This window comes from Podarcis pityusensis (genome assembly GCF_964106645.2).
Source record: "Podarcis pityusensis genome assembly, chromosome: 3".
NCBI classification, from domain to species: domain Eukaryota; kingdom Metazoa; phylum Chordata; class Lepidosauria; order Squamata; family Lacertidae; genus Podarcis; species Podarcis pityusensis.
In genome coordinates this window covers 40451546-40523634 of record NC_138026.1, presented here as the reverse complement: position 1 = coordinate 40523634, position 72089 = coordinate 40451546, and positions in this window count along the sequence as shown.

Sequence of the window (72089 nt, the reverse complement as noted above, 5' to 3'; positions counted from 1 at the left end):
GAAGAGCAGAAATATGTATGCTTCTAGCATTTATTTTTACTTCCAGGGGAAGTAAGGGGAAATTGTGCAAACAATTCTGACCCAGGTGAATACTTAGCATATCCTTTGACAACAACCCTTCCCACTTGTGTGGAGTAACATTGACTACATACACGTTCTACTTAGAAATACTTTTGTCTCATCTTGGAGGGTGAAGGGAGTCAAGTCAGCACTGGACACATTCTGCTTCTAGCTTGGATTACCCATTGATTATATTCACGATGGCAAGATAGTGCCATTTCAAATTAACTCTCCAAGAACTGGCAAAGGGAAAGAGCAGCGGATGTCAGGAACTAGGGATAGATGTGATGAATGGAATATTGAAAAGAATACAGAAAGCCTTACCCAGCTGAAAATGAGAAAGCAAACACAGTTCCATCTGAAGACACATGGAAACCATCTGCTGCAATTTTCCCAGGTGGAGCCTCTAAGTCAGGATCTGCAAAACGAAACATGTCAGCAGAATGCAGCTGTTTTCAGGTAACCATAAATGCGGACTAACGATGTTTCCTTTATTCATCCAGTTGTCCTATATTCGGAATCTGTTCAAAAGCAATAAAATATATTTTCCCCACCCCCTGTGTGCCTGTATTTACAACTGGTTTGGGAAACCCAATTTGGGAAACCTCTGGGTCAAATGTTGCATGGTTTAGAAAGGGGTGAGCTAAAATGCCATTTAGACAGACAGTTAAATAAGCCCCTCCAATGTCAACCGTGTTTAAAGGACCTGCAACCTTTTAACAAAATCTCCTCAATGCAATTGGCACAATGGAAGGAGTTCTTTCCAAAGGAGGGGAGCAGAGAGAGAGAGAGACAAAAGAGGTGATAAACGTTACAGCATGCGACTGGATTGCGAGTCATTGCATTTCACTGTAAATCCTTTAAGGAACTTATCTGGTTTACTCCATTGATTCAAATGAAAAGCTAGCAGCAAGGAGGGGTCCTGGATGGAGGCCTTGCACGTGTGGAGAGCCACAGAGCTCGTCATGCCAGGAACAAGAGACCAGGGTGATTGGAAATCCAGAAATTTAAAACTGAGCAAGGGTGAGTGATTTAATGAAGATAAGTTTGGAAAAGAAGGTACTGGCAACATGCCTTGTCACACACAAATCTAACACTAACAAAGAGAGATCTATTGTGTGTGTGTGATTTTGCACCTTAAGGCCATGAACACTTTCTACTGTGGCAGATGTAAAAATGAATAGTACTCATAGACATGGTACAGGGTTAGGGAAATCCTGTGTTTCTTTATACCTGCAAGAAAACTTTGCTCAGGTACCTTAATATTTCTTTTCTTTTTCTTTTTGGTCAGACATCAATCCATCTAGGATGGATGGAGGTCAGTTTTTCTAATTGTACAAATGCTGTCTTTATAGAGAAGCTTTATCATTTTCTTAACAAATATAGGTTAGTGGATGGTCTATTTTACCGACATGAGTCCAGTTTTTGCAGAACAACCAGGAATGTGTGGTGTTTCTTTATTATTGTTCCTATTTTTTTTTTTATTATCCTTTATTAATTATACAGTGCTGAATCACAAACTAGGCTTCAAAGTTGCTTGCAAAGTATAAAAACTAGTTATGCACGCCTTAAAATATCAACATCAAAAATAAACTATAAAAAGTACACTGAAAATACAAACAGCGGAAGTGCATCTAATTCAGGAGTGGATACATTTGTGTGTGGTTTTACATGCGCATATCACTCTGCCCCAACACATTAATACATTCCAGAAATAATGTAGAGCAATTGAATAAATTTTCCAGAGAACATCTGGAACATTTAACTCTGACGGTGCAATCCTATGCATGTTTATTCAGAAATAAGTCTCAGTGAGGCATTCCGTGAGGCTTACTCCTATGTAAGACAAGTCTCTAGGGTTGCTGCCTCAGAAAACATACTTATTCCTCTTCCTCCTTTTCAAGAAAACTTATAAACAATGAATGAATCTGTTTTTCTTCCCTACCAGGTTTGTTTTAAAAATCTGAAGGGTATTATCTCATAATACCCAACAGGAAATGGATTCTTGAATTTAGTTGTTTAGTTTTTGGTTATATTTTAAATTGTTAATAGGATTTGCAATGTGATTTGGGTGGGTGGATGTTTATGTTGTTACAGTGGCACCTCGGGTTAAGAACTTAATTCATTCTGGAGGTCCGTTCTTAACCTGAAACTGTTCTTAACCTGAGGTACCACTTTAGCTAATGGGGCTTCCCGCTACCGCCGTGCCTCCAGCGCACAATTTCTGCTCTCATCCTGAGGTAAAGTTCTTAACCCCAGGTACTATTTCTGGGTTAGCGGAGTCTGTAACCTGAAGCGTCTGTAACCTGAAGCATCTGTAATCCAAGGTACCACTGTATTTCTATGCAGTGTAAATGGCCTTGAGTCCAGTAATGCAGAAAGGAGGTATACAAATAGGAAAATAACATATGTGATCTATGGTCATGATGACACCATAAATGCAATGCACATGGTTTCCACCAAAGAATCCTAGGAACTGTGTCAAGGGTGCTGGGAACTGTAGCTCTGTGAAGGATGAACTACAGCCAGATAGGTGGGGTCTAAATAAATAAATAAATAAATAAATTATTATTTCCAAGACTCTGGTGGAAACCATGAGATTTAAATGAGCTTTAAGTGTATGATGTGGATATGATGTTGATGTGTTTCACATGCCTACTTTTCTCGAGCTCTAAATTTTCGACAAGGGGAGAAGTAGGTTGAATCTGACAGAAAAGGGAATGGAGAGTCAACTTCTTCTGACAAACTAAAGGAAAGGACCATTGGATCAGCTTCTGTAGAATCTGGGGAAATGGATGTTCTTCATATCTGATGCTGTAGGCGTCTGTGAGTTAGATAAGTCCCCACCCTACAATTATCTCCTGCAATCAGATCAATGTGTCTTACATTCAGAGAAGATTCAGTGGTTTGAATTGAAACTGAAAGTTGGATTTATTTATTTTTGGAGGGGGTAAAAACTACGGATCCCAGTTTTGGAAAGGGCTATTTATTGAAAGTAGATGCCAGAGGCCTTGCTAGGTCCTTAACAATCTAGGGGTACAATACAAATTTGCATAATACAACTAAGATGCATATTTAGGCCAACTTTCAAAGTTGCCTCTAAGCAAAGAAATTTTAAAAAGTTAAAACGACAGCAAGAACAGGGGCAGGGGCAGATAACCAGGGGTCTGATAGAAAAGACTCAGCCACTACCATACCATGTCTCTGATGGATGACAGTTTTGGCTCAGGTGTAGGGTTCTTTTCTTTAAAAAAAAAATAGATTTGCCAATTCTACAATTGGCAGATGAAATAACAGCAGATGAACCAAGTAGTCCAGAAAGCTCTACAACTGTCCCAGGATGGCATCCATACACTACTCAAGGCAGCTCAAAGGTATATATTGATGCAGATCTAGATAGATATCTGCACAGCCGATCAGTTCTGAGCCTAGTGATGTGGTGTGTGCAGCCCAGAGGGTCCAAACGTCAGCCAACATAATAGCATAATTACCTTCCTATGGGGGGCTACTAGCTTGGGGGCAAGGGGGAGGGAACACTTGGATTTTGTATTATATATTTCTCAGGTATGGTTGATTTTTCCCTCTTGCGAAATGCAAACTTATGCAAACACGGACCAGCAATTTTAAGGGGCGCCTTTCTAATGTGTATTTTCCACTTCTGTGTTTAATTCGGGTACCTAAAGCTTCACATTGTGAGGGAACCGAAACAAAATGCCAAACTGCTCTTATAGATGTTATTTTTTAACCGTGATGTCAGTGTTTTTTCCACATTAATCCCATGGTAAAGATATCGGGCGTCTGTTCAGATTGTGACAATATCTAATGTCTTTTCCACATTCCCTTTCTAGTTAGAAGAAGACTTCCTTTCTTGTTTTCATGGGAATTTTGTGAATTTTGATATCTGTGTATATATTTTCCAGCAGTGGTCCTTTGTTTTCAGCTGGAAATAGCCAACTGAAATATATAGATATATCTAAGATATGAAAAAGCCGCTAAAGCAAAATCTTTTGCAGTTTCAAATTTATCTCGGATGCTCCGGTTGGATTGTCCCATATGAATAAAGCAGAACCTTTCACTAATACCCTGGAGTGATTTATGATAGGCGGTTCTGGAATTTATTTATAGTTAAATACAACACTCTTCTGATTGATAAAACATTGATGTTATGTACTTGTATAAGGTCATTTGAGGTACGCTTTTGTCTTTCAGAATGGCTTGCCTGAACTGAAGCTGGGCAACTGGGTCTTTGGCGCAGAAATGTCTATCAGCATCCTGTGGATATAATTTGCTTTGCACGTGTTTTGCTGGGAGCAAATCGTTAACCTCGTCTCCAGGTCTCCGCTGAAGGAACAATCCATTAGATCTCTTTAAATCAATTGCCAGCTGTTACCAATAGTCCGCAAAGGTGTCTAGAGATGCTGGTGATGTTATTTAGCAGCTCGGGCTGTGCCAACATATTTGTACAATCCACCCTTCCACTCCTCATTCTCCTGCCTATAGCATTTTAAAAATAAATGAATTATCAGGGCTATTTTAATAAGCCTCATATTTTCCTCAGTTTTGCCGTCACATTTTTGCCAAATTGCAGACAAAGAGAAGAAATGAGAAGAAGTGTTCTGTATAACTTGAAAGTCAGGTAGCCCAACGATCTTAAGAACAGTGATAGGCAAAACTAGGCACCACAATTTAAGAAGGATATTGGCAAACTGGAACACGTGTAGATCAAGGGGCTGGAAACCAAGCCTTATGAGGAAAGGTTGAAGGAGCTGGGTATGTTCAGCATGAAAAAAAGGAGACTAGAAGGAGATAGGATAGTCTTTGAAAGGAATTGTAATCAACAGATTACGCTAGTAGGACTACAAGAAGTTTTGTAAGGAGGAATATATGAAATATTGCAAGGATGGATAAGAAGAGAGTTATTAGCTAAGATCATTAAAAGTAATAGTGAAATTAAGAAATGTAAATTAAGATTGGAAAATTTTCAGATGTGATTGATGGAAGTAAAAAAGATTGTATAAGATATGAAATTGCGTTAATTGATTGTTGAAAATGATATGTTAAAGATTATATATATATATGGAGATAGGATAGTCATCTTCAAATATCTCACGGGCTGTCACATGGAAGATGGAGCCAGCTTGTTTTCTCCTGCTCTGGAGGGTAGGATCCGAACCAATGGCTTCAAGTTACAAGAAAGGAGATTCCGACTAAACACCAGAAAAATCTTTCTTACGGTAAGAGCTGTTCAGCAGTGGAACAGTCTCCCTTGGGAGGTTGTGGATTCTCCTTCATTGGAGATTTTTAAGCAGAGGTTGGCTGGCCATCTGTCATGGATGCTTTTGCTGAGATTCCTGCATTGCAGGTTGCTGGACTAGATGACCCTTGGGATTGCTTCCAACTCTACACTTTTATGACTCTATGACTGCTGGGTGATCTTTATTCTTTATAGAGCCTATAGAGTATGAGTGAACATTTATCCTGATATACCCATTTTTGTATGCATTTTTGCCTCATATACACTTCTTCTTATTATTATTATTAGTAGCAGTATACTGCCTTGCACCTGAAGATCACAGGGTGGGTTACAACATAAAAATACAAAACAAGAACAATAGCTGTCAATGTTTCCCTTTTTTAAAGGGAAATTCCCTTATTCCGAAAAGGATTCCTCGCAAGAAAAGGAAAAAGTTGACAGCTATGATGAGAACCCAAAATACACAATAAAAAACAAACAAACCAATAACCTTCCACTTCCACAAACACAGTTAAAAGGACATAGAATGTTAATCAGCCAAAGGCTTGGTTATAGAAAAACATTTTAGTCTGGCTCCTAAAGATATGTAATGAAGGTGTCAGGTGAGCCTCCCTGGGGAGAGCATTCTACGAAGGGGGAGCCACCGCAGAAAAGGCCCGTTCTCTGGTTGCCACCCTCCAGATCTCTCGTGGAAGAGGCACACGAAAAAGGGCACCAGATGATGATCACACATGTTATTTTCACTAATATTTTCATTTTATGCATGCTTAACCAAGCACATGCATTTTTGTATATATTACTTGGTGGGAGAACGGCATTGCAAATTTTGGAAAAGTGTGCATTTGGAAGGATGACGGTATTTCAGTTAGCGTATTGTTTCAGGAAATACAAATTCAGTAGACATGTCTTTAAATGTGACCTGAACCAAATTTCTTCCCCGTACCTACCAGTTTATATGAATAACAGATGGAGAAACAACGACTTTAAAAACTTCTTTTTTTAAAAAAATCCAAGAACTCCTGTGCTTTTGAAACCTATAGCATTTGATTGTTTTCTTCACCGTAAGTATAAATAATGATTGTTTTAAAAACTACATTTAGAGAAGTTGTAATTATTTAAACAATGAATCAATATTGAAAACATTCAGCACAATGTTTATACAACCCCAGTATTAACATGAGTTCTAGGAGGTTAAATGTGTTTCGGACAGAAAAGTATATGTTGATGAGAGGTCCTTGTGCAGTGCCACATTTATATATGGCTCTCTCACACATCTGAGCAGATGTGCAATGAGAGAAACCTTTCATAGCCAATGCAAAGAAATTGGGTACAATGCAATAAGGAATTCTGACTAAATGGCACTTTTATGCAACAAATATACTTCAAGTACAGTAGGAGTTGGACTTTTTGTGGTAAGAAAAGTGACAGGAAATTAAAGTGGAAAATGCAAGATAACAGAGATGTCTTTTAACTTCTCCACACGTTTTGTGAAAACAAATCAGGGCATTCGCTCTGGGTGGGATTCAGCTCATGAGTTTTGTCTGCAGAAGCCCTTCACAAGGACTTCTGCTTGTGTAAAAGGGATTTCCCCCTTTTCCTCCCTTTGTGTGTCCCTGGATATTGGCGAGGGCAGTTGTCTGGAGAACCCTTGGGGGGAGGAGAGGTGGAATTGTTCTGCCTGGCAAGCTGAAACGATATTGCTGATCATAAGAGCATGATGTTGAATTCATCTCTTAAGTACCCTTTTGTCAATACGGGAATATGTTGTTGGTTGGATACACAGGTGCACACACACAATCCTTGTAGCTGTTTTTGACTTTAGTATTCAGAATGGTTTTGCTTATGTTGTTCTTGGACCCTTGGCGTCAATACATTGGAGCAATGGCTTTTGAAACTCTGCTTGTATTCTTTCTGTTTCATGCATTATTACCGAAGATTAAAAGTGCAGAGCTGGTTTGTTGTTAGTGATAGAGCATGAGATGAAAACACAGAATGTACATAACCACTTTTTTAAAAGGCCCACTGGTGCCTTCCTTGCTTCACTTCTAGTGATATATATCTATATATCCCTGCAGAGATTAGATGTATGATCTGAGAAACAGACTATATACACACACTGCTTCTGGTTTGGCAGTGAACAATTATTCTTATGGGCAATGATCCTGCACTAGGTTCTACTAGCAGACTGATAAAAATAAGAGAGAGTTCCCTGAAAATCCATGGGGGCTATCAAATCTATTAATAATAATAATAATAATAATAAATTTTATTTATATCCCGCCCTCCCCAGCCGAAGCCAGGCTCAGGGCGGCTAACAACAATAAAATAGTGCAACATTCTAAAAACAATTCATTATAGAAATTAATTAAAATCAAATTGATGGCAACCATTAAGCTAAAGTTCTGTGAAGAACTTTATTACTAAATGGAATGGCTGATGGCTTAGGTTTGCCATACATCCCGAATTTCCCTGACATATCCGGAATACTGCAGTCGGCAGCAGTGTCCGGGCGGGAATCGGCCAAATGTCTGGGAAAATCCAGACATATGGCAGCCCATGTTGGCAGTGCCGTTTTTGTTGATTTTCCATAAAAACTATTCAAAAACGGCAATTTTTAAAAACAGATTTTGACAAATAAGCTCAACAACTTTGGCCAAAAAAGAAAAAAAAGAAAGATGCGCTGTCCGGATTTTCACTGTTTGAAATATGGCAACCCTAGATGACTAATTCACAGCCTCAGAGTTGCATATTCAGAATAAGAAAAATCCTGATAATTAATGGGAAGTATTGCTTGTCCTTCTTCTCTCTCCTGTTTCGTATCTCAAAAGTAAAGTTGCTAAGGTGAAAGACAGAAACTCCTGCTCTTGATGAATTCAAGTTCTGTGAATTCCATTGTGAATCAGCACAGCATGGACTAATGTGCAGATCGGAACATAATTACACTTCTTACATCACTATTCTTTGAATTTTGCAATATAGTTTTCTCTCTTTAAAATGTGTATTTTAGGATAAAACACATTTAAAAATGCACACAGTCACTCTCGAAATAGGATTTTTGTTGGTAGAATAAGTATTCAAATTCATATTTAATTCAAAAAAATTTGTGCAGATTTGGACTATCTTTGCAGATTAATGTGAGAAAGAAGGGAAAGGACTTGTGAACACATGCACAATGGACACATACTGGAAATAACCTGATTTGACCGTCTCATACCCACCAACACCTGGGTGATTCAAATCAGGATACTCAGATTTTTTGGTTCTGAGTTCTTGCAGGAGCCAGCTGACTTTCGCTAGAGCACCAGACCCCAAAATGGGAAATTGCAGGATTCAATCAAAAGCAGGTCCTTCTTACACTCCCCCCCCCAAATGTGGTAGAATAGGCGAAATAGCAGGAATTTGAAAGCTTGCACACTATTTTGAGATATTTTGCTTGACCTTTAATAAAAAAACATTTTATTGTTGTAATGTGGATTTTGGATTTTTCCCTTATGGGTCAACATGGCTACCTTTACGTTTTGCCAGGCTTATAATAATGGTTCACAGCTTGAAGCGTGTTGAATGCATTGTGTCAGGAGCAGAAACCTAGCAGTTTGCCTTTTTCTAAGGGTTTTGCTATAATGCTTTGCACTGAAAGCCAAAGGGCTCAGGAAGATTCCGATTAAGTCTATGCCTTTCTAATCTGTCAGGCTAAGAACATTTAATGCATGCAAATTTGTATGTTAAATAAGAAAAAGCTGCCCATTAGTCATAATGAAAATTGTCAGATATAATATGCCCTCTGCAAAATATTGCAAAAGGAATACAACTCAGTCGGCGCCTAATGCTTGATTAAACTGTACAAAAGTCTGTTTAGCTTCAGGCAAAACTAAACCCCAGTGCTTGGTTCTTGCGGCAAAGCAATGGAGTTCTTAAATATAACCCGTCATTATTAACACACAGTCGCATCGGGGAAGTTGGAGAGCTGTTAGGCCAAAGCATCACAAATAGCCATGTTCTCAGAGGGGAATGCCCAACCAAATCCACCCGTTATATAACACAGTAAGTAGGCCAAAATCACAGGATCTGATTACCAGCCAGCAGGAGAGAATTTAAGCGTTTTTGTACTGATTATGCCCCACCAATACATTCGGTTAGGTCCTATTAAGGATTCCACTTAGAGCTGTAACTGTGGCTGTGCACACACCATACATTTAAAGCACCCCACCCCCAATAAATCTGGGAACTGTAGTTTACCCCTCACAGAGCTACAATTCCCAACACTGTTAACAAATGACTGTTACCAGGTTTCTCCCCCCCTTTTTTTGGTGAGGGGAATGTGCTTTAAATATATAGTGCATACACAGTCTTAGTGAGTAGAGTTCCCCATATCCGTTACAGTCAAACCTCGGTTGTTGAACGTAATCCGTTCCAGAAGGCCATTCGACTACCGAAACGTTTGACAACTGAGGTGCGGCTTCTAATTGGTTGCAAGAGCTTCTTGCACTCCAGGGCAAGTCGCGTCGGATGTTCGAGTTCCCAAAAAGGTTAGAAAATCGGAGCATTTACTTCCGGGTTTTCGGTGTTTGGAAGCCAAAACGTTCGAAAACAGAGCCATTGGAGAAGGCCTCTCCTCATCCCAGAGGGGAGGTGTTGTGAGCGGGAGCCAATCCTGCACCAGCAGGGTGGTGTACTCGGCCACCTGCGTCACTCTCCCAGCTGCCATGCCCCACCCACCAGGCCAGCCAATAGGGTTGGCTTGGGGGCAGGGTCTAACTGCATTCAAGCAGCTGCAGCAGCTCCACGCCTCATTCTGATTCCTTGGAGTCGTGGACTGTAGTCGGCTGGAGGTTTGACTGTATGTTAATGTTCCTTGGGGTTAGACCTGAGCTGTGTGCCACATGTCCTGATTTCCAGTTTAATAAAGAGAACAAGTTCCAGACATGTGCAGGATGCTGTCACTTTCTTTGGTTCCATGGCTTCTTGGCTCCTTTCTCCCCTCTACATTACTGACGTGTTTGTGTGTACATTGATGAAACTTTGCAACAAATAAATTGTGTGATTGAGGTTCCTTTTTGTGTGTTGTTCCATTGATGCATTTTGAATTATGGTGCTGGAGCTACCAGCATGAGTTTGACCAAACTGCAGGAGGCAGTGGAAGACAGGAGTGCCTGGCGTGCTCTGGTCCATGGGGTCACGAAGAGTCGGACACGACTAAACGACTAAACAACAACAACAACCATTGATGCATACATGATCTCCTGCTCATTGGTAAAACAGAGAGAATCTTTATAGTACTGAACAATCGTGCCAGGATCAGATCATTGCTTTGTATAACGTTCTGCTGAAGCCCATATGGGCACAAACAAACTGGAGGAAATGAAAGCTGCAGAAAATTCTGCATGCACGGTGTTCTATAGAAAATGTGCATCTTTTCAAAACTTAGAACAATGGAGGCTTCTGAATGCACCGATTCCACTTCAGAAAGAAGACCAGATAATTCCGAGGTCCAGAAGCTGAGGATAAATTTGGGTGCAGATTTTGGAAACATCCCTAGCTGCGACAGGCTCTAATGTGTTAACAAGAACAGCTAAGTTGGCATGGATCAAGTCAAGAACCTGTTATATTTTACATCCCAATGAATAGCAGAGATGATGGAAATCCACTGGTGTAACTAAGACCAGAAATCTGGCATTGGAAACATCAGGGAAAACAAAATCAATCTCCAGAAATGGTGAAATAATCTGGAACAACTGCATCATGGTTTGGTGTGATAGACGGCCACGTGATTGGGAGGTGCAGCAGCAGAAGGCTCTTCAGGGATCGTGCATAAAAAAATAATCAGATATTAATCAGAAGGAATGATGACTACTACCTCACTGCCAGACATTGCCTCATACTCACTGTGTTTTCTAGCCTATAGAGTGCTAATGTGAAATGCAAATGAGACCCAGTGCACCCATTGCAGACTCCTTTGTATACCCTGTTGGAAACCACCCAGAGTGGCTGGGGAAACTCAGTCAGATGAGCAGAGTACAAAAAAATATTATTATTATTATTATTATTATTAATTTAAGCATGACACAAGAGGTGAATGGTTTAAGCAATATGCCCTTATTCATGGATCTGAATGAAAGTCAGTCAAACAGCTGAAGCACTTCTGAAACATTTGCTTTGGTTTTCATCGCTAAATGCAGAAGTACGTAATATTTATTTATTTGGAACAATTTACATACCACTCCGTGTTTCAAAGAATGGCTTCCAACATCTTAAAAGTATCACAAATAAATGAAAAATAAACACCCAAATACATCTTAAAGCAGCACAGAACAATGAGATATCCTCTTAAAGCATCAGTATAAGCTAAAACCACTCATGTATGTATGGGAACCATAAGAAATGTGAGCAGATCCAAAATACAGAGACAGCTTGCATACCCACCAAGTATGCAAGCATACATTGGTTGCAGCAGCACTGCCACTTCTGCTGCTGTCTCCCCAACACAGCAATAGGCATGAAAGCTTGGAGGTCCCAAGTCGCAAGGTGGTTAGATTGGTCTCAACTAGGGCCAGGGCCTTTTCAGTACTGGCCCCGAGTTGGTGGAACACTCTGTCACAAGAGACTAGGGCCCTGTGGGACTTGACATCTTTCCGCAAGGCCTGCAAGACAGAGCTGTTCCGCCTGGCCTTTGGTCTGGACTCAGTCTGACCCTTGTTTCCCTCCCCTTATGGTTTTGATCTATGGGCCACTTTTTAAATGAGGCTGCATTTTAAATTGCATTTTAACCTGTATTTTAAATTGCCCCCCCCCCCCCGCATTATGTTTTTACTGTAATTTTACTGGTGTTAGCCGCCCTGAGCCTGGCTCTGGCCGGGGAGGGTGGGGTATAAATAAAATTCATTATTATTATAAAGTGACACAATATAGGAGAAAAAACTCTCTCTTCAGCTTTCAGGTCACCCCTTCCACCGTGATTGACAATCCCTGTTTCTGGTGATAATAGGAGTATATTTAGCATAGGGTGCAATTCAGATCTCAAAATGTGGATCAACAGCAGGGGATATCTGATACATCACTTATGTATGAGCAGGGGTGCCAACGAATGAAATATTGGGGAAGGGGCAGATCAGCCCCATCTTGCATAATCAGTCACACGATGCATCACACAACACACTATTTGAATGGCAATGCCCATCAACTTGGGGTGCCCCTGGCCCCCTCAAATATTTTTTTTGGGTGTGTTTGAAGGGACCTCAGCCTCTAGGATTTGGATCCGATTGGTATGAGCTAGTGACAGCGGGTCCTATGAAAAGAAAACAAAGAGACTCAGGTGGTCAATGAAAGCTAATCTACCGTATTTTTCGCTCCATAAGACACAACTTTTCCCTCCTAAAAAGTAAGGGGAAATGTGTGTGCGTCTTATGGAGCAAATGCAGGGGGGAGGCAGGCAGGAAAAGTCCCCAAGAGCCGCACATAAGCTCCGTGCGGCTCTTGCGGGCTTTTCCGCAGGAGGGAGAAGGGACTGACGCGGCTAATCAGTCCCTTCTCCCTCCTCATAGAAAAGCCCGCAGGAGCCGTGCGCTCCTTAAAGGGAGTGCGGCTCCTGTGGGCTTTTGTAGGAGGTGGGGGTATTGCCATAGCCACACGCAGCCCCTCTGGCCGGGAGAGAAATAAAAATTTTTTTTCTTGATTTCCCCCTCTAAAAACTAGGTGCACCTTATGGTCTGGTGTGCCTTATGGAGCGAAAAATACGGTACATGCTTAGGGAAAAAGCAGTATCATAGTGTCCCAGTTTAAAATGAAGGTGAAGAACAATGCCCAAGGTTCTCACATTGGAAGAAACTGGAACTGTAGAATTAAGACAGGACTTGGCTGCTATTTCAGGTAGAAGCATATGGTGTAGCCTGCCAGGGATTTCACATTAAAGTGCTGATGTGGAAACACTTCTCCCTGGAAAGAAAAATGAAACTCACCACGCATAGAAAACTAGCATGTTGAAGGGGAAATGTATTCTCCCTGACATGTTTGTGCAATGTTTTGGACTCTATCCAGCATCCTCTGTCTGATAGTGTAGGTGCTATGGTGCTGACTAGTGGATGGCAGAGTTTTAGGGTTGTACAACACAGGAATCCAATGCAACACTTGTGTTAGTAGTGGAAGCTGGTTGCACAACTGTTGGCTCTTGTTGTGTACTTTGTTGCTCAACAATCTTTGGTAATGTACTTGTGTTTTCCCTTGCCAACAATGTTCTATCAGCACAACAAATATACTGCTAGTCCTACATTGTATTCAACCCTGAGATCTACAGGTACAGGGTGGTATACAAATAATAATAATAATAATAATAATAATAATAATAGTAATAATAATAATTCATATATGCAGTTCCTCACCAGCAATTTAAAGTGAATGGCATGGTGCTAGATTTGCCGTCAAAATATATGGGAAAATAATAGATACTGCAGTCAAGTGGTTTGAAAACCAAAACTTAGCCTTAAGTGATTGAACGTTTCAGTATTTATGTAATTCATGCCAGAAGTCTCTATGTGTGTTACCTTCCAGTTTTTCTTCAAAGTTTTTGAAAGTAAAAATAAACACTTGTCATAATTTCTGGCCTCAGTTCCAGGGCTTTCACAATAGGAAATCTTTCTCCTTGAGGAAATTACAAAGGAAAAATTAAAATAAATCATTTTAAAAGCATTTAAAATGTGTTTTAAAACAAAATGTAAATGAAAACAAATTGTAAATGAAAAGCTAAAAGAAAGCTTTCAAGTACATGAAAAAATTGGCTGAAATTCATCCAAAAATAAGAACAGGCCATATTTTTGAAAATGTTCTGTGCCAATGGAACAAGTTCATTTATTGGTGTATAAAAGTCCAATTCATTAAAATATATTTAGGTAGGTTCATGTATTTAATTCTTTACACTTGTGTCAAGATGGGGGTTTTCTGTGGTAACAAAATACAGGGGAAAGGAAATTCATTTGTGACAGCATATAGACATAGATTAGATGTGAGTTCATTTTAAGTATTAACTAATGGTTCTTATATATCAGATTGAAGAATTATGTCTACAAAGTCATGACTTTGAGGCAGCTGTATGTTTTAGGAAGGCGATACTTTACGAAGAGGGCCATTGGCTTTCAAGGATGCCTCAAAATTCTATTGTTACACACTTGTCAACAACTGCTGGGAGACGACAACTGGAATAGTTTGAGCTACAGTATGTAATCATAGGTGGATGCTACTCAACTCTACCTCTTGTTTCCATCCTTTGATCTCAAGGAGTCTGTAGAAATCCTAAACTGGTGTCTGGAGGCAGCCCTAGGGTGAACATAGGCAAACGGGCGGATTATGAATCCAGACAAGATGGAGGTACTGAGGGTAGAGAGGTCAGCTTCTCTAGAAGATGGTTTGCAAGTTCTCTTATATGGGATTGTACTGCTCCATATAGGATGGTCTTTTTGAAGTGGTTGACTGCAAGAATATTGCCCCTAAAACAACAATTGCTGTGACCTGGTAATCTCACTCCTTGTGTGTACATACACACACCCACACACCCACCACACAAATGTATCCTTATCCCCTCCTTCCAACCTCTTATTTCCCCCTTTTCCTTTGTCTTTCTTATCTTCCTACTTATCTGAATGAAAACAGAAAACTGGATGTTCAGTAATTCCACAGAGGCCCAGAGCTGTAACAGAGATACAATTTAACCCTTAAATGCACTCTTTCTTCCCTGTGCTGCATCTGTTTTTCAAATCATTTACGTTTTCATTCTAGTTCGTCTGTTACAGTAGAACTTCGGTTTTCGAATATAATCTGTTCCAGAAGACCGTTCGACTTCCAAAATGTTTGAAAACCAAGGATCAGTGGGTGGTCAGCAAAATCCATTGAAAAAATGGAAAAACGTGCAGTGGAAGCCGATCGACTTCCAAGGCATGTTCAAAAACAGAAGCAATTAGTTGCAGGTTTTGGGCGTTTGAGTTCCGAATTGTTCATAAGTGGAGATGTTTGAAAACCGAGGTTCCACTGAATATAATAATGCATTACGGATTCTGCCTGGCATACATATTTCCAGTCATTCTCTGGAGCTGTGAAAGAGCTTCAGAATCTTTCCATCTTCTCCACCTTCCCTCCTCCCTAAACTCACCAGGCGTCCCATCGGGAGGTCGTGTCATACACTGAGTGTTCCTACTCATTTCAGTTTATTTCTTTTAGTCATGGTGCACTCACTGCAAAATATAAAATAAAAACCATCCAAATTTACAAAACAATAAAATGAGAGACATTTGTTAATGCCAGACTTTTATTTGTTAAGGACCAATAGTTTCTAGGAAATACAATTATTCATCTTGATATATACTATGGCTATAGATTTTTCATTCAAGGGTACATTTTGACCATGTGCAGAGCTTGAACAGGGAGGATTAGATGAATGGATGAGGAGGTTGTGGGGCAGGGTGGACTAGCCTCTATCATCTATCTATCTATCTATCTATCTATCTATCTATCTATCATCTATCTATCTATATTCTCTATCATCTATCTATCTATCACCTATCTATATCTATCTATCATCTATCTATCTATTTATCTATCATCTATCTATATCTATCTCTCTATCTATCTATCATCTATCTATCTATCTATCATCTATCATCTATCTTCTCTATCTTATCTATCCATCTATATCTATCTATCATCTATATCTATATCTATATCTATCTAATATCTATCTATCTATCTATCTATCTATCTATCTATCTATCTGTAATTTATATAACATTTATATGCTGAAATGGCTTCTAATGCAATACACCTAGAAGCCACACACACATTTAGTTTGCATATCAAAGCATCCACATTGACACAAGAGGTATCCTGTACCAATCAGACTCCCAGCTTGTGTTGCTGAGTATGTTACCAAAATGTGGACAGGATGTGTGGTTCCCAGGCATGCCATTATCAGGCAGACCTAGGCCACATTGCCCAGTAATTCCCTCATGTGTTCAAAGAAGTCAAGAGGTGGCCATCTGAACCTCTATAATGTTACTCTGCTATGAAATCACAATGTGGCTTTAGGCCAAGCTTCATTAACTACGAACCCCAAAATGTGGGATCCCCTAAAAACTGGTGCCAAAGTTTTGCAATCGTTTTGTAGCATTTTGTAGTGAAAACTCCACATTTTTTGGTGCCCCACAAACGGAACAATTGATCTGTCAAACCCGGGTTCCCCAGAACCAAATGTTGGCTGATGCCCTTGAAACTGTTGTGAAGGTTTTCTAATCATTTTGTAGCACTTTGTAGCAAACCCCCCCCCCATGTTTTGTAATGCCCCCCCCATGGAGCAATAGACACTCAAACCCATTTGGTATAGCCATTTGGCCGCCAAAGGGCTCTTGATTTGTTGAGTTGCTTGCAGCAAGTTTCCACAGAGTATAGGCCATATCTGGTCTTCATGGAACATCCATTCTGATCTCCTTTCTTTCTTTCTTTTTTATAATTTATTTATTTATACAACAAGAAAAAAACACACACAAAAAACACAAATACCAAATTACACACAAATTACAAAAATAATCATATACACATAATTTTCTTGGCAAACAATAAAACATCTATTGGTCTTAACACTAAAGACCCAACTTCCCGTCTATTCCATATTTCAAATTCATATTACGTATTGCCAATACACATTTTTTTTCATAATTAAACTTATTCTCAATAAATCTAATTTCTTCTATCTACCTAGCAACTATCACTGAAGTTCCTCGAATGCTGCAACAGAATTTAAACTACTATATTTATTTTTCAGATATTCTTTGAAAACCTCCCATTTAGAAACAAATTCCTGTTTTGATTTATTCTTTATTTTTTCTGATAAACCATCTAATTCGGCGTATTCTGTCAGCTTTTGGATCCAATCTTGTATAGAGGGGATTTCATTACTCTTCCATTTTGCTGCGATCAAAACTCTTGCTGCCGCCGTCGCATATAAAAAGATACCCTTCCTCTTTTGTGGAATATCCAAATCTGTTATTCCCAGGAGTTAGGCATCTGGTTTTTTATTGAAAGAGATCTTTAGCATTTTTTTGCAGTTCTGCATGTATACTCTCCCAGAATACCTGTATTTTCCTACATATCCACCACATATGGTAGAATGTTCCTGATCTCCTTTCAAAGAGTCTGGGCAACCAAGAACATTCATCCTGATTTGCTTGTGGGGTGTTCATATGTCTCCCCATTAATCATCCATCCCACACTTTTCAATGCATTTAGCCATCACTTTCCTTACTGGGGGAAAAATCAGTTTTTAAAAAGTGTATTTTTTGCATTGGGTGACAGAGTGCTTTAATCTAATTTAATGACACAAATCTAAATTTCCCAGTATGCACTTGACTCCTTTCCATGAAATGCTGGCCCCAAAGAGATCATAAGAGCTGAGAATGAAGAAGGGAACTCATAGCTGTTGGGGAAGGCCTGGCCACAACACTCTACTACTCACTCTACTACTTTCTCATATATATAGCATCCATGTCTCTGAATATATTCCCAGGGAAAACCAAAGTTCATTTCATACAGAGATATTAAAATGGTGCATATAACTCATCTATACTTCATGAGTACACTTCATAACCTTTTCATCTTGACTGCAATATGTTAATCCAATAATTTTGAAGGTTTAGAAACATCCCTGAGCCCTGCAAAATTATGATTTGTTTCTGTTATGAACTGTTATTGAATAGGATCAAGTGTTACATCTATTTCTGAAAGCAGTGACATTTTCTTCCTGGCAGTAGATAGATAAATATATAAATCAGAGACATGAAATGCATGTACACATTTTTTTTTTCAAGTAATAAAAATCTGGGACTTTCCTACTCGCATCTTGTTAAAAAACACACCAAGCTTTTTAAAAGAAGTATTTCTTAGTGAATGCAGATGGAACGTCCAACCTGTGCGAAGTACACAGTCTGCATTCATAGTAACTGGGCCATGTTGACAGGTTTCTGTGAAAGGGGAGGTGATATTGCTGACTAGAATGGAAGGATTCAAAGGATAACATTTTTCCAGTCCTTCAGTATTTCAATAACTTTTGAAGGCTACTTGCTTTATGACAGCAAAAGTTTGGATCCTGTCTGTGAATAGATATTTGGTCTCAGCTAGATGTCATAATAAAATATTTCTTTTTCTTTATTTCTATGGTTATGACTCTGTGAGATTACAGCTGAAGTATATTAGTGTCATTGCTGGGTGAACTTGAATTGCATAATGCTACAATGACCTATCATGGTTGAAGTCCATGTGGGCCAACATCTTTATTATTGTCTAGAAATTATTCGAATGTATACATTATTCTAGTGTATAAAGGAGGGTCACTCACACTGTCTTCTATGTAGATAAAAATGAAGTTAAGAAAAATAGGTCATGAAAAATTGAAGTTGGTTTGCTTTTAATGGGGCAGTTCTAAGCATAGCTTAAGTCTGGATCCACCCTTGGGATAAAAGAGAAATTCTGAGACAATACTTGGACCAAAACACAGCCAACCTTCAAAATGCGTACTTCTTTGAATTTTGCAATGTAGTTCTCCAGACATGCAATGTGTACAACAATGCATATACCTAGAATAATGTGTGCATAGAAATGCATATGTTCATGAAAACGTACAAAAATGCATTCTGTTAGGGAAAACTGCTTTGCAAAAATGTGGATATTAGATGAAATTTGTGTATATTAGGAAAAATTTCCAGTAGAATGCTAGTGAGAACCTTAAAAAATAAATAAAATAAAATTGCAAACTGATATGAAAATGTGTTTAGAATTGGAAAAATAAGAAAATGAAATTGACAGATCTTCCTATCCCTAATCCATACCAATGAGTAGACCTGAAGGAGCATCTTGACACCCATCGTTCAGCCAAGACACTGAGGTCCAGCTCCCAGGGCCTTCTGGCCCTCACTGTGAGAAGTGAGGCTACAGGGAACCAGACAGAGGGCCTTCTCGGTAGTGGCGAACACCCTGTGGAATGCCCTCCCATCAGATGTCAAGGAAATAAACAACTATCTGACTTTTAGAAGACATCTGAAGGCAACCCTGTTTGGGGAAGTTTTTAATGTTTGATATTTTTTCATGTTTTTAGTTGGGAGCCGCCCAGAGTGGCTGGGGAAACCCAGGCAGATGGATGGAGTATAAATAAAACATCGTCATCATCATTATTAATCTTTTGTGACATTTTATCGTCATATTCTGAACCAATATGAAGGAATCTGTATCTATAGAGCCAGTGTGGTGTAGTGGTTAAGAGCGGTGGATTCGTAATCTGGTGAACCGGGTTCTCATCTCCGCTCCTCCACATGCAGCTGCTGGGTGACCTTGGGCCAGTCACACTTCTTTGAAGTCTCTCAGCCCCACTCACCTCAAAGAGTGTTTGTTGTGGGGGAGGAAGGGAAAGGAGAATGTTAGCCGCTTTGAGACTGCATAAAGGGAGTGAAAGGCGGGATATCAAATCCAAACTCTTCTTCTTCTTCTTCTTCTTCTTCTTCTTCTTCTTCTTCTTCTTCTTCCTCTTCTATATCTATATCTATATCTATCTACATTTATGTAAAATAGATAAATAGATATTTTTGACAGCAAAGAGTCTACATTGTGGGATCCATTTGCAGTAGGTAACTTCCACATAATTGCATATTAGAACCATGGCTCCCTTCTTTTGGCCAAAACCAAATTCATCTGTGCCACTAGGATATGGCACATGAATGTACACCCCCCCTCCTCTTGTTTTAATAATGCTAAAGCAGCTGAACTATTCTTGCATGAAATTTAAATTTAAGTAGTTTATATTTTGGGATTCTGATCTGGAATAAAATAAGTTCCTATAGTTCATACAAGCTATAGCTACATGCCCCTCATTGTGCTGGTGGTATCAAATGGATTTTTTTTTTTTTAAGCTTCATTTTGGCAGCATGCCCTTAGTGCCACAGACTCTTGTCTTCTTTCCCACTGAATTATGTGTCATGTCAAAATAATTTAAGTTTGCATTATTTAGCTCTTGGCTATTGTGTAAGAATCTCTCTTTTTTGGTGTGTGGCTAGAAATGAAAGCTGGCATACAACCGCTTTGCCAGTATTCATGTCTAAATTATGTTGCTATTTTGTGGAGTAATGTTTTTAGTTGAAAATATTATGTCACCTCTCTAGGGATTTCCTCTCAGTTTGATGCATATGCGGAACGGCCATCTGTAATGGATGCACAAAATGATTCCATGCCACTTTCCCATTCTCTTCTCTAGTTTTAGGGTTTCCAGAGATTTTCATGGTTGTGCTGCTTGGCAAGGGAAGAAACTGTTGAAGGGAACTCTGCCACAGTTTCAGAATATTTTATCTCTCCTCTCTTTCATTTCTTGGTCTCTAAATTCACTGAATTTATAGGTACATATAATACAAGATTTATATATGTAATTATATAATTTATGGGTGATATCCAATTTTAGTCATACTCAGAACAGACCCAAAGGACCTAAGTACCTACAGTTATTTAAGTCCTTTGAAACAAATGGTTTTCAGTTACTTAAATCCATTGATTCCAAGGGATCTACTTAGAGTATAGTGTCATAGAGTTGGATGCGAACCCAATGACCATCCAATCCAAATCCTTAATATTTAGGGGACACATGGAGGGTGGAGAGGGGGAAACATTCCACTGGGTGAGGGCAAATCATTGTGCTGATGGCAAAGAGTATTATCACTATCTTGGATTCCACCCTATACACTTAAAGCACATCATTTCCCTCAAAGAATCCTGGGAACTGTAGTTTGTTAAGGGTTATGGTAATTGCAGCTCTGTGAGGGGTAAACAACAGTTCCCAGGATTCCTTGGGGAGGGGGAGAATGTACTTCAAATGCATGGTGTATGCAAACAGCCTGTGTAATTTGTTTTTAGCTGCCACAAATGCTTATAGCCAGTGTGGTGTAGTGGTTAAGAGTGGTAGACTCGTAGTCTGGGGAACCGGGTTCGTGTCCCCGCTCCTCCACATGCAGCTGCTGGGTGACCTTGGGCTAGTCACACGTCTTTGAAGTCTCTGAGCCCCACTCACCTCACAGAGTGTTTGTTGTGGGGGAGGAAGGGAAAGGAGAATGTTAGCCACTTTGAGACTCCTTTGGGTAGTGATAAAGTGGGATATCAAATCCAAACTATTCTCTTCATATGCCAATTTCTGTCCTGTCACTGAGAGGAACATTGAATTTCCCATATAAATCTTGTTGGGAGGATTCTGGAAGGTTCCAATAGCTGTGGCATGAAATGGAGCGAGGATAGATGTGCTAAAGCAATTGACAGAACTATAGTTTAGGGAGAAACTACAGCTCAGCATGCAGTAATAACATGCCACCATTTTTGATAGCCCAGACTTCATAAGATATATCTATGACATCCTTGTCGTGAGTGTCTAATTTTGTAAATATTTTATATCAGGTTTAGCATCAAAACATTCTTTAATGGGTGAGAATATACCTTCAGTTTTAGACTTTGCTTATTCTATTTCAAATTAGAAATTTCTATTAAAAGTATTGGATGGTTTAGTCATAACTTCACATATTACTGTTCTGCTTTATTGGTACTGAAATTTTTATAATATATTTGGGATTCATTTATATACTTACCATGGGAAATTTTTTATTAGTTTGGAGCTGAAACCCTTCAAGACTGCATTGCAATAGGCAAAATTTCCTACTATATGTGATAAACTATATTTTGCTTTTCTGGAATTCTAACCAAAAAGTATTTTTTCCTGGTGCATGTGAGCCATAAAATATATGAAAAGTGTGGGATGTTATCACTGTTTCAAAAACCAATTACACAATATGTGTTAACAGGTCCAAGCTGATTCAGGAGCCAATCAATTTGTAACTGCAATTGTAGCACACTGTGGGAATTTAACAGTGTGAGAGAGACATACAGTTATGGAACACAATAAACAGCAGTATCCAAGAAATCTTGCAGAGTTTGGCTTGCATACAAGGTAAAAGTCCAGCAATGACCTGAAGTGTTCCTTTTTCTTGGGCTGGTTGACTAGAGGAATCCTTTGCTGACAAATAAAACCTTTACCTGCTTAAATTGTGCTACTTACTAGAGTTATGGGCAACACTCCAATACAGTCCAATACAGTCACATATGACTTCAAAAGCAAAAGCTTTCGAAAACAACACGAACAATGAGGGAATTGGTAAAAATGAAGTTGAAAAGTGAAGTGGGTCAAATCTCTACATAATTTGAAAAGAAGATTAGTTTGGCCTGAAAGGGCAGGATACCAATGTCCTTCAAACAGAAAGTAATTCCCAGGAGCTCCAAAAGGGATCTCTTTAAACTAGCTGAATGAACAATAAGATGACAAATGCAACCCAGTGCAGGCAAGTGTAAACTGCTGCACATTGGGGCTAAACCCCCCCCCCCAATTTTACATATACCCTTATGGGATCTGAACTGACAGTGACTGACCACAAATGAGACCTGGGGGTTGTATTTGTCATGGAGTGGTTGGATGCAGAGGAATAGTGGGAGGCACTAGTTGGGAAACCCCCAAGGGAAGAAGACTCAGAGCCAGGGGGTCGGTGGTGGGACGACGATGAGTGGTCAGAGAGAGAAGAGGGAGCAGACTGGGAGGAGAAGGTGTTGGAAGCTGAAGAGGTAACAGGCAGAGAGCAGTCCAGAAACAGAGGTCAAAGGTAAAGGACCCCTAGACGGTTAAGTTCAGTCAAAGGCAACTATGGGGTTGTGGCACTCATCTCACTTTCAGGCCAAGGGAGCCGGCGTTTGTCCACAGACAGCTTTCCAGGTCATGTGGCCAGCATGACTAAACCACTTCTGGTGCAACGGAACACAGTGACGGAAGCCAGAGCGCACTGAAACACCGTTTACCTTCCTGCTGCAGCGGTACCTATTTATCTACTTGCACTGGTGTGCTTTCGAACTGGTAAGTTGGCAGGAGCTGGGACACAGCAACGGGAGCTCACTCCATCATGGGGATTTGAACAGCCAACCTTCCGATCGGCAAGCCCAAGAGGCTCAGTGGTTTAGACCATAGCACCACCCGCGTTCCTAGAAACAGAGGTAGAAGCTGAAGCAAGAGAAGAGGGAGGCCAAGAGGCAGGGATGAGTCTGGCAGGTGAAGACTCACCGGTGCCTTCCCCTCTTCCCTGGTCTCCCAGAAGCAGGAGAGGCATGAAGAGGGCAGAGGTCAAATTATGGAGGATAAAGCTCTCATTAGCTATTAGCCATGATGGCAGTGTTCCGCCTTTGCAGAACCAGCGGCAGTATGCCTCTGAATACCAGTTGCTTGGAATCACAAGTGGAGAGAGCGTTGTTGCACACAGGTACTGGTTGTGGGCTTTCCATAGGCTTCTGGTTAGTAACTGCAAGAACAGGAGGCTGGACCAGCCGGGCCTTTAGTCTGATCCAGCAGGCATGGTTCCAGATGTTATATAAATCCATTTCTCAGGATATGAGATATAATATTTTTATATATTCTTGGTTGCAAGAGAAACAAAATATATTTAACCTTGCTGCGGATAAATTATATTTGCATCTCTCTCTTTTTTCTTTTTTTCTTTTGGGGGGGAACCCACCCTTATTTTCCATGAGCATATTAAAAAGCAGAAAGAATTCATGCTGGTATATTTTGGAGTACGTATTACATTTTTAATTAACTGCATCTTTGCACTAGCTGTACCTGTATTATTTTCTTTACTTTTTGGTTGACAGAAACACATATGGAACAGAAGCCTGATTCCAGGAGAAAGCTAGCCACCCAGCCAAGTATTAGAAATGTACACCATTCATGTAACTCCAAAGGAGGAATTGGGTTCTTTCTTTCTTTCTTTCTTCACAGTAAAAGAAAACCGACATTTTCAGACTGTTGTCTGCCCCACCCAATGGGTCAGTATTTTTATAATCCAAAATTGGCCAGCCGACATGGAAAAGCTACAAACATATGAACTAAAACAAAGATGCTCTACTTTAGCAGCCATGATCTGAGTTTGAATGTAGATTACTGTCTTGGTGAAGGCAAGATGTGCTACAGAAAGAGGACTCACATCAGTTTACCACCTAAAAGGGCAGGTGTGCCTCCTAGGAAACAGAATGCTAGTCTGTCATCCTTGACCCTACCGGCTTGCCGCCTGCTGCCTCTTTTTAATATTCACCTCCGTTGTTTTTGTCACCAATGGCTTTGTTTTAAAGCCTTAAACTAGCTGCTGTTATTCATATTTTTTTGACTTGATCTGTATTTAAGGCCTTAAATGCTTTGTCCTCCACATTGGCATAGATAGTTGGCAACTGACTGCACCTGGGATAAGGGGCCGGATACTTTTGCCATATGCTCGTATAATGGCCTTGTGGTTCTGCTAACTGACAGAAAAAACACTGAAGGTCACATTTGTGAAATATCACTTCTGCCTGGAAGCACACTCACTCTTTAATTCTTTCATTCAGCTGGCAGAGTGGTGGGGAGTTTAAATTTTGAGGTGATTTAAGAATGTAAGAAATCTCTCTTTCTGAAAGATTCCTTAGGATTGCTTCAAAAACCAGCAACATGGGTACAGTGTACTTACAGAGTTAGACCAACTTCAGACATTACAAATCTGTATTGGAAATTCATAATGTTCAAAACAAACAAAAATAATATATCTCAGGTCTGCCGGAGTACATTCTTGCTCAATACTGAACACAAAAATATTTTAGATAGTCCGGTTGGCAGGGCCAGGGCAAGACATTTTACTGCTTGAGATGAAGGACAAGATTGTGCCCTCCTTACTTCAGGTACAAGATGGCAGTCTCAAGCATCTTCAACTGCACCTGAGAGCAGTGGTCAGTTTAAGCTGCTTCGTGCACACACACCTCTGTGCTCCAATGGAAGGGAATAGAAGGGGGCCTCATGAGATCTGCTGCTTCTGTTCTCCTCCTTCCCAGCATCCACCACTGGAGGCAGTTCCATCACTTTGCCTAATGGTAAGATTGGCCCTGGAAGAGGCAAGGAACTGAGAAAAAAAGCACAAGGTCTAGTCTTCTCTAGAGGGTACCAGTTCACACTATAAGTCAGTATCTGTGAGGCTGTATGTTGATTATGCGAATGGTTGGCCATTGTTGTTGTTGTTTTAAACAACACTACATTTTTGCAGTATATGGAAAGCTAGCATGCCAGGAAAAGGTCTAGGTTGAAATACTACCTTTACATGTACAGGAATATAAGCTTAGCAGAGGGGAGCGTAGAATAGTGATTTATCCACTTGTAGCCGGAAGTGCTAGAACCCAAGGACTTCAGCTCCATATTTGAATAACATGACTCCAGATGGGCCCACATTTATACTGACTCTTTATAGGGCTTTATAACAGTTGTTGATGGAAAGGGAAAATATGCCTACAAGACATGAGCGGTGGCATCATAAAAGAGAATTTTTATCCCCCTGATTAAACATTTTTAATGAAGGAAAAGAGGGCTGGTGTTCTCATGTATGGACACTCCTCAGCATGAATAACCTTACCAACTCAGAAAAATGGGTCAGCCAAATTCAAGCTGCAGCCTTTAACTCTCTCCCACACAAAATGCTTTCTAAATTATTAATCCAAACCTGACAGTTGTCATTAGTACACAAGCCCATCATTTCTTTTAAAAAGGGTAACACACTTTGCTCCGGAACACTTGTTAAAACTAAGTTAATGTTCTGTAAACAATGTACGCTCTCAGCTGAAACGTTGTTTTTCTTTCTTCAGATTTACTTTTTTTTTCCTTCAAAAAAATCAGAGTATGAACAGAATTAAGATTTGGTTTCAGTCCAGCCTTGGCAGTTGGCACCTGCCTTTGTGGTAAGCCAAACCATCTGGGACTAAATAGCCTTGGACTCTGTGGAATTCCTACTCCTGATCTCATTTTGTGTCTGTGTGTCTGTGTGTTGGTTAAGAAGGATGCAATAGACTTGGCTTACGTTAGGCAACATGACAAATACCTAACATGGCTTTCAAACAATCATCAAATGTTGTATATACATTTCTTCTATTATTTGTTTAAGTTAAAGCTGCATATCTCATGTAGCTATCAAGGCAGAAATGTCGATAATGCTGTTATGAAATATCTGTCAAAGTGCTTTGGTCTTCTAAACAAAACCTATGCATACTTTCATCTGTCAAGCAGACTGTACTGCAGAAGGCCCAGATGTCTCAAAAGGAAGTAAACCAATGAAACAACACAAATAGTTATTGTATTTGTTCTCATCCTTGTCAGGAAAATTGTTTTCTAAGCAACTTTGTCTAAGAGAAACATGGCAAAGAGAAATGTGAGGACTATTCCCCTCAGAATTTACTCACAAAATGTTTATAATTCTATTTGATAGGTTTAGAAGGAAGACTGTAAGAAGAGATGTATATTTTGCGGCACACAAGATGTACTCTAGGTAGGTTCCCTTGTGGTGAGGTCATCCATCACCTGGGGTGGTGATCTCTCACCGCAACAGTTCTCCCTTTGCTCAGAATCTCCTGCATTGAAAGAGGTATGTATTTTAAATGACCTTTGAAGTGCCTTTCCAGTTGTTGTTTTTAATCGAAGTAAAGGAAAACCAGTTATGTTAACTGAGAAAATTTATGGGAGAACTGGATGAGGGCATATCCTGGAAAAGAACAAGACCTGCTGGCCAGCTGGAATATTGAACAGGAACACTGCACATGGCAACGTTTTGCCTCCATGGATGGAAGAGGCAGGAATGCTTCTGAATACCAGTTTCTGGAAACTATTGGAAGAGAGAGTGTTCTAGTGCTTGGGTCCTGCTTGAAGGTTTCCCACAGGCATCTGGGTGGCCACTGTGAGAACAGGATGATGGTCTAGATCAGAGGTAGGCAACCTAAGACCCGGGGGCCAGATGCAGCCCAATCGCCTTCTCAATCCGCCCGCGGATGGTCCGGGAATCAGCGTGTTTTTACATGAGTATAATGTGTCCTTTTATTTCAAATGCATCTCTGGGTTATTTGTGGGGCATAGGAATTTGTTCATTATTATTTTTTTCAAAATATAGTCTGGCCCACCACATGGTCTGAGGGATGGTGGAGCGGCCCACAGCTGAAAAAGGTTGCTGACCCCTGGTCTAGATGGACCATGGAACTGGTCCAGCAGGCTCTTCTTGCATTCTTAACATCTTGCTGTCGTTTCCTCATATTTTGAACCGTTTCCAGCGTAATGTTCTAGTTCCTTGCACATAGAAAATTAACTTGGTCCAAGGTGTGGTAGGCTGCTTCCCGTTTCACAAATATGCTCATTTTCTTCTTTTCTTCTTTTTAAATATATTTTATTGAGCTTCGTACAACCTAATTGGTACAATAAAAAGGAACAAAAACAAGACAAATACAGATGTATTGTGGAATATGCTCGTTTTCCATTGTTATTATGTCTACAGTGGTACCTCGGGTTAAGTATTTAATTCGTTCCCGAAGTCCGTTCTTAACCTGAAACTGTTCTTAACCTGAAGCACCACTTTAGCTAATGGGGCTTCCCGCTGCTGCCGTGCCGCTGGAGCACAATTTCAGTTCTCATCCTGAAGCTAAATTCTTAACCCGAGGTAATATTTCTGGGTTAGCGGAGTCTGTAACCTGAAGCGTATGTAACCTGAAGTGTATGTAACCCGAGGTACCACTGTATTCTGATCCTTATCTGCATTCTGAGGTGCTTTTGTCCATTCTACTACAGTGGTATCTTGGTACTCGAACAGTTTTTGCTCCCAAACAAATTGGCTTCCAAACGCTGCAAACCTGGAAGTAAGTGTTCCGGCTGGCAAATGTTTTTCAGAAGTTGAACGTGTGACGCGGCTTCTGTGGCTTTCAAGTGAGTGCAGGAAGCTCCTGCAGCCAATTGGAAGCTGCACCTTGGTTTTTGAATGGTTTGGGGAGTTGAATGGCGTCCTGGAACAGATTCAGTTTGAGAACCAAGGTACCACTGTACTTTGCTTTGCTATTTGATTGTACGCTGGCCAGGCCTGCATATTCTTAGGGTTTTTCTGAGCCTGGCTGAGATTTTGGATGCTGGTCTCTTCAGTGCTTTTTTCATAAAAAAATGTTTAGCATTGGGTCTCTTGCCATGCGTTGCATACCTGAGCAACCAGACCTTCACTCCCACCAGAATGAAATGGATATTCCGATAATTTCCCTAACTCTGAGAGTTCTTCTCTGTTTCTGTTCATTAATCTTTGCTATTTCAGTGGGGGTCACAGGGGAGGTGGTTACCAGCCTGCGTTATGAAATGTTAATTTAGAGTGGAGGCATCAATTATAACCTCTTATGTGTTTGTGTGTATGATTTTAATTTTTTTTTTAACATCTGAGGTTGCAAGGCTAGGAGCCTGTTAAACCTTCAGAATTCCCACAGAGTGTTAATGCTGGCAAGCCTTGGTTGCAATTAAGTGCCTGTGTGTCATTTTTGGTGTGTAACCTTGATTGTCTATTCACAGCTAACACTCAAGCCAATGAATAGCTCTTCTGATTGTATCCACTGCTTATTTTGAGTCCACTGAAGAGAAGCACAGAGTCTTTATCTCTGCTAAATATTTAAATGAGACAAATCAGCCATAACTGTCTTGGATGATTTTCATTTTCTGTTTTTGTATCCCAGTATGAACCACAACAGAATAGCTTTGATAATGATAATAGTGATGATGATGATGATGATGATAATACTAATAATAATACCATTTGATGTGGGTATTTTTTTATTCAAATTGTTCTATTGAAAAAGAGTTTTCTATCAGTGAAATAGTGTATGGTTCACACGCACCTCCAACTCTAGGGATGGAAGGGGTCTGTCAATTTCTGTTTTATCAGTTTCTTGGTTTTGCAGTCTTAAATTCAGTTCTCCACATTTTGGGGGGGGGGGGACCCTTATCAGCATTTTAGTGCCAAACTGACCTAATGAACACAATTTTAAGTGCAGTTTTGACTAATCTACACCTTTCCCCAAGCAATTCCGCCAAACGTAATACATTTTGGTATGCTGTTTTCACTGCTATCTTCATTTCGTCATAGACATCTAATACATCCATTTTGTAAACACTGCTCAATTGCAACTCCATTGCAACTCCATTGCAAAATTCAGATATGTGCAAATTTCAGAGGATCAAAGTTGTGCTTTGGTTCGCATATGGTTTTGGAAAGTGTGAATTTGATAGATCCGGCTTTCGATGCATACTGAATCTAATTTCTGCTCCCTTCCCACCGCTTCCCAGCAGTGACCCTGTCAAAACTGGTGCCTCTTCAAGAGCCCTTGAAGCACTGCCTAGTTTTGCTTGCAGCTGTTTATTGGAGAAGAGAAGATGAAAGGTAGACAGCCAGGACTGCTCGTCAGTATCCCAGAACTTTGAAGCCAGTTTAATGACTACATCCTGCACAACTATTCTCTTTATGTTGAGCCCAGGGGTTGAAAGGAGGAACGCTGGTGTCACACAGCTGCATGAACTGCACATGGAGCGCATGACAAGGTTTTCTTTCTCCGTTGTGTTGCATCAAGCACGCTGTTGACGTTCACTGAACAAAGGCTGTGTCTGTATGACCCTGTTTCAGAGGGACACGGTAGAATATGCACAGAGCAGCTGTTTATACCTGTTAAGGGTGCTGCTTTCACAGATGTCGTATAAAGGAGCAAATGCGGTAAATAGACTGCCGAAGCTTGAAAATAGTGAGCTACTAATTAGCTTTCAGAGGCCAAAGGAAAAGGGAGTGCTTTTCAAAGGACTTCTTTCAGTGTGTCTCATAGGCCAAATAATGTTCTAAGGGTGCATTTTCAGTGGCTATGAGTACTGGCTTGTGAATAATTGGAGCATAAGATATGCTTAGGCTGCAGATGATTTTCACTGATTGCCAACACGCATGCACAGTAGAAGTGGGGGGAGCTGCCCCAGTGATCCAGTTTGTGATGTGGACATTTGGTTCTTCCAAGCCTGTCATCCTCACTTTTTCAGGACACATTGACTAAGCACAGACCAAGAATGGGGAAGACATCTGTACAGATGCCCACTGATGCCTGAGCAGAACTCCCAGAAAACTCATCTTGAAATATTTTGTCTCATGTTGACAATGACAATGAGCCTTTGAAATGCTCACCCGTGTGGGAAATACAGTCTTGATAGAAAGTGTGGTTGCCAAGCTAACGCTAAAGAACTTTGAAATATGTTCCTACCAGGGAACAAGATAATGTAGCCAAGGCAGCAGGATTTAATTCCCCTCTCAGCTGAGTGGAGATTAAAGCCTTGTGCAAAAACGCCACTAATATAAGCATTTTTATGCAACCTTTCCTCCCAGTATATGCATTTCCACATACATTGCTTGGTTGGAGATAATTGTGCTTCAGTTCACATACTGGTTCGAGATGTATGGCTTAGGTTGTTTCTCATTAAAATGCAAACAAAATCAAATTAATTCCATCTCTGGTGATAGAATGCATGCTTTCTATGGAGGAGCTCCACAAGTCAGAGTAGACAAAAGTATGACATGTTATTAGGCAATTTTGTCAATTTCCCCAACACATCATTAGCTGACCAGGATGCTTAGATACTCAGTGTGATAGGCAGAGAGAACATCATAAAGGGATGACAATTTTTGGTGGCAGCTCTGAGCTTCTTGTAACAAGTAGCTCTACCCTAAGTGTTCAGGTATGGACAACATACTGGTGGCTGTTAACAGAAGAATGTAAACAAACCATTATAGCAAGCCTAAGTTGTTTTCCTTTGTTTTAACAGAAAAAGAACTTGAGTAATTGGAAATAAATAGCTGACCTGTCGTTTCTGTTTATTCCATGCCCTTAGTCTGAAATATTCACTCAGCACAGCAATTAAAATCTGCTGATAGGTCTTGCTGTCACTTCCATTTCGTTGATGTTGTTGCCTCAGAGTTTTATAGTTAATGAAAGGTACTCCTAAAAGTATACTGGTGGTAAAAAAAAATCATTACCAAAACTTATCTCAATAGTTATTGGTTTTGTATAATGATGTGCTAAAACTATTAATTTTGATATTTCAGTAAGCAAATTTGACTGATATTTTACACTTTAGTTTCTTTCCCAACAAACAGAAAAGGCGACTGCTTTAAGCTGATGATGTTATACTATTAGAATTTGTATTTGTTTCTTTTGGGAACACTATATTCACAATCAGAGGCATTTGAGTTCTGAATTTGTGCCACTGAATCAAGAGACCACCTGTTCTTTAAAATTGGTATACAGTCGTACCTTGGAAGCCGAATGGAATCTGTTCTGGAAGTCTGTTCGACTTCCAAAACATTTAGAAAGCAAGGCGTGGCTTCCGATTGGATGCAGGAAGCTCCTACAGCCAATCGGAAGCCACGGAAGCTGTGCTGGATGTTCAGGTTCCAAAGAACATTTGCAAACTGGAATACTCACTTCAGAGTTTGCGGCATTCGGGAACCAAAACGTTCATGTGGCAAGGCGTTCGGCTGCCAAGGTACTACTGTATCAGACCATAATGTCACAAATTACTGATTCATGTTTGGTACATCCTAACCTATGCAAGATTTAAGAACCTAAGCACTTAGGCTTCATAATGGGGCTGTAGATTTGATGGAGAAGCTACTTGCTAGTTTCGTTGGGAATATTCAATATGTTTTTACTTTAAACTACAGGTGAATATTTGGATGACACAATAAACAGTGTGAAGTGTATACTAAAAACACAAGTCATGTGTACAGTAAAAAATGCTGCACCAGCAATTTAAAATCCATTCCACACATTATATCAAAGTCATCTGGAAACCTCCCCCCCCCAACACTCATGTACACAAAATGGGTGAATTGGTAGGTCACAGATTTGTAGCTCCCTTCGCAAGCAAACACAGCCATGTAGAGCCACTTTTCATACGGTTGTGATATGTGTGTGGAATACCACACCTATATGGAGTGGACCACATCCCAGGAAAGAGGGTGCCAAGCCACATGATCTGCCTCACCCTTACAATATGTCCAAAGCATGTCTGTGATCTCCAAGGCATATTTGGGAATATTGCAGATTGTGAAAGTTCCTTCTAGATGCAGGGCATAGGAAAGAGGAAACTAAATCAGCAATTCCTCATCTTAGCACCCGGAATGGGGGAACTTTGTATGTGGAGGACCATATTCTCTCAGGGTAAATATCTCGGGTACTGCACTCTGAAGGGAAGGCAGTGAGAGCTAGATTTAGTGGTGGGTGGGGCCAAAGTCAAAGAGGATGAGGTCAGAGCAGCCTTATCTGCTTTTGGCTCTGCCCCAGCCTGCCCCTGACAGTGCAGCAGGGAGTGAACCACCAGTTTTCTTTCTGCCACCCCTTTTCCAACACACCATTCTTTCTCTAATAGTCTCTCTCTACCTTCCCTACTGGTACGTGGGTGGTGCTGTGGGTAAATCCTCAGCGCCTAGGGCTTGCCGATCGCATGGTCGGCAGTTCGAATCCCTGCGGCGGGGTGAGCTCCTGTCTGCGGTCCCAGCTCCTGCCCACCTAGCAGTTCGAAAACACCCCTAAAAGTGCAAGTAGATAAATAGGTACCGCTTTCTAGCAGGAAGGTAAACGGCGTTTCCGTGTGCTGTGCTGGTGCCAGCTCACCAGAGCAGCTTCGTCACGCTGGCCACGTGACCCAGAAGTGTCTCCGGACAGCGCTGGCCCCCGGCCTCTTAAGTGAGATGGGCGCACAACCCTAGAGTCGGACATGACTGGCCCGTATGGGCAGGGGTACCTTTACCTTTACCTTTTACCTTCCCTACCAGAAAATCCACCCCACTTAGAAAAAGTCCTGTTTGCACAAAAGGAGTGGGGGTGGGGCTTTTTTCTAAACCTAATTACTGCACCCAGAAGATGAATGTGATTTTAGGGGGTTGTGGTGTATGGGGAGGGGAGGTTTAAGTCTTCCCTTCTCAGTTGCCACCTCAACACCCACCTACCCACTCTGCATGACAACTAGACTTAGAAAAAAATGGGGAAATGGCATAAAATAAGGCAGCTTCCCCAAATCCTAAAATAATTTGTTATAATTTTTTTACCAGGGGGGTCTATGAGTTTTCGAACTTAGGTCCTAAAGAAAAACGCATTGCTTGAAAGCTATGTACAACTTTATTGACTGTAGTGGCTGACCTCTTGCAGCTTCACAACTTATGATGAACTCCAGCCAAGTGTGTGAACTTTTTGCACTGAAATGTTCTGTGTTTGGTGGGTAACCCTGAAGTTCTGGTATGGAAATTAGTCTGAGTGGCTCATTCTCTTCACGATTGTTGCCCACTTGATGTTAGATGGGCACAAGCAATGGACATCCCTTCACTTGTTACAGCTGTGGGCAAAGGAGGCTGAGGCGAGTATTTCTCCTGCTTTTTGAGTGTGGCATAAACAAAGATCATACATGCCAAGAAAGCTATTTTGCAAGAGAGGAGCTGTGGGCAGGGGACAGACGGCGAGCTGGATTTGTTTTGCATTTTTGTGGCTTTGTGGGTGGTATGGCAGATGGGCATGTATGTGTGAGGAAAGGGGCAGAGGGGGAAAGGAAATGACCTAAAAGAGGAGGAAAGAGCATGCGAGCATCTTCTCCCTGTGAAATGTTCAAAAATATCTCTGCATGTAATACCAGTGGGTTGTTTCTAGACTCCAGACACTGGAGCTTCAGCTGTTTCTATTTAATGCTCAGTGACTGTAATCCTGAAAAGTCAGGGCACGTTTTACATTTTCATTCTCCATCAGTGACTCACTGAATTTTTTAAAGGCTCTCTTGTGAAGTGAACAGCACTGAACAACAATCTGGAACTTCTTTAGAGGAGCCTTAGGCTCAAGGCGGCTATCCAGGACTACAGCTTCCGGCTGCGATCCTCAAAAGCACAAACAAATATCTGGAAACAGTTTTGACTCCGACCCTACTCTACAAATGCAAAGCACAGCTTCTTTTATCCATAGGCTTCTTTTATCCCCTACCCACAGCTCCCCCTCCACCTTTGGAATATTTACCAACTAACTTGGCTTAAACCCGCCTATTGGAACAAAGAGAATCCATATTGCTCATGTCAAGAGACTCTGTTTTAATTCGGCTTGGGTTAGGAAACTGTGGAAAGAATGAGGGTGCAATAAGAGTCAATGTGCAACAAGAATTCACAAGAGCAGTTCTTCAGCCATCAATGCCTCTAGAGAATCCTGATCTCCATTCTGTCAATAGCAATGGGTCAGGTGCCATGAAGTTCGTTAGTGCCACCATTGCTTGGATGAGGGAATTGCAAGCATGTCAAGTTCGGAGACTTAACCCCATAGACAAGAATCCTCCTGCCCTTAGGAATCAGGTGATTCTGGAGAGCCCATCCCACTCCACTGGCTTCCGCAAAGCCCCAGGCTTATTTCATTTCCTTGCCTCTGTAGCTTGATTTTCTGCTTCCCTCCACTTCATGTACATGCTACCTTTCAAGTTGCTGATGGATAAACATTGCTAGAATTTAAGATTATGCCACTTAACACCATGCAGTGGGCAATCAAGTGAGAGGCACAATATTTCCAGTGATATCCATTCCTAGATTCATTGCAGGAAGAGGCTAGATTTTTCCAGGGATACTTGGCACTCTCCTAAAGAACATACCATGCTTATTGTTTTAGCTAAATAGTCTTCCATGGGACCAGAGTCTGGTTTGTGTGCTTGGCCATCTGAAGGTGCCATATGTGCTGTGGGGCAGGGAAGTCACATGGGGTGTCCATCATTTTCATCCTGTGCTTATGAGCTTTCCAGAAGCATCTGGGTGGTCACTGCAAGAAACAGAATGTAGGGTTTGATGGAAAACCTTGCAGTAGCTATACAGATCAATGACAATTGTGAGGATCAGATTAATTTAATTTATTCCTGATGTTCAAAATTCAATTGCTTTTGTAGCTAAAACTGCACCATTCATCTACCAAAGAGTAGAATTTGTAGACTAGTAAAAGCAAATTGCAGAAGTACAATATCTTTAGGGGGGAACCCTCCGGCAAACCAGGCCAAAGGAAGTTGAGCATGCTAAGGGACAATAGAATGCTGACTGGCTGTTGTTGCTGGAGGACAGGCAGAAAACCAACAGGAAGAGCAAACAGCGTGTTTTGTCACAGTACCCACTTAAAAATATATATACTATTCTCACTTGACAAATTGGCAACATGAATGCTAAAATAGCTACCTAATCTTAAATTGATACCTCAGTATTTCATAATGATTGATATGGTGTCTTGGTTCATGGGCATGATTCCAGCCTCATCAGCTTGAGGTAAAAAAGCTCAACAGTTTTACCTGTTGTGTAGGTATTTAATCCTCTTGATGGGCTACCTATTGAAAATGTTCTAGGGTATGAGGACGCATCCCCAGATTATGAGAAAGCTGTTTTTTATTTTTCTGAGTGCACCCTTATCCTTCTCCCCTCTCTCACACGCAAACACAGAGAGAACTCTGTCATTTTTCGTTGGAAACCAACTAGAATTCTCCTGCTGTGTGACCTGTCTCTCCCCATTAAATGGATGACATGAAGGGCACCTTTATCATATTTATGATATGTGGAAATCACCTGAGTGATTCCCCCTTTCCTCCACTTCTTGATATGACAAGTTTTGGAAGATCATCTCTCAGAAAGTCATGGTATTAATGGACTCTCTGGGAGGTTTTCTTTTTTTAATGTTTTGCAGTTGCTTTGCTGCTGGTACAGTAGAGAGGACTGTGTGTGTTTAAGCATACATGTATTTGAGAGGAATGGCTGCAGAATTAGCAGCCACTTCATTGTAACCCATTTCCATCTCCAGACTGCTCTCTGGCAAGTAAGCATAGGGTGTTTGCACTGGTAGGACGCCCATTTCTGTCTGATGATAAAAACTAGTTTTGATGGCAATCTCTTGGATGACGCTGCGTCTCTGCAGCAAGTTGATAAATGCTATGACTGATGAAAGCAAGCAAGGATTTAGCTAGAGGACATTCCTGAATTTTGATTTTATAAAAATCCAACCAGCTTTTGGTATAATTATCTGGAGCAAGTAAAACGCAATAAATAACAATGACAGTCCAATTCTTAAAGCTTTACAGGTAGTAACTATTCAAAAGTTTAGGGAATATCTGAAATCACAGCTATATTAATCTGCTTACCTGTTCCTGGTGTGCAATTTTCTGTTCCATCTTTACCTCATGGGGGGGGGGGAATCAGATTGTGTTTGGCCCAGATGAAGAGGAGCATTCATTCCATCCTCCAATCCTCCTTTTGCAGAGGCTCAGAGGAACATAACACCAACATTCCTGATATCAAAGAACATAGACTGGAAAGCTCCTCTCAGCCATAAACACTTACACCAAGAGAACTGCTCATTTCCAACATATGGTGTCCCACAAGTCACAGGCTTTGGAAAATATGCAAGGGCCAAATTCTACCTTACTAATATGGAGAGTAAATGAAGTTGAACGGAGGTGGCAGGGAAAGGTCAACCATATCTCTGTGGGTCACAAAACTAGTTTTCTCACCACAGACCCTCCAAGTGTCCTTATTTTCCAGGGACAGTCCCAGATTTACAGAAGCTGTTACAGTTGCTGATTTGATCCTGTAATGTCCCGCTTTTCCTTAGGATGTCCCTATTTTCATCAGAGAAATGATGGAAGGTATGGAGTTATCTGTCTCCTGAGCCATCTGAAATGGCTGAAATTGTTATTGTTATTAAATAGGAATACCATATTTTCATCAGAGAAATGTTGGCGAGTATGTCATCACAAACCCTATTTTTTCATTCTTATCTCAAAACACTTCCTAATGGTCAATTTCTGACACGCATTTGCATACACCACCATTCACCCGGTTTCCGAATATTTCAAATAGCACTTCCAGCTGACACTCTCTCCTCAGGATCTACTGCTCACATGAGCAGTTCACCATAAATGAACACAAAGCTTGCTTTGCTCCTTGCTTACACACCATATCAGCATGCAGTTTCTCCCTTGGAGTTAGCAGTTCTTACCTACTATACAGTAACTGACAGGACAATTCAAGGGGCCTTGAACAGATACCAACCCAGGGGTACTTACACTGCTGCAAGGGCCATTGGAACATCCCAAAAGTTATCTCTCTATTCCATGTGCTTCCAAAACTTGTCCTGCCAAAATTGGTACCTGTCAAAACTGGTATACACTTTCTAAGAATAGTGGTACGGGAACAAAGGTGGAGACAATCAGCTCCAAATTCACTTTTACAAATGTTGGATAATGGTGATAAAAATGACATTTCCTATCTCATCATGCTGTCCTAATTCCAGTTTCGTTTCTGCTTGCAAAACCTCTACAGTACTAGGGGAAAAATATGTCCAAATGGTCTAACAGAATAACAGATGCCTGGCATTGGTTTAAAATGAAATGTCAGTTTTTAAAGTCTGCGGGCCAGATTTTTTTCCCTAATCAAGCCCTACTGAAATGTATGGGAGAGGCACAGCTCCTACTCCTCTTGAATCAATCGCTGCTCATCAATAAAGCACATTAAGTAAGCACAGTCAGTGGAATGCTAGTGGATTGGGCCCATTTGAGCTCACTGTTTAAATAAAATAGGAGCAGCCAGTGGTGATCTAATGCCACAGTTTGATGGCTGGGGGAGGGGGGAGTTCCAAACGTTCTATTCCTTCGTGTTCCCTTCCCTTTCCCTCCAAATAAATTGAAGAGCAGGTTTAGCTGTCAGATCACGGTTGTCACCGATAAAGTAAAATGATATGGGAGCCACTGAGCCTTGCTGAAAAGTGGAGACTAACCATCAGGATTACTCTAGTGTGGTAAAATGTATTTATCTTCCCACCATTTCCTGTTCTCGCCTGGCTAGCCAACAAACCGCCCCCCCAGCCCACCCCCTGCTGATTTTTCTGACGATCTGTTTGGCTTACTCCATAAGAGCATCAGCCTATACTGAAATCTGAAAGTTAAATATAGGCATTTCCATTCTGACTCCCTCCGCCCCCGTTCAGCCCTTTGAAATGCACAGGCCTGTTTTGTCCGACTTTCCTTTAATTCATGCAGAACATGCCTTGGAAATTTCGGGCTTCTGTCCACAGAACAGCGATTCTGTGCCAGAGGGAGCCTCTGGCCATTCCCAGACATTGTTTATGACCAGAGTTCAAAGGGAACTCAGCCAGCTGTCTTAGCTGTTTGTGCCATTTATCTCCCTTGCCCCCCATTTGATTTTTCACATTTTCCACTCCTTTTGAGAAACACATCCTTCAGGCATCCTGCTACGCAAGCCCTGTCCTCAACTCAGCTTCCTCTCCTAGCAAGCGTTTCCCCCTCCCCACCTCCATGTGACAAATGGAAGCCATCAAGCCTTTCAAGTATGTGAGGCTGTCGGCCAAACTTGAGACTCACATATTTCATTTCCTTTGGGTGCATTGTGCTGTCCTCGGACCCTCGAAAAGGGAATCCCTCTGGGAAAATGTGCCTTGGCACGGGCTGGTTGCCCCGAAGCACACTGTAGTCTGTGTTCCATAAAAAAAATATCCAGCATTCATCATGTTTATTCACTTTTATGTCATTCCAGGCAAACATTGTTGGCCTTGGGTTTCACCACCTCCAAAAGAAGCATCTTTATCTTTTCAAGCCTGAGGGAAGCGAAGGGTAAAAATAGACAGCGTTCACATAGCACACATCCAAATGTTCAAATCATTTCGTACATGTTATTCTAGGAATTCTCACAACGGCAGTGTAAAGTAGGCCAGTTTTATTATTGTCATCATTTTGCTAACGGGGGCGAGGGAGGCTGAAGCTGAGATACAATGAATTGCTTTTGCCTACTGATGTCATGGCTTTGAACATGGGATGTAACACTATAATGCTACTATGTACTTGCCACCTCAGCTGATATGGAGGTGTTGCTCAAATTATTTCAGTTTCATCAGTCATCCTCATCATCAGTGCTTTTTTCTGGGGGTACTCAGTACCGGCACCTCTTTCCCCCCCAAAAAGCTTAAAAGTGTGGCACATAACTGTAACAACATCCCAACCCTTTTTTTAAAAAATGGGAAGCAGAATGCTAAATCCTTATTTATTTTTCAGATGTATTCCGCTCCACAAAAGGAATAAATAAAAAGGAAGGGTGTCCCAATTGTTAAAGCACAAATAGTTTAAACGAAAACAGCAGCAGAAAAAAAAGCAGCAAAAAAAAAGGAGACACCACAAAGAATAGTACCAGCAACCATCACACCATCACACTAATAGCAGGAGAATCCAAAGCTTTAAAAAGGAAAATGGTTTCCATTAGTGGTGGAACACAAATAAAGAGGAAAGTAACCTAACGCCCAGGGGCAAGGAGTTGCAAATGCCCTCCTGTGTGCTTTTAGCAGTCCTGCGTCACAAAGATTCAATTTACAGGTAGGTAGCCGTGTTGGGCTGCAGTAGTCAAAACAATATTAAAAAAAATCCTTCCAGTAGCACCTTAGAGACCAACTAAGTTTGTTCTTGGTATGAGCTTTCATGTGCATGCACACATCTTCAGATACACTGAAACAGAAGCCACCAGACCCTAATATATAGTGAGAGGGTGGGGAGTGGTATTACAAAAGAATTTCAGAAATAGACTGGAAAGAGAAGTTGCTGAATTGCAACTTATTACCAAACTTAAAACCATGGAGAGACCTGGTCTGAATAGAGACACTGGATTCTTATCTCATTATACATGATAAAGCTATTTTTAGGCATCTCACCCCTTGCTTTTTCCTATAAGACCAATTGCAGTCATCAACAGGCGTCAACAGGTTTACCACACCTAAGCCAATCACCCATTCCCACCACCCTTCTGAGTAATACCCCTCCCCACCCTCTCACTATATATAAGGTTATGGTGACTTCTGTTTCAGTGTATCTGAAGAAGTGTGCATGCACACAAAAGCTCATACCAATAACAAACTTAGTTGGTCTCTAAGGTGCTACTGGAAGGATTTTTTTTTAATACAAAGATTCAAGTAAGAGGTCTTTCAGGGAGCTTGTTCAGGACTTTATATGTACCAGCCAGTACCTTGAATGGCACTCAGGAATGGACTGGGAGTCAGTGCAGATCCCAGAACTATTGTTGTTTAGTCGTTTAGTCGTGTCTGACTCTTCGTGACCCCATGGACCAGAGCACGCCAGGCACTCCTGTCTTCCACTGCCTCCCGCAGTTTGGTCAAACTCATGCTGGTAGCTTCGAGAACACTATCCAACCATCTTGTCCTCTGTCATCCCCTTCTTCTTGTGCCCTCCATCTTTCCCAACATCGGGGTAGTTCCCAGAACTATACCCAAGTCAGTATTTTAGCAGCAGCCAGTTGAAGTGTCTGTGTAGTTTTTCAAGGGCAGCACCACACAGAGAGTATTACAGTACTCGGGTAAAATGTAACTAATGCATATAGGACCATGACGTATTCTGACCACACTAGAAATGGGTGCAATGTGTTCACCTGATACTAGTGGGATCCGGCAAGGAAATTATTTGTTTGTTGATGTTTGTTTATTTGTATAGATACAAATATTCCACCTTTTTCTCCTTAGGGAGGCCCCACCCCAGCAGCTAACAAACTATTTTTTAAAATAAATAAATAAATAAATAAATATTAAATTAAAATGATCAAACTATTGGGCCAGATGGAAGAAGCCAAAGTCAACAAATCCTCTCCTCTCTGCCACTTCCCCTGCCTGTAGGCTCTGTGAAAGAGAAATGTTATGCTGGAAAAAGTAAATAAATACCTGACTAACGAAGAAACCTTAAGCTATTAACATTGATACTATGGGGAAGATGGTGTTGCACTGAAAGTCCACTTAGTTCTTGCTAACAAAATGAAATTTTGCTAAGATTGCGATCCTAAGGGTGTGTACAGTGTGGGAAGAGACAAAGACTGCTTTTGTATTTTCAGATTTTTGTTAAAGCTTTTCATAATGAAGTAAACACTGTTGAACTTATCCAGATCCAAAGTCCTGCAAAGTTCCTGCAGTATGTTATGGGAATGGGGGCAGCTTTGGATTCAGCCATTTTCTGGTCTTGCCCCAACAGGCCCAAGCTGCTTCCATAAGCCACCTTGGTCTTACCAATGTTGGTAGGGCCTGGCGCTTGGATGCTTCTGCAATTGCAGGGAGACAGGATCTGACATCAGAGCTCCCTTTCCAACATTAAATCTTTGTTTCATAAAATTTGAGAGAGAGTGCCAATATATCCCATGGCTGCTAGAGAGCACGGGATTGCCTAAGTCTCTAAAAGCTATATGGGAATTAGGTGGATAGGTAGTGAATTCTGGCTATATTTCTCCATCTAAGAAGTGAAGAGTGTTTATAGAAGCTATGAGAAATAAGAACTGGCTTGGCTTGGTTATAAAGCTAGGGCAGCTCTATCAGGAGAGGGAAATGCTTTAACTACCTCCCCCATTGATAAACTGATTAAAGCAAATATGTGAATCGTCTTAAGTGTTCTAAATCTCTGGACTAATATTTTGGGTTTATGATTACAAAGCCAAATAGGGCTTTGCTATCAAACCTAGATGTGGGTCAAAAGTTTACAAAGGTGGGCAGTTGACTGTTGAGGGTGGGAGATCTCTCTGGCTTGGTGTTCTTCTCCTGGCATATTCCAGCTTGTGGTGGCTAAGCCTCAAAATGATGTTCATGACCTTCCTCTTAATGGGGTGTTATGGGTTGGCTCCCATTTGTTTTTTAATATACATCCATCTCAGTTTTATGCAAATGCATTCACAAACTTGGGAGGAGGCATTTTGGGCCATTTGTAAATTTGGCACCCAGCACTGGTTTATAAATGTTGTACCCAACAGAGATATCAGAGTAAAGCTCATTCTCCCTGGGGTCTCTTCTCCCTTCCTGTTTCAGCCCTTCACATTACTTAAAAAGTCATTCTTGGCTGTTAGGGAATTCTCCAGAATGGTTCCACCCACACAAGGGGCTCTCTGAATCCCACCCACATTTATGCTTCATTGCTTCCTGATCCAGAAAGCACATAATCTCCATGGGTGTCCCTGTAGGAATGAAAATGAAATGGCTTCTCATACACCAGTTAGAAAATGGACTTTGGAACACAGCCCACACAGCCTACTTCTGTTTTATGATCCTGATATACATCTTTTGTTGCAAAAGAAATGTTTTGGGAAAGGTTAAAGGATTAAGGGAATTGAGTATTCTTTACGCTACAGGAACTTACATAATCACAGTGTGCTTGCTAAGAAAATAATGCCTGATTTTTTGTTTGTTTGTTTGGAACTGCTGTGCCAAATCATCTGTTCTTGAGATAGGGGATAATAGTATTTGAAGGAATCTTTGATCCAAGTGGGAATCTATTGGATCACAAGGAGATATGAATATCCAACCCATAAGCATACTGATTTTATCTGGTAGTCTAAACATTGCTAAGGATCTTGGCAGTTTTAGCCTACAGCTCAAAATCAGCTCAAAAGAGGAAGAGTTTTTAAAGTTGCAACACTATACACTTCTACTTACTTGTGTTGTATATAGGCTGCACTGCAGGGGCTGGCAGAAAAACACATACATCAGGATCTACTAGTAGATTCCTGGGTGATTTGCTGTAGATTGACAAGGATTATGGGCATCTCCAGACTGCAGTGTTTTGGGGGAGAGAATGCTCCAACATGCCATTGATGCAATAATAGTGCATGAGTGCTAGATTTATACTGAATCAAGCACACTTCATTCCACTTCAGTAGTTGTTCTGTGATGCTTCCCCAATGTTATTACATTATTGTTGTCTGGAAGGGCAATCTGGCACTCTAGTGCAACAAAAGAGGGACCCGCCCCCCCCTTTCGGAACATTTGTGGTGTAAAAATTTACAGGATTTCAGCAGGAAGCTATGGTACATGTATTGACTGGAAATTAAGCAGGGTGATCATCACACTCGGCTTGTCACCTCCCCAGAGTTAACAAGTTTTTTAAAAAAATAAATAAATAACTTATTACCTGCCCTTCACCCTAAGGTCCCAGTGTGTGTTAAACCATTAAAAACAATATCAAAAACAATATAATGTTGACAAAGAATACCTACATGGATCCGAGTTGACCAGACAATGTGCATGTTCATAGTTAACAACTCAGTTCTGTGCAGAAGTCCTGTTGACTTCAATGGCTTAGTTCTAGGATTGCGGCCTAAGTGTTGCAGAGACCAGATCTTTCTATCTGCCTCTGTTCATCCATGGCACTCACAATGTTACAATTATTACATAGTATCCAAGAGCTAAGCTTATGTGGTTTGACAGGAAACGTCAGGCGATAAGCACCTTGCCTGCATTCTGAAACGTGGTCTATTTTGTGTCAGTAAACGTCAGTGTAATTGAAATGGCAGTGATCAATGTCCATAGTTTTTACAACTCTTCTTTAAACACGTAAGTGTTTCCTGTTCTTCCTCCTAATCATGCCCAGGAGATCTATAAGTGTTTCCTATTATTGCATTCCCCTCCCCTCACTTCCTTCTCTCATCTCAGTCCAAATTGTCTCAGCTGAAGTAAGCAGGCTATATTTATGTAAAGCTCTTGTGTGTTGGTTTATCTTCCTGCCTTGTTCAAAGGCTTACACTGCAATGTATATATGGTACAGCATAAACTGGCCTGTTGCTGGCTTGTTCTGCTCAGAGTTCCCATCCCCCAGCTGCTTTTGCAGAAAAAAAGATGGTGGGGCATTTTTGAGTGGGAAAAATCACTGGAAGGGAAAGAGTTAAGCACTCCCACATTCATTGTTTCAATTTGCAGCTTTCATGGGTACCTTCCATTTTTTTTAAAAAAAAGTCCGGGCACATACTCCTTCAACCCCACGCCCTCAGAGCTCCCTCACCCCCACAGTTCACTCAAAATTCCCCTTCCTCACGGTTCACCCCAAAAGCCCCACCCACCCATTCCCTCAACGCTCATCCTCATCCCAAGATCCTGCTGCCACTCACAGAGGAGAGGGAAATGAAGAGGAGAACATCTTTCTCCCCCTTGTCTTGCACCACCAACAGAAGGAATTTTTGATGGGGCAAAGGGAAGACTTTCTCTTCTGCAGAACCCTCTTCTCTTAGAGTGGCTGCTGCAGCAGAATTTTGGGATTGGGGCGAGCCGTGAGAGGATGGGAGGGGCAGGTTTAGGGCAAACTGTGGGTGGCAGCAACAAAGATGGGGTACATTGGGAAGGCCCGCTCACTCACTGCCCGGGACTGCCCATCCATTTGCTTCCTGTGCTGTATTGTCTGCTTGTTTGGACCCTGGGCTTCCTTTGGCCTGTTGGGTGTGCATGGAAGTGGGCAGGCAGGTGGCCACAGGAGAGACAGGGAGAATGTGGAAATGCCTGTCTGCCTGCTCACTCACTCACTCCACACATTTGTGCCACACTGCTGTTTGCAAGGCATGACTTTTTTCTTACCAAATAGAGATGTCTATTTTGACTGCAATTGTGTATTTACATGCAGACAACCGATGAGTCTGGGGGAGGATAGCAATCTTCTGGATGTAACTAAAATATCTATTTGTCAGGACATAGGAAAATGCCTTATACCACTTTGGTCCAGGCAGTTCAGTACTGTCTACTATGCTGCCTGGTAGAGGTTGTTCAACATTTCAGGACATTACAACAGGGCATTACTAGCCCTACCTGACAATGTCAAGAATCAAAACCTGGGACCTTTTGGTTGCAAAGCAGATGCCCGGCCGCTGAGCTCAACAACCAAAACCGAAAGTGGCATTTGTTTAATGCATGCATGCATATTTCAGCCAGAAGGAGGCTGTCAGCAGCCACGTTTAATAGTCCAAGCTAGGCGGGGTTTTTTTGTTGTCAGGGAAGTTAGGTTGGATTAAATGGGAATGACCGGAGGAAAAATAAGAGCAACATGGCTGCATCTTCTATACAGTATAGATGAACAAAGCTCATAAAGAAAAGAGGTTTTGAAGGCTGTGAAAAATAATTGAATTCCAGTCCAACAGAAGGATCGTATGGCAAGAAGATAAGAGGCAACTAGGCAGAGTACCAGTCAAATATTTTTTTTAAAAAATAAATCCCCTTTTTGCCTCATGTGTTGAGGCTAGAAACTGAAAAGATAAGCAAGACACTGACAAAATTCTGGCTGCCCTCTATATATCTTCAGCGAAGTTGTGCATTGCCCAATTTCATGTGGAGTGTATACATGTCAGCACTGATGCTGCTGCCGAAGGAAATGGTAGGCATTCATTCTTTTCAGTTGGATTGAAGCAGATAACAATCCCTGCTCTCTGTAACATGATAACCGTGAAGGATTATTTGGTGCTGCTCAGATGGGAACAGTACTGTCTAAAGCGTGAGGTAAGTGCTCATTCATATGAACATTTATGCTCTGCTGCTCAGCTGGAAAGCATCCATATTAAGCTAACAATCTATAAAGTCCAACACAAAGGGAAAAAGGGATAGGATGGAAATATAAAAGCAAATGAAGCCAGGCTCGCGCGCACGCGTGTGTGTGTCCAAGCTGTGCAGCTGTCATCTTACACCTTGTAAGATGTTGGGGTCCCCCCTACCTTGAGCATTTCACTGGGCCCACTTCAAGGCAGGCTGCTGAAATTTCTCCAGTAGCAATACATTCCATGGAAAATCAGAGATGTCAGCAAGAATCTAGTTTGCCAGATTTTAAAGGCACCTCAGATTTATTTATCCATATCCTGCTGTTGATCAATTTGAAGTTTGTTTTCTAAAAAATATTTTTCCTCATATTATTATCTTCTGTGATCTTGTCCACCAATAATATTTGTTATGTCAGCTTCGATCAACAGCATGCAAAGCGGAAAATGGTCCTGGAGACAACTTGCAAATGCTTCTGCCTCTTATTTTGGTCAACTGATATAGGGTGTCCCATCCTGCTTCGCACCTCTGATGATACAACAAAGTCTATAGTTCTTGGTATCGTGCCATTTAATACAGAAGAGCCTGCCAAAGCATGACTTATGCTCAAACCTTCTGACAGAATGGCCCTGTCTTTTGAACTCAGATATTCCTGCAACTAAACAAACAAGTTGTCTTTCCTATGGAGAGGCTGACTTTTACTGTACTTTGGAACTGCAGCTGAAAATGGCCATGAATTGGTCTACTTGGCTTCAAATATGTATTTCCCATAGAAGTGGGTTAGCCTTCCCCACCTGTTCAACCCATAAATAGCTGGGGACAATCACCTTGCTGATTACGAAAGATTACCAGGGATTTATTTTGGAATCTAAATTGAGACTGTTTAAAAATCTCCAGGCCCTGGTCTGCAGCAACCACACCATCACCTTCCATTATTAGACCTCAGACTTGCCATGCCTCAAATCTTACAGAGGACATGACAGGTTTGTGGCTTGAATGCTGCTGTGGCATGTGCAGTATGTCAAGAACAGCTTGGCTTCATCATGGGGAAGACAACTCCAAGATGCTCAGTTGCCTGAGATTTGCAGTGCAAAGGATACTGCACAGTCTGAAGTCTTCAGGATGTTTAGACATTGAACAAGTGAGGCTGGGCATTTGGAAATGGAATATTATCAGACACATGGCAAAACCAGTGATTTGTTTCTAAAATACAAGGAGTAAGCTACCCATTATCGTTTCTGGACTGAGAGCTGTCCTATAATCATGTGGTATGAAGGGATGGAGAAGAAATTCATTTCAGTTCATATTTAAAGGCAAACTTACTGAATTTGGGCTTCCCCCCAAAAATATGTGAACTGAAACACAGCCATTTTTTGAAGTGTGAACTTTTCCGAACTTTGTAATGCAGTTCTCCAGGCAAGTAATGTGTGCAAAAATGCATTTGCTAAGGTAAAAATGTGCTTATATCTATATCTATGTATCTACACACCCACAGACACATGCACATGTGCGCACACACACCTTATATTAGGAAACATTGCATTCAAACATGGGTATATTAGGAGAAATGAGGAGTTTCTTCACACCAACTGATGTGGAAATATGGAGAACTGAATTTCAGGTTGGAAAAATTAGAAATGGAGAGAAACTGAAATTGGCATTTCCCCCCATCCCTAGTGGAGCAACTGATGAATGCAACTAGCACTTATTTAGAACCACATATTTATTATTAGCTGATTCCTGATGTTGCATATATTAAAAAAAAAAGACCCACAAGACCACATAAATAGGGGAAATATCATTTTCTATGGGTCCTTTGCTTTTCTATGAAGAGCCTTGGAAAACTGGATTTCCCAGGCCTCCTTGCAACTGTTGCAGAATTCCAGGAGCAATTCTAGGAGAATAGGCCAAAGAAAACAATGGAGAGAGGGAGGAAGAGCATTGAGAGGTAGGGAAGGAAGCAATGGAGCAGGAGATCTTGCTGCTCTTTATTTACTTCCAATTAAGTTTGGGCAAGGAGAGTGTTAGTTAGCAGTGCTGGTGGCAGTGGCAAGTGAATCCAATATGAGGTAATGCAGAATACTGTAGTGTGGCTCTATCTTTTATTGGGGTGAGACATTTCACACTATGTGGGTGTGTTTGCATTGTATTTTGAGCATCTCCAGTTTGAACATGGCCTCCACCACTATCTTATGGTGCAAATTGGTTTAAAATGTTTCCAGAGCCTTTTAAGGAAAATGGACAGGTGATGCTCATTGTTTGGAAAGTAGATGGTGATGGTAGAGTTTGAGAACAATCTGTGCTACGGACTGATGATGAGTGAACACATTAGCTTAATGGAATTATTTTCATACTGTATGCTATATATGTAAGAATTAACAGATTTCTTAATAGAAAAAAGCCTTTGGGTGGTTACAGCACTGGCTGCAAGAGGGAGGCAGATGGTTAGCATAATCCTTGCTGCTCAAAACAATTAAGTTTAACAAAGATCCCAGTTAATTAGCAATACTTCCAATGTAATACTGCTGGATCAAGCAGGGCGCGGGGGGGGGGGGATAAGGAAGCAAGAGCAGCATCGAAATCCTCCAAAAATGAAGCTTATGCAGGCAGTACTTAGGACAATCCAAACCCAACATCCATCGGGATGCGTGAGTTTGGAATAGGGAAGTCTTGGACTGTCCCAGCTGAGCTAAAGTTATGCCAGCATAACTCCAGCATCCTGGCTCAGCCAGTGATACCCTTCATCCGAACACAGCTGGAGCTTAGTTGACTTATCTAGGGCTTAGCTGGCATAACTTAAGCTTGGTGGCATGGGGGTATGATGGGGGCAGGATGGGAGCATGGAGAACCCAGTAACCTAGTAACCCAGAAAAATCTACACTGGCGAAAAGGGTGGGTTAAGTGAAAGACGATTTTCAAGGCTTGTTTCCCATCTGCCGACTCAGCTGGCAATAACCCCATGCCCAAATGGAATCTGGAATAGGGGTAAATTACACTGGCTTAATTTAAGATGGAATAAATTCAGCTGGCTTCCTGTACTTAGAGTTGCTGAGTTAGCATCCCTTTTATTGCACCAGGCAATTTGCGCGTCGAGGTCCCTAAGACACCCCCCCAAGAAAAACACAATTGACACTTAATTTTTGTTTAAGGTTTTTGGCATAATTTTGGTCACAACTTTATTCAAATACAGCAATGCGAGTGGTTGCTTAGGCATTGGTAGCACTAACTGCCCCCGCACGGGGACAGCTCTGACATTCGCACCCCCCGCGAAGTCAGGAAGGGTAAGTCACCTGGGGAGAGAGACGGGACTGGGAACCATGCCTCACCTCTCCCCAGCATGCTCCCAGGGGCTTGCGTGGCCCTAGCCCCTTGCCAGGGGGTTTCAGACAAAAGCATGGGGGAGCCCCTGGGTTCCTTTAACGGTAAAACCCTTCAGCAGCAGCAGCAGCAGCATTTTGGAGGGGCAGGCACAGCCGAATCCATACCCCTCCACCAGCAGCAGCATTTTGGGGGGCAGGCACAGCCGAATCCATACCCCCCAGCAACCAATTCCAGACCAATGCCTAACCGCCAACTGAGCACTGAAGCTCACCGCCAAACCACTCACAAATACAACCCTTCCTTCAATCCCAAAACAACCGCATCCAACCAGGTGTCGTTCCCCATAGGGGAAAGATGCACCCCATCTGCCCTAAAGAGGGCAACAGCCTTGAAGGAAATAGCAGGGTGCAATATCACAGAACCACTGTTATTTTATTTTATTTATTTATATATATATAATTTTATTTTATTTATTGTATTTTATTTTATTTTCCACCGCCTTATTAACATGCTTTCTGGCCTGCTCGGTCGTAGTTTGTCTAGGCATTGGTTCCGACTATCTGCACCTGACCTCAGCAGGGCAGCACTGACGACTGGGCCCCACCATATCGTCAGTACAAGCAAACATCGTGGGGGAGCAATGAACCAGGATCAGACTCAAGTGCACCCCAAAGCTCCAGGGACCCTTGCGTGGCCCTACCCCTCGAAAGGGGTCGACAAAGCATGGCGAATCCTTGGATTCCTTTAAAGGATTACCTTTGCGCATTGGAGGGGACAGGTGCTCCGACCCCCCCTCCAGACTACCTTGAATCAATGCCTTAAATTATTTTGAGTCCAGGGAGAGCTGCCATCAACTCATCCAAGTCCTCCTGCATGCAGGAACGCAAACTTATGCTGTAAGAAGACGGCAAGTCATTCTCGTCCAGCTGCACCACTAGCACTGCGGGAGGACCTGTACAGGTCACACTCAACTGCACCAAAGGAAGGAACTCCTCCCAAAGCATTCCCCATCTGGACACCCAGTATATGCTCACTTGGGCAGGAAGACTGAGATGGCGCCCCAGTCCAGACTTGTCAGCGCGCTTGCCAGCCCAGTGTACAATGCTTTATTTATTTATTTATTTATTATTTATTTATTTATTTTACTTTATTTTATTTTATTTATTTTCCACCGCCTTATTAACATGCTTTCTGGCCTGCTCAACCGCCAATCTAAATGTGCACAGCTGCTCCTATGAAAAAAGGAAATAACAGACAGGCATCAGCACAGACATCATGGGTGACACTTCCTGATGTAACCCTTGTCAGCATCAGACTTCCAATGACCAGTATTCACAATCCTGTCTACTGACAGGCCCCCAGTGTGCAGCCTTTGCAGCAGCCCTATTCGGAAGGAATGAGGCGTGTTCAGCGGTAGGCAAGCCGCAGGCCATAATAACTGGTGCACGACGTAAGCACATCTGCTGCTCCAGAGAAGCGGACACGGAGCAATGGATCCAAACTACAAGAAAGAAGATTCCACCTAAACATTAGGAAGAACTTCCTGACAGCAAGAGCTGTTCGACAGTGGAATTTGCTGCCAAGGAGTGTGGTAGAGTCTCCTTCTTTGGAGGTCTTTAAGCAGAGGCTTGACAACCATATGTCAGGAGTGCTCTGATGGTGTTTCCTGCTTGGCAGGGGGTTGGACTCGATGGCCCTTGTGGTCTCTTCCAACTCTATGATTCTATGATTCTATTGATGCCTGGCTAACGGGAACCCATTTTCATGCACTAGGAGCAGGCCAGCCCCCAGGGGAATGAAAAGCCAAATATTTCTGGTATCCATAACTGGGCAAGGGCCCTCCTCACCTGTGAGGGGAAGCCTGATGGTGGTACTCCTGCCCACTAGATCTGTTTTAGAGTTCCCCACTCTAATGACCAGCTCCAAAGCAGATAGCTTACAGGATGGCCAAACCATTTGCCTAGTAACAGTGAGGTGTCTTGTCAGCCCCGCCCGCAACCTGTGCTCTCCATGAGGGAGAACACACTTTGTCATCCTTTTTTTTTGCTCAGATTCATCTTGGAAAGTTACTCTGTTGATGGCCATTCAGTGAACCACATAGGAGTTCAATGGGGGGAATTAAACAACAACAATCACAGACAGACAAAAACATTCCAATTTAATTCAGAAATTATGTGAATATGCTAAGCTGGGGGATTTGTGCTCATGAGAGATTGTGGCAGGGCTGCTTCTTGTGTCATGAATTCAAACCTTGGGATTAAAAAGTACCATCCTTTTTGTTTCTGTAAAGACAACATGGCTAGAATGAAAAGTAGTCCCCATCACCTTGTTCCCATCACCTTGTTTCATCTCCATCATGGCTGAAGAAGGAAGAGAAGATAGGCCTTCCCCCTGCCCCAAGTACTGCAATCCCTTTAACTATCACACACACCTCTGCAAGTATTTTTTTAAAAAATGGAGACCTATATGCATGTCACATATAGTTTGACCCTCAGGCAGCTTCCTTATTCTGTCTCATGACAGGGCTGGCTCCAGAATTGCATATGAACTGCATGAGAGCCAAAAGCCGAGTAACATGTTCTATTTGCCTTGAGGATGTCACGGAAAATTGTATTCTTGTAGCATGCTTCCATGTTCCTTGTCATAATATTTAACATCTACCATTGTGTGAGTTGTCTACATCAGAGAAAGCATTCTTGATTCTGTTTCACAGCAATGATAGCATAAAAAGGCTTTGTCAGGTGCAGGGATTGTATCTAAATTAGGTTGTTACTTAGAATAAATGTGATATGAAACCTTGCTCAAAATGGAGGATAGATTTTAAGAATGGAAGTTGGGTGAAGTCAAGCCTTGAAAGGTTTGTGTTCGGAAACAAACTTTCAAGCCACCTTGGCCTAAGGTCAGGATGTGGTTTAGGTGTAACTCTACGTAAGGCATAGAGTGGAGGCGAGATGTGAGCCAACCAAGGATGCGGTTATGAACTGATGAGAGTCTGACGTCAGCAAGCTAATGTCAAGGCCTTCTGACCTTCTGAATTGCCTGTTATCTTGATGTTCCCAAATACAGCTGGATTGGTTCTCAGAAATGAGACTAATTTGGTTTATTTTTGGCAGTTATTGTACTTTAACATTCTAGATTTGTGGTTTTGCCCTCTAGGAAGGGCAGTCGGGCCCATATTCAATTAGCTTCACTTGAACCTGCATTGGTGACTCCTCCTCAGCTGAGAACGGGAGGGGGAAACCACTGTTGCATTTGATAATGTATGAACAGATTTGACCAAGTTAATAGAATATTTCCTGAAACTTTAGCGTAAAATGAAAACCATTTCTTATTTTTAACTGAGTTCCATCATTTCTGTTTGCTAAGTGGATAATATCTCTCCAAGAACACACTCAACCAAACCCTCAATCTTAGAAGGTTTATTTAGAACTGCAACTATTTATATTCTCTTTTAAATGCTAAGCTTGATTTTATCTTGTCAATTATTTCTGTTTCTTTTTTTTACAATAATATTTATTAGTTTTCAATAGACATAACAAACAAACAAACAAAAATATACAAAAACACAAGAACATAACAACAACAACAACAACAACAACAGTATAGAAATAAAAAGAGAAAAAAGAATAACAGACTTGACATATCTAAACAGGGGAAAAAACAATTAATTAATTAAAATCCATTTTCATAAACATTTTAGTTGACTTCCTCTAATCTCCTCCATCTGAATTTCCTCTTAAATTGAATGTAGCAGTTTCCAGTACAATTATTTCTGTTTCTTGAAGTATTTAACGCTCACTTTTTATTTGCTTTGAGAACATTATTTGCTGTATTAGTCCGTTCCTTTACATGTGTAAGCTTCATCCTCCTTGATTTTTCATCCTTGAAAATGTACGGACCATTGAAAAGTGTTTGAAGTAGTGTGGGGACCTCCTTTTCTGTGAGTGGCACCCATGTGGGTGGGGGACATTGAAGGACAAACAAGATGGCACATTTATTATGTTAATACAATTAACATGTCTGGTTTTGTTATATAAATAGCAGCAGCAGGGAGGCCCGAGTAGCATCAGTCTTGCTATTCCCTCCCCATCTCATTTCCCACCCCTCACAAAATCACCTTTAGAAATTTACTATTTGCATTTCAGAGGAAGCCTCCATTGATTCCAAGACCAAAAATTAATTCTGAAACTTTTTTTTTTTTTTTAGGAGGAGGATGGTGCAGACTAACTTATGGAAAATAAGACACAATTAAAATTAGGCAAATTTGCTAAAAAATTCATGATTCACATGGATTGAAGGGTTTGGATTTCCTTGGGCACATTTTGGATTGTCTGGGTGTAAACCCCGCCCCCGCCAACTGCATTGATTGATGGGAATTATTGAAGAACAATTGAGTGAACACAGCTTCTCACATACGGTATAGTCAGCTTTGAAACTGCCAAAGCAGTGGTTTGTATCCACTCAACAGAAGCTCTGCTTCCCATGTACACCTTCCTTCTGCAGACCCTGAACATCAGCTCTGGAGAGTTGGAGTGATCCTTTGGAACAGAGTTGCATGCTGTGCAAACAACTGCAGGATGAAAAGGCAACAATTGAAAAGTAAGGGCACCCTCCTCTTCTTGAGTGAGTGGAAGTGTCATCTACAAGAGCACCCAAGGCATCATATGTGGTTTTGTTTTCTAAGGACTATACAGTCGTGGCAACTTTTTCAAACCTCCTGGTAATTATTGAAATGTTATCAGCACATTCCACGCTCTCACTATTTACATTTTAAGCAAAGAGATCTGGCAACTAGACCCAAAGCAAACCTAACTTTGTGCCTGACACCTATCATTTCCTTGGAAATAACTTTTATTGATTTCAAAAGGAAAATTACTTCCATATCAGGTTTGTTGTTGTTGTTGAAATACTCATCTGTATTGAACGAAAGTCAAGAATCCAGTGATATAATGCATGAATGTTCACATGACTTCTGGAAGGGAAATCTGATTGCCACAAACTGATGTTTCATATAAATAATTTCTCTGGGAAAAGTTGAGTTGCAGAAAAGTCAACAGTAAATCAGTTTGATTTCCACGTGTCCTGATTTTGTACCTTCCATGGAGGAGGGGGTCTCTTCACATTACTACCAAGTTATGCGCTAGCCATGAGAAGCAGTCCAAATCCACAAAGGCTGGGTTCTGAGCCTAAATGAACTCTTATTCTCTCTTCAATGATAAACACTCACTCCGAGCATATCTCATTGGCCTAAACAAGAAAACATCTGTTTGGACTCATGGGCTGCTAGTGGGCCAATTTATGCATCAGAGGGGCTAAGCTAGAATGCGCACCAGCCCTCTCCTTGTTTTTAAGCAACCAAACATTACCCTTGCAGACATTACGATGCACCATGGAGAGTAGCTGCCATGAGAACAAATGAACTGAGCACACAGTCATAAACAAATGTTAACTGTAAGCTATGTGGGGCCAAAGCAAATGTTCTTTTAAGAGTGTGACGGCAGTCAAAAATTGTTTATGTGTGGTTGGGGCATCACATCTCTGCAAAATGGTTCAAATGCCTCTTCTCCTGCAGGTCTGTTGGATCACTTGGGAAGTCTCCATGCCAACAACATGAATAAGATTTGTTTCCTCCTCAGCTAAAGCATGAGAATTTTATTCACCATTTCATCTCTCCTGTGTACACGCATTAATAAATCTGCCTCTTATACATTAAACGATTGACTACATGTGGCATGTAACACAATGGAATACAGAGTGATTTTATTTATATTCTAAAGGAAGAATCTTTCTAAATGTGTAAATGATTTGCATGACATGTTAATAATGAACAACTGAAATATTCAGCTACTTCCCCCCTCTAAATATTCAGTTACTTCCCCCCTCTAAAAAGCATCTTGTTTGTCACACCCAAGTCTTGTAACCCTATTGATGATCCCTTGACATGCTATCTGACACAGGGGGAGCTAGGAGTGGGTCGCCTTGTTTTGATATTACAGTGGTACCTAGGGTTACAGACGCTTCAGGTTACAGACGCTTCAGGTTACAGACTCCGCTAATCCAGAAATAATACCTTGGGTTAAGAACTTTGCTTCAGGATGAGAACAGAAATCATGCAGTGGTGGCGTGGCGGCAGCAGGAGGCCCCATTAGCTAAAGTGGTGCTTCAGGTTAAGAACAGTTTCAGGTTAAGAACGGACCTCCGGAACGAATTAAGTTCTTATCCCGAGGCACCACTGTACTGTTGGTCTTTAATTACCAGGTTAACAGCCTAATCTAAGGTGGCTCACAGCAGCCACAGTAATGGCCACACGGTGAGAAGGGCCATGACTCAGTGAGAGAGCATCTGCTTTGCCTGCAGAAGGTCTCAGGTTCCATCTCCAACATGGCCTTCTGCATGCATGTGCCGTTTTCAGAAGGGAACATTGCACAGTTTAGCCTCAAATGTTAACTTTTACATCTCTTGTGTCTATAGCACAACATTGCTAAGCATTTTAGAAGTGACCTTATGAGGATGACCTGACACAGTTACTGAAACTTTCAGAGAACAAGCACAGCTTTATTATGTCTTCTTCTCGGAATTCATTTCCCGCCTTCAAAATCCAGTGGGCTTTTCCATCGCTGCTGGGGAATCTCTTCCTTACTCTTTCTAGGCAGGATGTTTCAAAAATAAAGATCAGTGTTTGTTTTTAAATAATTGGTGAGATAAGTGTACTTTTATTGATCCCTCGGGAGTGCTGAATCATATGTTCTGAATGGGTTTGCCAGACAACAAGACAGATATTCCTCCCTATTCTTTCTCTTCTTAACTGCTTTTTATTCTGGTTATAAACTAGGACAGGAGGGGCCCAAGGAACGAGAAGTTAAATGGTCTTGTGGTTGTTGTGGCGAGGACTGCCAGAATGGATGCTTTTCAAACACAAGTCAAATGATCATGAGCAGAAGCAAGCAAGCGATGCCTTTTAGTTTCAGGAATGAGGGAATTTTGTAGGCGGCTGCTTATCAGGGTGACATTTTAAAACAGATCTTTCTGTCATTGTTTCAAATCATAGGGAGAAGAGTGTTGCATACATTATTTGCTGCCCTCTAAAAGGGGGTTACTTTCCATGCGAGTAGCAAAGTTTGTATAATCTACATATTTGATATGTGCTAAAGACAGTTCATTAATTTCCGTGGGTCTGCTCTGAGTAGGACTAGCATTAGAAACAACCCCATGTCTTGGATCCTAAAATTTTGCGCCATGAACAGTTCTATTAGTGAAAGGAAAGTTACTTTTAAGAAAGGGGTGATCAGAAAGTGTATTTCCACAGGTGCTTGCCTCCTTCCACAAATGGGAGATCCTGTCAACCAGCCTTGGGAGGGCCTTCTCGGCAGTGGCATCCTCCCTGTGGAACACCCTCCCATCAGATGGCAAGGAGATACATAACTTTTAGAACACATCTGAAGGTAGCCCTGTATTGGGAGGTTTTAATGTTTGGTGTTTTACAATGTTTTTATATGCACCGTAAGCCACCCAGAGTGGCAGGGGTATAATAATAATAATAACTATTATTATTATTATATTTTCTGGAAACCACTGCCATTTGGTTCCTCCTTTCCTCATGCTTTCCCCATGCTGGTTGGCTGTTATAAGAATTTTTCAGCATTAAAAATTGTTGCCTGAGTTTGCTTATTTTCCTTCTTCCCAATTACTTCTTTTAGCTTAGCATGAGGTCAGAGACTTGGTTGTTACTGATCTTATGCACGCGATTCTAACAGCCCTTTTGACTGAAGGGCAGGGTAAATATCCATAATGAACAAACAATGGTGGCATATGCAGTGGTCTGTTGCAATCATAACACTGATTCTTGGATTCTCTCATTCCTTTCCCAACTTCTTCCTGGCATGGTTCAGAGGGACATCATGGTAAATCGTGGTTTAGTGTCATGGGAATCAACTTGCCTGACCTCCAGGCTCACATTCTCTTGTTGCACCCACACTTTCATTGCACGAGGAGAAGACTGGAAGCTTCTGCTTTCACTTTAGAAATAACCACAGTTCTATGTGTTGTCTGAAGTCAGCAGACTATTTATGGTGTTAGTTAAGACAAACCAGGATCAAACTTTTGATTCATAGCCTGGTTTGTTAGCACCCAATGGATTGTGCCCTTGACATATCAACTCTTGCCTTGGGATTTATAACCTTCCTCTTTAGATGTTTTACCGCCCACCACCATATAAAAACATTCACAATAAATATTTTAGGATTGGTTGTATTGCTTTAAGATGATGAATCTCTACTTTGGACCTACAGAAAATGGAAAATTTGGTAATAATACTGTATATTAGAAGATTGATGGTAGATTTCAGCTGCCAATCCTTCCTTTTCTTTAAGCAGTTTTGAAAATGTTCCTTTATTGAAGTCTTGAAGCAATTAACATTGCTATAATATTCCCAATGCTTTTTTATTATTTTTAAAAGCCTTTTCCTCTTACCATCTTGTAGAACAAAAAAACAAGAATCAGAAGTCATTTCCTATGGAAAAAACAGAGGGGAACATTGGAGGTTAGAAGTATTTAATAGGTATGGCTGCATTCAACATGTAGTGTTATGCAGCATATTATTCTACCATACCATTCCAGAGACTGTTCTGGGCTGGGTCGGCCTGACCATGAGGTGAGGTGACACAATTGCCCCAGGCAGCAGAACTGGCCTCCAAGGAGCTCACCACCATGGCAGGCATCTTCTCTGCACCTGCCTTCCACCTCCTCTGTGCCCAACCAATGCCACCTGGCCCCACCTACTACTCTCCAACCTCATTTCACTGTCCCACACTGTGGAGGAAATAGGGATGGTGGTGGGAGTTGCAGAGGAAGAGCTATGGACGGGGGCAGCAGTTTCTGTTTTGCCTGAGGTAGCAAAATGTCCTGGGCCAGCCCTGGCTCTGGGCACTGCCTGCACTCAGAAGAACTCTGAGGTGACTTTTTAAGACTTACAGATAAGTCTAGGCTGAATGTGCTCACAATGAAGTCTGACTAGATACTAATAAAATGCTGACAGATTTATCGTCACATGAGCTTTCATAGACCGCACTCCACTTCATGCATCTGGAAAAATGTATACCATAGTACATTTGCTGATTTCTAAGGTGTCACAAGTGTTGTTGGGTGAGATTCACCCAATGGCACCCATCAGTTTCCACTGTGCACAGACTTTCACTTGCATGCCCCTGTGCTCCCACCAAATTGGCTCTGGAGGTCAGGAGAACCCCCAGAACAGCATACGGATGAGGAATCATTCCACTCGACAAGCTTAAATGCTTGCTCAGAAAGAATGTTCATCATAGGGCGACGTTGAATTCCACCCATTGTTTCCTTTCCTATAGACTAACATGGCTATCCCTGAGGAAGTAACTCTGGATAGTATCACACACTTCTATATTTTCAGGTAAGAAATTCCTAGGAAGTCCCAGCCAGAATTTAGCTGATGCATGCCTCCGCCTATTAGAAAATAATTCTAATTCTGCAACCAGTTACTGGGAATCACAAGTGGGGAGAGTGCTGGCGAATTCGAGTTTTGCTTGCTAGCTTGCTATAGCATCTAGTTGCTCACTGGTAGAACAGGATGCTGGACCAGAAGGACCCTTGGCCTGATCCAGGAGGGACTATTCTTATGTTCTTAATCTTCTACTGCATACCTTGCATGTCTAGTTTTTGGGTTTTTTTAAAGATCAAGTGTCATGTGATTCAAAAATGTGGCAATGCGTTATAGGTGGAAAGAGTTAGGAGAACAGGGGCAAACCAGTAACTGTTAAATATGAGTGAGTTTTATTCATTAAAAACACGTTATATATGCATGTCTGCATGGCCTTGAATAACATGTATCATTGGATTAAGATTGATAAAGCTGAAGGCCTCAGGAGGAGCAACATGGCCAAGTTGGCCAAACAACGTGATTCTTTCTAGCATGACATCACCTGGCCCATGAAGACGAGTGATGATGAGGGAAGTGACTGAGAGATATAGTTGATGGGTATGGTTGTTCCTTAGAGATGCTGGAGGAATTATGTGGGACTGGACCATGAGGAAGTATCACCAACACTGTTCAAGGACGTTTAATGCACAAAACAGCATAGCAAAACATAGCCGATAATTCCATTGATTCTGCAAGCATTGCATTAACATGCCACCTGCTCACTTTCAGCCGTCAGTCTTCTTTGAGCAATTTATGTCTTTAGTCCCACTCATGCAGGCTTATTTTGGACAAAGCTTTCTTTCAGTTAGTGACTGCACTGATCTATTCAGAAGCAGCAGACTTACTTTAGAAATCCGGGTTCATAGTATTCATTCCACTTCCCCTATAAATCACTTGCAAAAAGTAATTAGCTTAGCTGTTAGCAATTTAATACTCCAGGCAATGTACCGTGCGCCTAGTATAAAACTCCCTTGCTCTTGATGAAATAGTGCAATCACTGCCTTTCTTTGATTACAAACTGATGCATGCTTAGGAGCAAGGTATATTAACTCCATGGGGCTGACTTCCGAGTAGGCATGTGTAGTACTGCTACATTCAACTACAGATTCTGTTGGGAATTAGCTTTTTTCAACTAAAAAGGACTCTCTGTTCCTTGCTTTAGTCTGCCTCATCTCATCTGTCTTTCAGCTGCTGAGTCTTTCCCCATCACCACTGGTTTATAATGCTTATATCTGAGCCCATGATTAATTGCTAACATCTCTTATTCACTTGGAATGTGATCTACCAAGCATTACAACTGAACAATCCCTAGTTTCTTTAGATGGAGTTTCCACGGGGACAGTTCTCAGTCAATTAAGATATTTGCTGACCAGCAGTTTGCCTTACTAGTTCTTGATGTTCAGAGTTGCCCTGAGAAGTAACATAAGAGCATTGTTGGTTCAGAATGAAAGTCCACCTAGACTAGTATTTTGTCATAATGATAGCCATAGGAAGTCCACATGAGTCCAGTAGCAGCCTTCCACTACAATCCCAGTTAAGTGGTATTCAGAGGCATTCTTCCTCTGATGCTGGAGATAGCATATGGCTATCATGCCTAGCAGCCAATAAAACTATCCAAGATGGCATCTGTCACTATAGCTTATGGTAGTAGAGTTTAACTCTGCATTGTACAAAGTACGGTACTTCCTTTTTCACTATCTTCTTTTTCATTGGGTGATGACTGGTTTTAGTATTAGCACAGGAAAAAACACACCTACCCAATGCTTCCATACACCTATATCCTGCCCCCTTGCTCACTTTTCCTAAGCTACCCCCACAAATTTTCTTCAGGTAAGGAAGTGGGAGGGTAAAATAGCATGATTGGGTTGAGGGCATCCTTTAGGCATCAGCTCGTGCTTAGGCCTAGTGGACTTGGGTAGGGGTGTTCCTGAGGGCCAGGCATGCACACTGCAGGGGAGTGCTTGACAGTGCCCCCTGGGTGTGCTGGCTGGGGTCATTCTCAAATATTATCTAGCAATGGTGGAGTCATTTCCTCCTAATCTTTACACAGGGAGCTGCATGCCCAGATGTCTGTAGGGCAGTTTTTCCCTACCAGAATCCTCACTTGCCCATACTTCCTGGAATTTGGTTAAAGAATGCTGTGCAGTTCCTCTAATTTGTTATTTTTTAATACATATAATCTCCAGTTATGTCTCTGAGTCTTGTTTCAGGGTGGGTAACTGGTTTAAAGAGACTGAAAGTGTGTGTGTGTGTGTGTCCACTACAATGCGGCTCTCCTCCCCAGACCATATGCAGACATTATATGCAAGTACAATGGTTAGAAGAAAATAACAAAGATGTCATACTGGATGGCACCCAGAGTCCAGGAATGTTGTTTCTTTTACTGGGGATAGAAATGCAGTGCATGACAGGCTACAGCTTATCATATATTATGGAACTTTAAAGTAGTAATCCCCTTTGTTGGAGTTTTATTATATCAAATTAGGCATTGGGGCGCTCAGTGAGTTCTCACTTGTGGATGCTGTGTTTGGCTGCCTGCCAACAGTCTGGGCACACTCTAACTTGCAAAAAGAAAAGAAAAGAAAAACCTTGGTTTTGAGAGGGATAGCCAAGAGAGAGATTCTATGCCACTGGAAATCTGCCCATCTCCCATTGATCGAGTTGTTGGAGGCACTGTGGTCATTTGCTAAAGAGTATCTGTTCTCTTGCAGCCAAAAGGATAAGTAGAAAATATTGGCACAATTTACCGAATGTTTCAAGGGAAAACCTAACACCTCCCTTCTTCCATTTCCCTTGTTTTCCCTGCTATTGTTTTGCTTGTTATTATTTCTCTTAACTTCAGGACCAGGTTTTGAGTGTAAGGCACCTAAGATATTTGTGTGTCCATGACCTTTAGGCTAGACTTGGATGCAGCTTCCACAACACTCAGTGGGACTGACTCTTGAATAAATCCGACAATATTTTATTATAAAACCAAGTTTGCATAGGAAAAGGCATATATAGTAACGATACTTTGCAGACTAGATGTTCTATCTCTGGAAAATTGCTGTTTAAGGGAAATAGAAATTGGCAAGAATTTCCCCTCACCTACTCACCCTTCCAAGTATGTTTTAAAGACAAAAATGAAGCTAGATGTTTAATTTTTGAGATGGAGATAAAACATTCTGCGTGGATTTTATATTTGCATTGTACAGATTTATGCATGATGTCTGTTCCAACATTCCATGAAACCCTTCCAGTAAAACACAGGATGTTCATTCTAATTCTGTTGTTTGCTGATTTATTTAAGTAAACAGACTTAGATGTTTTCTAATACTATTAAGCTGTAAAGATTAATAGTCTCTAAAGCAAGGTTAAGGCTGGAGTTGCTATACGAAACTCCATAGTGTATTATTTATTAAGATTCATGTATGGTTTGCTTTGGAATATCATTGTATTATTGTAACCATTTTGCCTTTTCCCTGTTCCAGTATGTAACACTGTCTTCTCACAAGGGATTCCAGAAGAGTAATGTTTAATTTAGAAGGTATGGACCTCAGCGTGGAAGGTTGGCTACTAAATTCCATGCCTAATTGAATTGGGTTCCAAAAAATGATTTATTTATTTTTCGGATAGAGCAAGTATCTCCAGTCTTTTCAGACCCAGGAGCCACTTTGAACCCAATCATGCAATTGGGAACCCATATCTTAACCATCTATCATATATTGGCATGATAGTACTGCTCTTGTTGAGACCCACCTTGGTTCAGGTCATGACCCCCTAACAGGTCCCAACACACCAGTGGGTTAGAGAAGTTAAAGGATAGAGACACTTTCCTTCACCTTCTCTTTGGCAAGAGTGATTCATATTTCCCCATAAGCTTACAAAGTGCGTGCATATGTTCTCTAGAGGATTTGTAGATCCCATTGCAATTTTTCTAGGGTGGAGACATTCTTGCTGGGAGAGCTACAAGCCAGGTGTAATGCAACAATAGCTCCATTTCCCTGGATGCCAGACTTTGGTAGTGTATTGTAGCAAAGACCGTGTTCTTTGTTCTTGTTCAATTTACATAAATGAATAAATCAGAGACAGAGCTAAGGAAAACACATGGAAAATAATTTAAAATACATCAAGATGCAACACTGGGAAAGAGACAAAGGAGAACTATTGCATTTGGGGACTGATAACTTTTTCAAGGCTGATGTTGCCTGATTGGGGCTTGCCTGCTCCCTTGTACTCAGTGTTATATTTTAATAATGTTATATTTAATAAACATATTTGATCAGCTTGTATTAATATATAGGCATTATGAAAAGACCATTACAGTGGTACCTCAGGTTACAGACGCTTCAGGTTACAGACTCTGCTAACCCGGAAGTAGTACCTCGGGTTAAGAAGTTTGCTTCAGGATGAGAACAGAAATTGCACAGCGGCCGCAGTGGGAGGCCCCATTAGCTAAAGTGGTACCTCAGGTTAAGAACAGTTTCAGGTTAAGAACGGACCTCCAGAACGAATTAAGTTATTAACCCAAGGTACCACTGTACTAGGATCCAAAGAGCTACACTGGCTCCCAGTACGTTTCTGAGCACAATTCAAAGTGTTGGTGTTGACCTTTAAAGCCTTAAATGGCCTCGGTCCAGTATACCTGAAGAGCGTCTCCGCCTCCATCGTTCAGCCCGGACACTGAGGTACAGCACCGAGGGCCTTCTGGCGGTTCCCTTGCTGCGAGAAGCCAAGTTACAGGGAACCAGGCCGAGGGCCTTCTCGGTAGTGGCACCCGCCCTGTGGAACGCCCTCCCACCAGATGTCAAAGAGAAAAATAACTTTTAGAAGACATCTGAAGGCAGCCCTTTTTAAGGAAGCTTTTAATGTTTAATAGGTTATTGTATTTTAGTGTTTTACTGGAAGCCTCCCAGAGTGGCTGGGGAAACCCAGCCAGATGGGTGGGGTATAAATAATAAATTATTATTATTATTACAACCAGGTGTGGGCATACCTAGTTGCATTCTTTTCATCCCCTACCCTGTACTGCTTGAACAGGAGATCCTAATGCCATATCATACAAATGATTTTGAACTTCCCTTCAGCCTTAACAGCCTTCAAAAATTCCTTCCGTATGGAACAGGGGGAACTGCTTTCTAGTGATTCAGACCATTGGCCCATCTAGCTCAGTTTTGTACGTGTTTTGTATGCAACGGCTCTCCAAGATTTTGGACATGATAGCCTCCCAGCCCCACCTGGAGATGAAACCTGGGACCTTCTGCATGGAAAGCAGATTAATGCTCTACTCCTGAGCTATAGCCCTGCTCCCAGAGGTAATGTCTTAGATCTCAGTATTTCAGCCCCCAAATCTCTCTCTCTCTCTCTCTCTCTCTCTCTCTCTCTCTCTCTCTTACACACACACACAATCTGCACAGGCTAACTGATCTAGAAAAAAGGCTACCAGGAAAGCTGTCTACCACTATGGGAACTGGGAAGCATAAAACAGGATGCAATCATATGCACATCAACATAGATCTTGCTGAATGCATTGGGGCTGATTTTCAATTAAAGAAACATCGGATTGGGCTGTTGAAGGGCTAGCCTGTTTAGGGAAGTCTTTAATGTTCAATGTTCTATTGCTTTATTATTATTAGTAGTATTAGTATTATTAGTATTATTATCATTACTAATATCTGTTGGAAGCCGCCCAGAGAGGCTGGGGAAACCCAGCCAGGTGGGTGGGGTATAAATAATAAATTATTATTATTATTGTTGTTGTTGTTGTTGCTGTTGTTTAGTCATGTCCTACTCTTTGTGACCCCATGGACCAGAGCACGCCAGACACTCCTGTCTTCATTATTATTATTAGCCACATAATCCAGAGAGAAAACCCCCACTGAACACAGTGAGGCTTTCTTCTGAGTACGCTTGCTCAGGCCCACACAGCCAACCCAGTAATCCAGTCTTGTTTCATAAACAAGTAACCCAAGGATGTTATTAGAAAAACCAGCCTTTGGGTCTGTAAGAAACCTTGGCACGAACGGTGCTGATTTCCCCTTTTCATTGGAGTTTTATGTTATTCTTTGCAGAACGCACATATTCCCTGCACGACTTGACAAGTCAAGTAACAGTTGGTGCTTTATGGCCTTTTTTTTTTTTTTTTGGCTTGGTTTTTATGACATTCTAGAGCTTCAGTGCTATTGTTGTCATGTTTTGCCAATAGTTTGGAATACGAAAGAGAGAGAGAGGAAAACATTCAAAATTAACATATGCGGCTTGTTAATAATGTTTGCATGTGGATGCTGGCTAGTGATTTGCGCTATGAAATGTTAGATGTATGGTCCAAGTTTATATCTGTCATAAGGTAAAAATATCTTCCTTGGGTGTTTTTTCCCCCTACCAGAGAAATCTGGATGCAATAAACACAAAGGTGCTTTAAATTTTCTGATTTTAAAGGGCCAGCTCTGTGATCTACAATATGACACATCATTGAGAGAGGTTCTCAAGTGCAGCCTGTAACCACTTCAAGTTACATTCAACATTTGCTTGTTGTATCTTCATGATAGCAAAACTTAGGCCTTTACAACTTTTCATTTGTTTTAGAACATACCGTATTTTTCCATCTATAAGATGCCCCCATGTATAGGAGGCCCCTATTTTGGTTTGAATCTCTGCGACGGGGTGAGCTCCTGTTGCTCGGTCCCTGCTCCTGCCAACCTAGCAGTTCGAAAGCACGTCAAAATGCAAGTAGATAAATAGGTACCACTCTGGCAGGAAGGTAAACGGCGTTTCCGTGCACTGCTCTGGTTCACCAGAAGCGGCTTAGTCATGTTGGCCACATGACCCGGAAGCTGTTTGCCGGCTCCCTTGGCCAATAAAGCGAGATGAACGCCGCAACCCCAGAGTCGGCCACGACTGGACCTAATGGTCCCTTTACCTTTATATGATATTGAACGACAGAATAATTTGGCCACAATAAGGAAATATTGTCCATGGTATGATTATTTTCCACCTAGTCATTTTGAAACGTTGGCACCCTATTTGCAAAAATTGACAATTCCAAAATACAGATGTGCTTTCACTTATACAAGATTATATACTGCCTTCAGCTGTACTTGAGGGTCAATTTCAAAACATTTTGCTGGGGGAAAAAATGGTTATGTTTATGTGGAGATGTCAGTATTGAATCAGTAGGTCATGTGCTTCTAGCTTGCACTCTTTACAAAGATTTGAGGAGTGAGATTATTACCCCTCTACTACTATCCATACCAGGTCAACTGAACTGTTGCTACTGTGTCCTTTCTTCTAGCAGATCAAGATAATCAGATGACAGCAAAAACTGCAAAAAAATTAGCAGGGGCAATTAGAATAAGATCTATTATTTGATTACTGATGTAAACCTCCAGAATGTATTTAGTATAGTTAAGTTTTTACCTCTTCTGTCTCAGATGTCCACTTTCACCCCAACCTTCTCAGGCGTTTACCTCACACCTCCCTCTCCTCAACTGACTGTGAAAAGTCATATATTTATGGAGAGAGAGAGAGAGAATCATTTTTAGATTTCCCATTATAGAGAATGGGGAGGAAACATTTTTAATAGATCTAAAAATCATTTTTAATAGATCTGATTTGGTCCCACGTCTCATGATGAATGGAAAAGACACAGTAGAGCACCAAAACAGATCAGGCTGCTTCCCCAAGCTGCAGATATAGATACCAGTCAAATCTCTTGACACAATGCTGTCTTTTGGGGAAAATAGCAAATGTTCTTTACCGTATATTTAAACGTATCAGCTCTGACTCAGTTCTGCGGGAGCTGTGTTGACTTGAATATCAAAGCAATTGAATCACTGCATAATATGTATTTTGTAATATTTGGAATGTAACTGCTGACTCAGCTTGCCACTGAGCCTTCCAGAAGTCGTGGAGCTGCTGTCAAAGTGATGTACAGGTATACTTTGATATACCTTACCTCATCCTGCCTGGGGATATCAGATTGTAAATTAGTTTCCAATCAAGAACATAAAAAGTGGCAAGGATACTAGGAACAGCTGGATCCATGACTAGTTTCATGTTTGAGACAAGGAATGTAAAATCATAAGAAGAGTCCTGCTGGATTGAACCAAAGGCCTATCTGGTTCAGCATCCTTTTTCCACTGTGGTTAACTAGATGCCTATGGGAAGCCTCCATGTAGGATCTGAGTTCAATAGCCCTCTCTCACTCATGATCCCCAGAGAAACCTTTCCTCTCAGGGGAGTTGCTCTGACCACCTGATCATTCTAGTTGCCTCTTCCTGCACCCTTTCCATCCTGGTTTCTGATTTGATCCTGGAATGTCCCGCTTCTCCTTAGGACGTCCCTATTTTCATCAGAGAAAATGTTGGAGGGTATGGTAGGAAGCCCCTATTGTCACTGGAGAAATCTTGCAGGGTATGGAGTTATCCAACCCCCAGGCCATCTGGAGGCAGTCCTCTGTGGGAAAGTTTTTTTAAAAATGTTTAATGTTTCATTATATGCTGGAAGCCGCCCAGAGTGGCTGAGGTGCAGTATAAACAGTAAACATTATTATTATGAAATAGGACATCCCTATTTCATTGGAGAAATATTGGAGGGTATGTACTTGTGGTTGAACCACAAGTAAACTCACCTCCAAGGAGCTGTAGTCAAAGGATAATGGGTAGCATCATATATAGTGTTGCGCTATATTTGTCAGCTGACAAATATGCAATGTAAGTGTGCTGAGTTTTTGGCTAAATAATGTATGCTGGCTAAGATTTACGCCAGAAGTTGAAAGCGACAGGCAAAGGTGGGAATTTTCTTGCCATCATACTCAGGATCGTGGAAAAGATGGATTACTGTTCAGATCCATTGGGACTGCTCTTATTCTTTTAACAGTGTCTCCCTCCTATTCAAATGGGCTCCAGGTGCTATAGCAGACACTGTCAATCAAAATCTCTGTGCCATCAAAATACACACACCTCCGCTCTCTTTTCATTCTTCCGCGTCCCTCTTTCAATATGACTCATTTTCATGCAGTGAATGATGGAGCTCTCACTGAACAGTTGCAAACAACACACTTGTCACATTTTAGAAAGCTGATAGGTGCACTAATTGACTATTTTGACAACTCTGTGAATACAGCCGCTGTGATGTTGTCAAGGAATTGCTGGTAGCATCTTGCTAAAGCACAAAAATTAGTCCCTTCAAATTAAGCAGGGATCATGACCAAGTCAGGAAGGAAGGATCAAGGAGATTGTAGGTCAAAGGCGAGGAACATTTTTTTAAAACTCTGAGGGCCAAATTCCATTCTAGGCAACGTTCTGGGGGCCACATGCCAGTAGATAGTAGGACAAGAGAGGAAAAATGGGCAGAGCATTGATTGTGAGTTTAACCTCTGTAGGCTCATGCATTCCTCTCTATCCTCCACATGCAGGCAAGCAAGAGGCATTCAAGGACACATTCCAGCCAGGTAAAAACACTCCAAGAGAGTACAAAACAAGGCCAGTGAGCAATGTGGCTCAGGAGGGTATGTGGCCTGAGAGGAGTCCGGAGAGACTGCTAAAGAAGCATGGAGGGCTACATTTGACATTCAGGCCTGAGTTTCCCCACCCCGGTGTAGATTGTGGTTAAAAGCCCTTATATAATAATGATCTAGGGGTGACTTGTAGGCTAGCAAAGCAGCAAAGTGGTTTGTTTATCTGCTTGTTATTTCTAGGATTTTACTGCCAATTAATTATTGTTTTAATATGCTATTTATTGTTGAATTTCTTTGTTTGATGTGTACCAAACTCTAAGATTTATATAAGGGGAGGGTATAAGGGTACGGGTTGCACTGTGGTCTAAACCACAGAGCCTAGGACTTGCCGATCAGAAGGTCAGCAGTTCGAATCCCCACAACAGGGTGAGCTCCCATTGCTTGGTCTCTGCTCCTGCCAACCTAGCAGTTCGAAAGCACGTCAAAGTGCAAGTAGATAAATAGGTACCGCTCTGGCAGGAAGGTAAACAGCGTTTCCGTGCGCTGCTCTGGTTCGCCAGAAGCGGCTTAGTCATGCTGGCCACATGACCTGAAAGCTGTACGCCGGCTCCCTCACCCAATAAAGCGAGATGAGCGCCATAACCCCAGAGTCATCCGTGACTGGACCTAATGGTCAGGGTTCCCTTTACCCTTTACTTTTATAGGTAGATATCTTAGGCTACCTACAGGGTTTTTTGGGAGGGAGGCTTAGGGACAGGGTACCAGTGGGACCCTTGTCCCCTTGCTTTTCTCCTCTGCTTCTGGCCTCACCCCATGTCTTTTCTGCTGTGCTTCTGTACATTCTCAAATATTTCTATCCTTTTCTCCCTCCTCATCTTCTGTTTCCTTTCACCTGCTGGCAGCAGAGACTAGTCTACTGGGGCTACTGGGGTGTAGGCCTCCCACAGAAAATGTCAAGCATTTCCTCCTCATAATCTTAAAACCACACACACTTTCCTGTCCTGCACACATTTTATATTTTCTTGAAGCTCTGGAAGCACGTTTTGTCAATCTCTTGTTCTCTGACCAATCAGCTCTCTGCACCACTCAGCCAGTTATAATACCAAAAGCATAGCTATGGCAATGTGTCTCTAAACACACACACACAAACCATGAGTGATGTGGCTGTTGGAAAGTCAGCCCTTTTACTGCATTTGTTCTTATGAGGCCTGTTCAGCAGAGCCACTATAGCAGTTATGGATAGAGACACGATTGCTTCAAAAATATTGCTATCAGAATCATATATACGTTGGTTCCAAGCATGGTCAGAACTGTTTCCCTGATGGCCAGAGAAGCAACAGAGAGTGTTTCTTACTTTGATGAGCTTTTTTGTTTGTTTAGCAGTTATAATCCCCTTACTTCCAATTTAAACCTGCTGGTTTGGTTCTTTCCCTCTGAAGCAACAGAAAACAGATTTGCTCCATCAACCATCTGACAGTCCTTGAATATTGCTTTTGTGGCACCTCTTAATGATCTTTTCTCCAATCTACACATATTCAAGTAATTTAACTCCATTGATTTTAATGGGACTAAATTAGAGAATGACTAACATGAATGATCACTCTATCATTTTTCTTCTTCTAACAATAAGAATAAGCAACCAAAGTTGACTGTACTGAGCAGAAATCCATGTTTAAATCCAAGTATACAGTGATGGTATACAGCCATTATAGCTCCATAATATAACTTTAATGGGGTTAGTCAATATGATACAATAATTTCTATTGCATTAGGTATCAAAAGACATAACATTTTGATAAGAAATATTCATATTGGACTCTCAATACTTGATAAAAAAGAGAAAAATATATACTTTGCTTTCATGCCAGGATTAATAACAAATTTTTACCAAAGTCCATTGCTGTCTTGAGTCTCCTCAGATTCACATATTTTAATGCTTTTGCATGTCCAAACCTATATTTATTAATAATAATTAATTGCTTAATGTAGAAAAACTAAGGAACTGAAATAAAAACAATGAAAGTACAAAATCTATTTAGATTTAATTAGTTTAGATGTACTTAAAAATAAAAATAAAAGCTTAAATTCTCATCATTTTAGGAATGCCTTCTGCTGAATACTTTGCAATGAGAATACAAGAATTTGATGGTGAATAGGAGAACTTGGATTAATATGAGTGGATAGTATTCAATTAAGTTTTGCTCAGAGTGGATTCACTGAAATTAATGAACATGACTAAGTTAGGGCCATTAATTTCAATGTGTCTGCTCTGAGGAAAAGATGATTGAATACCACCCAAAGTGTTCAGATGGGAAGGTGGTAAACTCTTTCTATCTGCCTATGGAGAAGGATAATTTTTGTTTTATATGGCTATGGATGCACAAAAAATGAAGAGCTGGTGGCAAAAGCCACGGTGTGTTGCAAATTAAAGCCTTGACAGCAATGACTGTTGTGGCGACCCATCTTAACATTTGTGGCGATGGCAGCTGGAGGCTGTTGGATATCTGCAGATTAGATTTTGTAAAGGACAGCATAAGCTTTTTTGAGCTCTTTGCTTCCAATATGCAATAGTCATTACAATGCAGATGCCTTTATGCCACAGGAAAAATAAACTGATACACATTCGTTCTGCTCTCCAAAATTCCATTTAAATAAATGAGGATGGTTAGAAAAAGGAATTTCCAGGCTGGTGTAGGTAGGCGTCATTCACCTTTCATCACATCATGCCATCCCCACATTCCATCTCCTAACAGTGACAATGAGAGAGCAAGGAACCACCCTAGCTATTTTTACAGCATGAAAGAAGCAAAATATACCCCGATTCTTTGAATCCTACTGCAGGCAGAAGGCAAGTGAATTATCTGATTATGTTTATATAAGGTTTGAATTTCCTACCAAGTTTCCAGTGACTATGGAACTGTCGGCACCTGCCAACTAAGTGTTCAGGGTGTCACAATCACTTTGTCTCACAAATGTCAAATGCTTCAGAGCACAGAGAATTGGACAAACTCAATGGTTTTATTGCCAGCTTGCAAAAATTAACCTTTATAGCTCCAACCTGACCTCAAAATGTTATAGACATCTGTGAATATAATATATATATTGCACTTTGGATAGATAGATAGATAGATAGATAGATAGATAGATAGATGATAGATAGGTAGGTAGATATGATATCAGACATACACACAAATTTGAAATGGTATGAGCTGATTTTCTTTATTTCTAAAATAATTATAATAATAATGTTATGTCTGCTTGATAGCAGCCATTCATTGGAACTGGGGATCTAGTTATGGAAAAGAGGAATGATCCCAAATAATTTCTCAGTCTACAAGCCATTTCATCAACAAGGAAAAGTGGGTTTTGTGGCTGCTTTTTGTAAGAAAAATTATTAGGTTTTAGTGTGTATTTGGCAATAAAAAAGCACACATATATTTTCAGCCAATAGCTATGTCAAGTCTTATTTTTTCCCCTCCTTTTTGTGCTATGATTGGACTGTGAATGTCTCCGTGGACCTGGCTGGGAAATGGTAAAAATCAAAACTTGGTGAAGAATACATATATCAACATGAACCGTCTGTATTTATTAAGCAAGTAAATTTCCATTGTATTAGCTGTCCTCACATTTTAGTAGTGAAGAAGAGGACGGGTGGCCATTTTGTGTGTGTGTGTCTCCCGGATCTCATTTACAACCTAAACCTGGGTGTGTCTACTTTGAAGCACATTTCACTGTGATCAGTGGGACTTACTTCCCAAGTGTGCATGTGGCTGCAGCTTTAACCGTTTCCACATTGGTTGCTAGTGTTACATTGCAAAATGCCAAATTTATAATGGTGCTTTAAACAAAGAACACATGAACTTATTGGAGTTGGAAGTGTACTCCCAGCAGACTCAGGCGTATTCAAGGTGACAGCTTATCGGGCTGGTGAGGTAACAGAATTAACTGATGTTGCCCTCACCAGTCTCCCAGAGCTGTTTTCTTCCTTCAGCCAGTCAGGTCCAGACCCATATGCAGTGTGTTTGACTAAGGAACATCACTATGGGTTGAGTTCATGTAGCCCTGAAGCCCAGAAACTTCAGGACTCATGATCTGAGAGAACATGATGCAGCTACTCAAGCTAAGCAGGCTTGGTTCTGACCAGAGCTTGGATATGAGACAGCCCGGGAACTCCCATGTACACCACACTCAGTTTCATGATGGGAGAAAGGAGGGATCTATAGGTACTAAAAAAAGATTACAGTGGTACCTCTGGATGCGAACGGGATCCG